This window comes from Acomys minous (assembly GCF_964271855.1).
Source record: "Acomys minous genome assembly, chromosome: 6".
NCBI lineage: Eukaryota > Metazoa > Chordata > Mammalia > Rodentia > Muridae > Acomys > Acomys minous.
Genome location: NC_140487.1, coordinates 19,021,473 through 19,093,561, shown reverse-complemented (window position 1 = coordinate 19,093,561; position 72,089 = coordinate 19,021,473). Strand labels below are relative to the sequence as shown.

Below are 72,089 nucleotides of genomic sequence, written 5' to 3'. Positions count from 1 at the left end.
GATGCTCCCTCAGCTTCTTTAGCTCCCAAATCAGGCTCACGAATAGGGCCAGGCAGGCAGCTTCTCTTAAGGGTCATGAACATCATATAAGCTGGAGGCTTGGAGACAGTACCAGGCCAGCATAGACTCACATGGCTCAGTTTCACGACTCGGATTCCCTGGCTCTTTCTATCATCCCTACTTCATATTTATCCCTACTTTCTATTTTTCTGGCTTCATGTTCCAGCACCAAATGCAAAGACAACCTTATACACTTGGTTCCCGTGACCGCAGCAAGTGATGCCCCCATGACAAATTAATCGCTATCTGCCACATTTAAAAGTTGTAGGCTTCTGATTGGCTACTGCTTGTAAACTATGTTAGAGGGATCTCAGTTTATTTGGTCCGTAGTTAATTGGAAAGGCCTACAAGATAGTCATAGCAAAGCCACATAAAGATGTGGATATCAGGTACAAGGATCAGAGTTACTGTAATACAGATGATTATGGAGGCAGAAGATGCACAAGCAAGAATATAGCACACTCTGTCTTGCTTTTGGCATAATTTCAGTAAATATTCCTGACTGAAGGCTTTATGTTAATTGTGGCGGCTCATGTTGGGTCTCTACACAGCCTTATAATAAGGCCCCCACTAGAAATTATCATCACAAATATAACCCAACAAGGGGAGGGAGGAGGGACGGAGAATTAGTGCAAACACACAGCTAGTGGTTATCCGTGTTTTCTACACAAGAACTACCAATAAAAAATGTAGCATTCCTGTGGTCAAGGAGCACTTTGTGTTTGGTAACTACACATAGACGTGCCTTGACAACTTGGCTGGGTGCTTGGAAATGATGCATCTGGAATTCTTCCAGAATCCTCCCAGTGTTCTTAACAGAAGTGTAATTCCCTGTGTTCTGAGAGTACTTTAGGGAATTATCAAGCCCGGAAGGGAAGGGATTTGCAGCCAAGTGTTGTGATTGTGTGAAGCCAGGGACATAGACAGATACATTTGTCTTTCCACAGTGTCAGAATTCAGTGAATAACAAAACTTCACAAGCTATGCTGGCTCCATTGCTCTTAATGTGTTATGTTGCCTCAATTTTTAATGTTAGCTAGTCAAGAAAAACGGGCTTCTTTATTCAAATCTTAACTACTAACTTTTAGATCACACATCGCACATCACACAGCAAATATATCTATAAACATGTATGTGGAGATTACAGAATGCTTGCAAAAAGGGATAAAGAGGCCATAGCAGCATTCGAGGAGTTCCAAAGAGGCCTAACTGGATGCAAGTAAAATGGTGTTGGAGATGCAACTGTAGGGGATGAAGTAACAAGTTGGGCTGGAGGACTGCTGTAGAGTCAAACTGAGCCAAGCTCCAGGGGCCAAGAGACCTGCAACAATGAAAGAGTGGCAGGAAGATTGTAGAGGTGAAGGACAGGCTCGATTCTAGATACATGAATGGGTAGAAGAACGGTTAACAGTTGAACCAGATGAGCAGGACAGACAACAATTGGAATAGGCTATGTCAACGATGGGGGTGGAGCTGAGTTAAGTGCCTAGGTTAGTTGGGAGTTCTTTGCATGTCACTCCCTTAAAACACACAGTGAGCTATCAAGTGTCAAGGTCAGCTGTTGCTCTCACTATCTCAGTGTTAATTTCCTCCTTTTTCCTGGGTGCAAGTGAGGCTATTGCACCCTTTTCTTAGTCTGGATATGTTTGATGAAACCCCCAAGCCTGCTATTCCTAATATGAAACTAGTACAATCATCTCCTCATAGAGTTCCAACTTTGGTAAATTTAGGGTGGTCTCCTTTCTACTTTCAGGAATAAGTTATTTATCATCCTGTGCCACATGGCTGGGGCCAGTCAGATGGTTTTGGTTATATGTCCACCTGAATGCATAGTTGTCCCCTAACTGTTAAGGTGGAGTAAAATGCTACTTGTGATGGAGTCTCCTGGCTATGGCACGGCCTAAAAATCAGCAGCACAGTATAAAGTAACTTAGAGTAGGGCACAGCCTGATCTCAACGTCGTCAGTGCAAGATGAAGTAGGTAGCCTGATGATCTCAGGACCCATTAGCTGACATCTGAAGTGAAGGCAGGATTGTGAGGGCCTTGCTTTTTAATCTGTTGTGTCTCAGGTCTGGATAGTGAGCATCAGAATCAAACTGTAGCTAAGCATCTTGGAGTGGATACAGAAGATAATGCCCATGGATGCTTGAAATCCAAAAGAATGAACAGCTTTCTTCGGGTCATCTTCTGCTAACCTGGGTGCTCCCCAGAAAGGGCTGGAGGGAAGAGGAGGCCCAGCAGCAAGGGGGATGGTCCACCACTTGGCTGGGCTCCATCCAGCCCTGTTTTAAGGCAAACTCTGAGCTTGGTGTGACCTTAGCATCTCAGATCCTTTGGGCTATGAAGAGGCACATTCAGTAGGTTGTTTATTTTGTTCTCCCAGCTACAGTTTGCTCCTAACAGGGCAGCCAGCATGCCCTGTGAACTTGGGAGGGGAAATACTGTGGAAAGGAGGCAGATGATGAAGCAGTCAGTTGGGGCATGAATTATATTGCTGGCTGAACTTCGGTCTCACAGAGTAATTTTTATGAGCAAATGTAGAACACATTTTTTTTCCCAGATAGTTAATTAAGCCGGATACACAGAGAATCACTAGTGGGTTTTCCCTGGAGTCCTCTGGGCCTCGCACTCAGCCAGGGATCTGGGGAAGTTACCCATGAATAATTCAGTGTCTTGGATTGTTACCTGAGAATGAGGACTCTGGGCTACTAATTAGCTACCCAGAGCCCAGAAGCTTTTTGTGTCATTCTTGTTATTTTCATAAAAGCATAATCATGCAAGACAACTTTTATGAGCAAAAGCCTTTAACAGTGTTTTCTGATGTTCTATATGGGCATTTGCATGCACAAAGCTGACAAACAAGAATTATTTAGGTTTGGAATTGACTACAAAGTGAACCATTTAAAGAAAGAATACGTACCACACAACCAGAATAGTTTTGTAGAGAGGAGAGAAATTAATCCATCAGGCTAAATGACTGCCACATGGGGTCACTGGGGGATCTGAAGAAAATGACTGTCTCTCCCAGCCCTCCAGCAGCTGGACCAGGTGAATCCTGTTTATCTCTCTTTCCCAGCCTTCTTTGCTTGTCATCCTGAGGCACCGGAACATCTAAATATGGAGTCTACATTGAGAATTGCAATGAAATTGAGCATCTCCACTAAGGATTGGCAGAGGCAGGTAGAGGTGGAGTCCCTGTGATTCAGTAGCTCTGGACTCATGATGAAGTCACCAGTTCAGATCATTGCTCACTCACATGCTCTGCACCTTGTTCCACCCTCCCACACTTTCACTCCACCAGCTTTGCACTGTGGGTGAGGAATATGGAAGCGGTCCGGAGGCATAGCCAGGTTGTTGTTAGCTGTGTGATGATGCAGTGCACTCACACAGTGTCTTTAGTTGATGAATTCCATTCTAGAAAGGTGGATAAAGAAAATGGCCTCCTAAACCAATTCTGAGGATTAATGAGAATGTTGTGCACAAATCCCTTGGTCCAAGTGCCAACATACACAAAATTTCAGTAAACTAATATGTAACCATCTTATCATTCACATACTTATGAATTAACCAGTAGTGAACAACTAGACTTAGGGGGCACAGTTCACCAAAATGATAGTTTACAGAGTACAGTTCAGTTGTATGGATAGACAGGGCTCCGGCTAGCTTTTCTTCTGTGTTATGTTTGAAGACAGACTTCTTCTTTTATAAGACTTGAGACAGGGACTGTGTGGATAAGGACCACTAATGGCAAGCAAGGACCACTTCGACCTACAAAGACTGTTTCTCATATCCAGTTAAAGACTAGAAAGGAAAGTTGGAAGACAATGATTTTGAAATTATCTTACCACCATCAATTGAAAGGAGGCCTCAGTGCACAGGCTGCATTTTCCTCAGGGCCCTGTAGGACTTCAGTGGCAAGGAGTTGACTCACTCAACTCCTCAAGCCACAATTTCTCTGGCAATAGGGAAAGGATGTTAAGAACACTAGTGACACATGACATCCTTCACAGAGAACACCCAGGGGACTGTCAGGACTCCTGTTTGTCCATGCTACTCTCTCTCCATCCAGTAATGCAGCTCAGCTGCCTTTCCTCGGTTCCCTTTCCCAATTACTATTCTACTCTTTTCTGTTGCCCTAATTTAAACAGAGAGAGAGAGAGAGAGAGAGAGAGAGAGAGAGAGAGAGAGAGAGAGAGAATTCAGTCAGTCCTTATCTGCAAGCCCTGTTCTCATGGCTGGACACGGCAATGTCATAGAGCTAAAAATCATAAAAGCCAGAATATTTGATTCAGCCTTGGGCAGAGTTAGAGTTGATGATAGATATGACATTGTATAAAGGACCTTGAAAGAATAAAGAGCCTTTCAGCTTGGGTGTACTGTACTTGCCAAGAGCACTTCCTTCAGAGTCAGGGTAGCAATCTGGAGTTCATTGTAAACCAGCTACCTGCTTTAAATGAAGTTGCTTCCAGCTGCTTGTTTTCCCGCCCCTCCCCCCCTTAGAGTTTTATCTTCTATGTAAATTACTATTATAAAGCATATGCTAGCTAGTTTATTTGCAAAAAAAAAAGTCAGAGAGACGCTGTTTTATTGCTATAAAGTCCTTAACCTTGAGCCTATGCAGCTTATTTGCTTTCAGGATGCAGAGAATTACAGTCTCCCTGTGTGCTTGCTACAGGAAATTGTATTAACATTTACTCACCTAACTGATATCAGTTACCCCTTTGACTATTGCTTTACTGATCCTGTTATAATTAATTTAACCAGAACAGGGGCCAATTCAGCATCTCCTGTAGTAGTGCGTGGAGGTAGGGCACAAAGGCCCGCTCTCTTCTACCCGTAAGTCTCGGCCAGATGTAAGTGGCATGCTTAGCTGGACAGTTTTAAAACTTCTTCACACTTTGGCTCCCACTGTACTGACTCAAGTCACTGTTCTCTTTGGGAGGGATCTTGAAAAATGAGACAAAAAAAAACCACCCTATTGATTTTTGTGTATCTCTTCTTTTGATGACAAAATAAACCCCTTCTAACCCTTAGGGATATTTTACATCTACAGCAAAACTTACATGGCCACTTGGCCAGTGTGGCCCTTCCTCTTCAGCTCTCTGACCTCTTCCTTAACTGTCCTCCTCTTGTTTACTCTGTCATAACCACCCCGACCACGTGCGTCTGTCTTCAGACTTAACTGTAGTACACCTGCCTCCTGCCTTGAACCTTGGTGCTCTCTGTCCCGATGCCTTCATGCTCAGTCAAAGGCCACTTTCCTCATATGACTCTCTCCAATCTCTCAATCCCTCTTCGCTGTTGTATTTTTCTTCATAGCAATTACTTACAACTAGTTTATATATTTTCTACTTGGTTTTGTGGTTTTATCTCTTTTTCTCATTACATGGACCTTGTATTTGAGTAAGAACACTTTATTATGTTCTACTCTGTGCTGTGGAATTCCTAGTACCTAAAATAATTCTCAATACAATTAGTATTTGTTTAGTGAATGAATGAAAAATACATACACACACACACATATATAATTTTTCTTTACTAGAATCTGGTAGTTATCTTGTTGATTGGTTGCTTTACACTGAATATCCTGCAGGGCCTACAATGGAGTGGTTTATCATACTATGGATGTGGTGATACTGGGACTGATCTTCATGGCTCAGTGTCCTTGGCTAGATATATGTGTGACCAAATCAAAGTTATGGGAAATTGTACATGGTTAGACAAGCATAATGATTTCCTTGGAAAATGCAGAGCAGCTCAGGGACCTCCCCAGAGAAGAAATAAAGTACACGCATCCCTGTCATCCACACGAGAGACATTCCAGCACTGCAGTGGATGTCTGGAATTACGGACAGCATTGACCCTATATGCACTATGTTTTCTTCTACACATACATATTCAATGCAAAAAATTATGTCCCAATTCAGCACAGTAAGGAGTAACAACTATAATTAAGGATAGAGTAAGTCTAACAATATAGTATTAAAAGACCTAAACTATCCTAGTCTCTGTGTTGAGAGAATCAATGAAAATGCTAATATTTTCAGAGTACGGCTGACTGCAGGTGGGCAAATTCACAGAGCACAAAAGCCCAGAAAATCGAAAACATGTTGGGTCTTGCAGATAACTGGCCTGATCACAGTCCGGTCCACCAAGGCGTCAGGCTTCCCAGTTCATACTCATCCAGGCAAAAACTGCTCACAGCTCTTCTGATCATAAATCTAGGTCAGAGCCCAGGCTTGCTGATAGGTAGGGGAGTCCCCGAGGAGGAATATTTTGAGGGAGTGTGGGGGAGATTTTGCTTTAAACATAAAACTCCCAGAGATTGACTTATATTTCTGTTTTTCAAAAATAATTTCCTCCCTAAAGCATAAATCTTTATCTCTCAATGAAAAAGCTGTTTCCAGGGGGTCTAGGATAAAGAGCACACAGTTGGAAATTAGCCTTGGACAGTACATGGGCCCATTGTAGTAATAACCTTCTCAGAGGCAGAGGGGGTGGTGTGGGAAGGCCAGGGAAGTGAAGCACAACTGCCCCACCCCCCATGCACACAGACAGGGAGTGGGGGGAAAGGCCACTCTGACAGATAGAGGATCTCTTCCAGGATGCTGGATCCTATGTTTTGTCTGAAGATGGAACATTATTTTGTAAATTGGCCAAGAAACACTATTCTTCATTTCTGAGTCAAATATGAGATTCAAAAGGATATGTGTTTTAAAGATTATTCATATTTGAGTAGACTTCTATATTTTAAAACAAACTTGACTTATATATAACTACTTTAAAAGCTACATATGCCCATATTTGAAACTTGGGGTAATGTAGGGAAATCAAAGAGGAAAATCCCCCACAATCCCATTATGTCATATTTTTAATGCTCCAGTCTTTTTCTACTAATATGTACATTAAAAATTATGTAATTGTACACGTAGCCACCTAGCTTATTATGCACTACTGTGTTTTCATCACATATGGTTTTCCAAACACTTTGGACAGTTACTTAGAACCTAACTTAATGCAGATGTCAGTATTAGCCAATCCCCGTGTACTACACATTTAGTCTTTTATTATGATAGAAAAATTTCATTTTGAACAGGAATAAAATACATTTGTATTCTTAAACAATGCAATAAAGTTCCAATTTCTTTACTCTATGACCTGAACTCAGCAAACATTGAGGTGTCCTCTAGCTGGTGTCTAAGGCAGAAACCTCTCTCAGATGTCTCGCACGCATGGGTGCAGAGTTTTCAGGGGGAGCTGCTGAGGGGACACTCCTCAGTAGGTGAAGAGGAAAGGTGATTCTCATTAGCAGTTTGTCACGGGATTGAATTGAGAACATTTTAAATTGTTTTTAAAGTTTTAATGTAGTTATTTTAAGATTTGCCTCTGTAAGTAGTTTTACCCATTTAGAGAGTTGTGTTAACATCACCACTGGCTGGTCTCAGTTTGCCTTGGCCAAGGCTAAAAAGGAATACAGGACTACTTAGTCAACTGCAACCAATGAAACCACTGGACCTTGTGGATTTATTATTACTCAATACATTCCAACATGGAGTGACACAAACGGGTCCACCTATGTTTCCGACACAGTGCATCTTGACATTTCTAATCACTTGCCCTGACTTCCAGTGGGTTTAGCACCCAATAGAGCCATCAAAAATGGAGACTGTCATAAATTAAAAATGTATTCACTCCATCCAGCCTAGCATGTCGTCACAGCTGAGCAACACAGCACCCTGCAGAGTTGTACTGGCTTGGTACGGCATCCTGAGGCAGCACTGCCTTCCCACAGACAGCCCGCCCTAAACTGACATTCCAAACTGGAAAAGATACTTTGAGTCCTGGTGAGTTTCTCACCATTGTAAAGTAGAGAAATACGTCAGCTGAACTGCTTTTGAGTCAATGGTCATTTTTATTCTACTTTCACATATGGATTCCTTCTGTCTCCTTTCCTGGTGACCCCTCACTTGGCAGTCTTCTACCCCACCCCCAAATGCTACTGAGCACCAGGTCTCAGCAGCAGGCAAGGGGTTCTGCCTTCTAAGAAGGCCATGGTGAATTTGTCACACTCCACATAACCTTTCTTGTTCTTGGATCAAGGCTCCAGAAACTTCCTCTTTTAAGCATTGGAACTCAATATTTTAGAGACTTCTTTTATTAAACATTACCCGGACTCTTGTCAGAAGCTATTTTTTGGGCATACCCAATTAGTTACAGTTAGCCGTGGGAGGCAAGACCAGTGGATAGGGCGTGTTTTGAGAAAGGCATTTTTAGGTGGTGAACATTTGTATGCATATCACAGGGCAGCAGTACACGGACTAGATAGCTAAATGTCACAGTCACTAGGTGATAGGGTCTCCTGAGACCTCTGCCCTACATGGTGCTTGTCAGTGACTAAAATACTGTTGTGTGATCGTGACTACATTTCGAATTCATGTTCCTTTCCCTTGTCTTCTCCAAGATGGCTTGTTCGTGTTCTCTAGTGGTGGAGGCTACGATTGTGTCTCAAGCACTGAACTTATTCTGCCTGACACACAGGATGACCTAGGTGCTGAGCGAGTACTCTGCTAAGCGCAAACAATAAATAAAAGCCCAGGAGATAAGATAAAATGCCTGGCCTGCATCTGTTTCCTTCCCTTTTAATTTCCTCCTGTTGAGTCCCTCCTTGCTCACTTGTTTGTTGTTTCTGTTCTCCTTATCAGTACTCAGGGGGAAGGATATTTAATTTAAAGTGTACTTACTCTGAATCTTCGCCCTATGAAAAGGAAAGGACCTGCAGGAACGAAACCCATCGAAGTGTAATATCAGGTGGGTGGATGCTGTTAAACATCAACTCCAACTAATGATGAAATAAAAGAGTACACACACCCTTTACTGAAATCTCAGCAGTTCAGCGTCTGCCCATGTTCTGTGGTTGTTGTTTCATGGCAGTGCCTGCTGCGCAGGGTGGTTTGTGTGCGGTTAGTTCTCAGGATAGGTGGAAACAATCTCCAAGTGCATGTAGATGTACTTCTTGTTAGGGAGAAGTTCACCAGGAAATTTAATTGGATTTGTTATTTTGTATTTTACTTGAAGCCCCAGTGAGGTTTTGGTTGCCTAATAAATCATAGAAACAGGGTTTTATATAAATGCCAAATGCCCTGATAAACAAACAATATGAAGCATGTCTAATTCTTATGCTTCATTCTATTTAATAAAGTGTTATGAGATTCAAAAAAGTTTTTTTTATGATACATGTATTATACATGAGGCACATAAGAGAGGAGGCATAATGGTGCCTGCACCCAGGAAGCTTATAATTTTGTGTATAAATATATGTCAAGTTTCTACCCCAAACACTTTGGTTTTGAAACAGGGTCTGTTGTATCTCAAGCGGGAATAGAACTCACTTTGTAGTAGAGGATGGCCTTGACTTTCTGACTCTCCTGCCTACTGGACCCACCTCCTGCTGCTGCTAGAGTTAAGAGCATATACCATCATGCCTAGCTTTCTGAAGGGCTGGAGTTCTGACTTGGTCTTTGTTCATGCACCACATCTGCATTACATCTCCAGCCTCCCTGCCCCCCCCCCCCCCGCCCCAGTATACATCTTAATGAACTGGGTCCCAAATGCATTTTACAAACAGAAACAACAAAGCCCTGAGAGGAAAAATGTTATGAAGTGAGTATGGCGGGAGAAGGCAGGCTGCCCCAAGTGGGGATGGCCTGCAGCTTTTGACCACTGTATCTTCTATTGACAGATACCATTTCTGTGCTGGTGTCTGTGGTGCCCTACCATGTCTCCCACAGGCAGAGAAGGGAATCTTGGAGGGACATACTATTTCCTCAAAAGAAGAGCAAAACCCTTGAGAATTCAGAAAAGGGCAGAGGATACAGACATTTGAAAGTTCTGCCTGAAATGGTAGATTCTACTGGGCGTCTAAAGAACACGTCTTGATCTCTTCCTTAGAAAACCACTGTGTTTATACAGACAATGGTGTACAGTCTCCAACACGCTCAGTCACACCAGGGCGGGGTGTGTGAATCCGTAGGCCAGGCTGAGCAGATGGAATGAAAAGTGAAGCCAGTCCTACAAAGCAAAGGCTGTCTGTCTCCACCTGGATCTAGAAAAACAGCCCCCCCCTTTTTTTTAATAAAATGGAAGGTTTTAACTATCATGACTTTTAAAAAATTGAAATGGTAGCAAAATCTCTGAGAACAATGTAATGTCAAATCCCCACTACAATAGAAGTCGGGAGGGACAATCAAAAGTGGTTTGAATGATGTATATTTTAAAAACAAAGACTCATTTGTGAGTGGAGCGGAAACTCACTGTTCCGTGATCCTTCACCCTTGCTTTATTCCTCCTTGCCTTTCTCAATCTTCCTTGCTTTTCATTCTGTATTGGAGCTCGGGTTATTGATAGAGAAAAGATGAAAGATTTATTAAGCTACCAAAAGAAATAACGTTTTCAAATGCCAAGTAAAATTGATAGGGAAAAAAAAAATCCCCTGAGCTGAAAGTAATTTGGAAATGTGATCTTTTAGAAAATATCAAAGGCCTTTAAGAAAATAGGCTGTTTTTTTCTGGGTTAAGTCTGATTTGTTGTTAAGTGTATATAGCTACAAACTAAACTCCATCTTTATATCAAATTTTCCTTTCATGCCCATGTCTTAGGCCTTCAAACCTAAGACAATCAAGGAAGCTTTAATGTAGACTCTTGTCTTGTAAGTGATGAATTTTGACCTCACACTGGTTTTTTAATTTTTTGCATCCTTAGGTTTCTAAAACCATGACCATCTCAGAGAATGATGAGTTTGAATATCTTGCACATTTTAGACATGTGTCTAGACAGTATGGAAGAAAACCACTACATACCATAGCTCAGGGCCATTCTGGGAGTGGCATTTCTTTGCCTAGCTTCCCATGAGCTCCAATCACTGTAATCCTGTTCTATCAGAAATATATAAGCACCTAGGAAACCCAGCTAGGAGCAAGCTGGGAAACTTCCACTGAGGTTTGGGCCACACTCTGCCCTCCAGTTGCCCAGTAATTACATAGCAGGTGCTGCCACAGGGAAAGAAAATAAGGCTGAGAAGGATCAGCTACCAACTCAGTTCAACAGAGGCAACATGGACATGGTGAAGACTGCTAATTTCTTGCAGGTGCCATCTTTCATCTTCCCTTTTGAAAGCAGAATCTATTGAGTTTTTGTTGGATACATAGCCACCTAGCTAGTAACTGTATTGCCTAGGTTTCATGTCTAAGCATGTTGGCCACACTCTCAGAGGAAGTGTTAAGTGGACACCAATCACGTATGTTAAATGTGTAAGTACAGGTTAAAATAGAAAGGATTTGATTTAACTAGTTTTTAGTGAGACTAAGTAGCAACTGAAACCCTTTTAAGCATAGTTACACATGTTGTCTTGCAAAAAACAACCTGATGAGGTTTGTGAGGAACATAAAGTCTTAAGGAATAACCAGGAGTAGGAATGCATTTATCATTGAATAATAAATTTGGTATTAAATTAATCACTAAAAATGTAATTTGTTTTGGGCTCCCTACACTGTTATCATTTCAAATTTCCAAACAAGCCATAAAAAATAAGATGTGACCTTCTAATGAGTCTGAATCACTGGCTAATTTACAGATGCCCACACTTTTATAGACTGTATTAATCAAGCCCCTAGGCAGAGGACAACTTCTGGAGACAAGAGATAATAACAAAATGTTCTCTGAAAAAAAAAAAACCTAATTGAAGCCGTACACAGGATCAATCTACCCATCTTTTCTTTGTTCCTGGAGAACAAGAGCAAAGGCTGCATAGGAGTGGGTTTTGTAGTTCATAGATGTCAGACTCATATCTCCCGCAGTCTTCAGTCATTTCAGGCTCGCCATCACTGCCACATTTTTTAAAAAAAATTATTAATTCTGACCTTTCCTGAAGAGACAGAACAAATGAACAGAGGAGCATATGCCTGGCAGATAAATAGGCAATGTCTTTCTCATTAACACGAGAGAAAATGTTGATCAAAATGTACCAATTTTATGCGGTTAAAGAAGGAAAGAGTTTCTTCATGCCATCCTGTCTCTTGGAAGCACAAATCAACAGGTTAGCACACTCTGAAATAGTTCCCATCCATTTTCGTTCTAGGTAGCGTCTATTTTTCCCCAGCACTTTACAGCACTTAGGTGGTTTCTGCAAGCTTTTCAGAGCACCGAAGCACTCAGCCCTCAAAGTTTGACTGTGGGAGGGAAAGGTGGTGAGAGTGTGGGACTGGCTTGTTCCCCATTTCTGCTTGGGAAAGTGCTGGCTTAGGAGTCAAAGGAAATGAATTAGAATCCTCAAGTTTTCTACTTAGTGGCTGGGATAGTTTGGTCAAATGTCTCAGCAACTTGTATGTGAGTTTCCTCATTAAAAAATGAAACAAAAAACAAAAAACAAACAAAAAACCACCCAAATCCTTTTATTTAGAATCTGATGGCTTCACACACAGTCAAGGGTTTTGTTAATTGAAAATCACCATCTAAATATAAGACACTCTATGGGTGTGGGGTAGTGAATCATGTCCAGAACAGTATTGCCTATTGTGGAAATTTTCTTTCTTTTTTGTTTTTGTTTGTTTGTTTTTTTGATTTTGAAATTTTCTTAATAAATTGCTACACTTAGATATCCCCATCACTTTTCTGAAGGGGACCTATAACAGAAGAAAAGGAACTGGAGTTACATTTAAAAAAAAAATTGCACACTGAAGCCAGAGAGGGTTCAGGATTCACAGACTAGAACTTTGTGTGTGTGTGTGTGTGTGTGTGTGTGTGTGTGTGTGTGTGTGTGTGTGTGTTGGAGGCATGAGTACACATGTACCAGGATGCTAATGAAGGCTGTAAAACCTTCAGAAGTAGGTTCTCGCCCTCCACCATTGTGTTCTGGCCACTGGACTTTGGCTGACAGACTTGGCACCAAGCACCTTTACCCACTGAACCTACAAAACATTCTGAAATATTTCCATCGCTCACTTGTGTAGGCAGAGGGCATTCTGAAGTGTGGCAACACATGTCACCAAACTTGCTAATGACTAGGCATTGCCAGACTAGACTTGAACCTTGAGCTTGGCTTGTTCTTCAGCACTATATTTGCTATCTTTACCTTTAGGCTAAAGGGCAACACTTGCTTCTTCTCTTTCACACCTTTTGTTTTGCCCCCACACCTGAACAACTGTGCCCATGCCTTCTGAACTCACAGAGCAGTTCTTTACTGTCTGTACACAGCCTGCTGCTCCATGAGCATGGAAAGCAAACAAACAGACAAACAAACAAACAAACAAACCTAGAACGAATCCCAAGACACATGTAAGAGTGACAACACATCAGCTGTCCTTTCAGAGGTCAGAGACCTGGGCACTTGCACTCATCCTTCCCTCCACTACTTGCCCCATCAGCCACCAAGTCCTGTTGACTGTATGAAGATTGTCTCAGGAGTCTTGCTTTATTCTCACAGGAAAACCTTGAATTATGCATCAACATTTCCATTTTGTGAGAGATATGTCTGAGGCTTACTGTAATTGACCTAAATTCGCACAATTAGCGGCTATCACAATGGAGATCCTTCCTACTTCAAGTTCTTTGCTTTGTCTACTGTTAATGTATCATTGTATTGTGTGTTATGTCTGATTCTTATGTACCCTTCTCTTTCTGTTGAAACTAAGCTTCATAGGACAGGGCCTACACATACTGTACACTCCAGCTTTCATTGCTCTAATGGCTAGTACATACTAGCCAATAAATGCTTGGCGAGTTTGAGAAAACTGCCATTTTATGGCAAATGCCGTAGTGGTGAGTTTTCATGCTATTCTGACATCATCTTCATAAAAAGGACCCAGCTCTATGGATTGTGCTTTTCTAAAACTAGAAAGGCTAAGACATAGTATGTGCCCAGTCAGCACCTGCTAGCAGCATTTCAAACAGTAGCACACCACTTTCACTCTCTGTGTCTTTAGAAAAGTGGGCCTGTCTACCCTAGATTTCCAAGACGGTGGGCCAGGTAGCAGTTGATTTAGGGTTTGGCCTTATAGAGTCTCTTAGAAGGAAAGCATAGTAATGATGAAAACAGCTGTTGAGGAGGTGTGATTGCTAACATCTGGGTGGCTTTGCTTAAGATGAGAGGAGAAACCTTGCAGGATTTAGAGCGAGTAGAAATAGTTTCACACTTGATACTTAAAGCAAAATCTGCCAAAAGGAAAATTGATGGGCTAGATCTCATAAAAATTCAAAGCTTTTGCTCCACAAAAGATTCTGTGAAGATGATTTAAAAAAATAAGCTACAGAATGCACACAGGGATTTACAAATGTAACAAAGCACTAAAGGGTAGAATGTGTAAAGGACTCTCCAACTCAACAGTAAAACACATGATCTCAGTGAAAAATGGGTAGGAGAAAATTTTCAGATTGTGAAGAGTTGTTCAATATCACTTCATCGTGAAGATAAATATTGACTCACTGGGTCACAAATCCAAAACTAGCAGACCTGGAAGTGAGGAAGAGGTTTGAAGGTAAGAGGAAGGAAGGGTAGAGAGGAGAAGTAAGGAGAGGAGAAATGGTGGGGGTGAGAGTGGTTTGTATGTATTGTACATACACATAAAATTGTCAAAGAACAAATTTAACTAATAAAAATTAGAGAGATCACAAAGAAATATCACATACTTACTAGAACAGGTAAAATAACAACAATCAATATTAAAAAAAATTCCAACACCAAATTCTGGTGACTATGTAGAGAAACGAGAACATTCGTTGATTTTCTTGTCAACATCAAATGGTACAGTCACTCTGGAAAAGGGGAGCCTGGTCTTCTTTAAAACTACACATGCCCTTCACACATGACTCGGCAATGCCACTTTTTGGGCTTTTGTACCAGGGAAATGAAAACTAACATTCACATAAAAGCCTGTGCATAAATGTTTATCTTAATTTTACTCATAACAACTAAACAGTGAAAACTATTTCAATATGTTCTTCAATGCATGGGCAGTTAAATAAGCTTTCATTCATGTGTGCTGTGCAACTCCACCTAGGAATACAGAAGAAATATTGATTCATGTAACAAGTTAGAGACAGCTCTCAGGAAGTATGCCAATATGGAGAGGTAGCTTCAAAAGATTAAACACTTTGAGTGCCATTGAGAGGGAGAGAGGGAGAGGGAGACAGAGACAGAGAGAACAGAGAGAGAATACTGATGAATGAAATAGAGGTAATACCTAAGATCACCCTGATTTCTTTGGTTACTCCGCTGTCATGTCTGTGGCTGTTGAGTGTGGGCTTTCAAAAGTGTTGAAGACAATGTATCATGGAGTCTCTTCCCTCTTAGATTTTTGTTAGTAATTTAGAGAGAGTGCTTAAGGAGCACCTTAGGTATATTGGGCCAGGTATCTCGCCAGGGAATTTTGAGGCTATTTAGATACAATCCATAGAGCCAGCTTTTTGTCCCTTGCCTGGGCATTCCTGCAAAGCGTGCCTTTTTTTTTTTTTTTTTTTTTTGAGTTGACCATTTGTTCCATCCAAGTTATGATTTCAGGGAAGAGTGTTGTTTACCATTGATAGAGCTAGTGTGTTGTACTTTCCTATAAATGTTTAGCACTTATCTGTTGACTGATTTATGAGCTTAACTAAATCCAAATTGACTGTTGAGTAGAAGTCAGACTGTATTATTATTTATCACATACTTTCTTTTATAAATTTTCTCTTGAGGTCTGATGCTGGCTTTCTTCCTGGAGACAAGTTGCATCATATCACTTCATTAAATACATATTTTGAGGCTTTTAAGTACAATGTCAAAGAACCTTCAGTTTTTTCACACTTTCTTTTTGACAATTGATAGAAATTGCAGGTAGCAAATGGTGAAAAATAGAAAAATGTGTTTTAATGGCATTTTCCTTGAGCATGAAACAATAGCTAATGTCTAACATAAGGCAACATTGAAAAGCTCCCGCCCCCTACGTACACATTCCCATGCCTATAACCTATATTGTGAAATGACTTAGAGAGAAAAATCTTGCTCTGGGGCAGAAAGAAGAAGACATATAATAAACATTTTGTTATGTATAGACAAGATAGAATTTTCTTTAGACAGTAAGAAATACTTGCTAAAGCAACATTAGTGATTATGCAGTTGTGTGAGACTGGCCATATCAACAGTTTTTGTTTGTTTTGTAGACAAACAACACCGAGTGGACTATTCCTGATGAAACCCCACTTGGGCAAGGTGAGTGAGGACCACCAAGAGATGGCACAGAAAGATGTCCTGACTCACACTCATGTGCAGAAGAGCTCTTAGAAATGTCAAGAAGAAGACCTGGCTTCTCTCTGTGTTTTTGTAATATTCAAGCAGTTACCAGTTGCATTTGTTTGGAAAGAAAAATTGTAGTGCTTGACAAATGATACTGAGCTACAGTAGGTAAGAAAATAGGAGGTTTTGAAACAAAATTACTTTTTTTTCTTTCTCAAATAGGATAAATCCTTTTGGGAGGTTATGAGGAACAATGGCCACCCACACGTGAGGGGAAGAGCTGAACGTTAGTACAGGTGCAAGCAGCTGGTCTTGCGCTGAACAATGCAGTGTCGCAGCCGTTAGCTTTCTATTTTTAATTGAAAATAGATTTTTTTTCATACAACATATTCTCGCTGCAGTTTTCCCTTCCCCAACTCCTCCCACATCTTTCCCAACATCCTCCCTGTCCTTCTCCCTCTCCCTATCTCCTCCTCACCCCCTCTGGACTATGTGCAGAGAGTGAGAGACCTCAGAACACTCGGTTCTAAATGAGATGCCTCTATCAAATTCGTCTGTCCAGGGCTCAGGGAATCCTATGGAAGAGGAAGCACCAAGAGTGTAAGAGCCAGAAGGCATGGAGGACATCAATATAACAAGGTTTCGTAAACAGCTGGACCAGGCACATGTAAACTCACAGAGCCCGTGGCAGCACAGGCAGGGCCTGCGCAGGTCTAAGCCAGATGGGGTGCTAGTGCTAGGAGGAGCAGTGGACACAAAGCCTCATCCCTAACTCACAAGCTACCTCCAATTGATAACTACTCACAAATGAAAAACTCGTTTTCTCCAACAGACTTTCACTGGGGATACAAACTCGTGTTAAGGGAAGACCCCATGTCCAGCAACAGATGGCCAACACAAAATGAACTCAGTGGCATTTTGGGGGGAAGTTATTTGTCTCATAATGCTTTATCAGGGCAGCTTTTAATTTGATACATCTCTTGTGTATACATTATGGTCTCCAGCTTTGCGTTTTTATGGGATTCCTGTGTGTCTTTGCCTCTGTGTGTGTTTTTTGTGCCCTTTTTTTTCTTCTTGTTTTGTACTTGGCTTTCTTAGGATCAGCGGAGGCAGCTCTGCTAGGCTGGATCTGTAGAGTCCGGATGGGATGGAGCCTAAGGCTGCTGGCACCCAAGGTGCCAGAACTCTAAGCTCTGCCTAGCGAGGATTCTAACAACTCTCTCTACAAGGGTCCTGAGGGGGCCATGAGTAAAATGACTGACTGAGGGACGTCCAGCATGGGTGTCTGGTCTCCATGAACTTGATTCTCATTGAAGAAACCTTTAGTTTGCTTCCTCTTGCCTTTCAAACAGCGCTTGTTCTTTATTTGCAAAGAACCGTGTAACACGGGGACTGAGAGATGGATTAGTAGTTAGGAGCACTGGATGCTTTCGGCGAGGATCTAGGTTCAGTTCCCAGAATCTACATGACAGCGCACAATGGTCTGTAACTCTGGCCCCAGGGGATCTGATGCCAACGTCTGTATTCTGATGGCCTGCAAAGGTATGGTACACAGATATACATTCAGGCACACCCTCATCCACATAGAGTGCAATCAAATAAAATCTCAGGAAATGCAACATTTTTTATTTGTAGGCTTTGTGTTTTGTTTTGTTTTCATTTAAAAATGCCATTTGCAGACGGGCATAGTGGTGCACTCCTGTAATCCCAGCACTGTGGGAGGCAGAGGCAGGTGAATCTCTGTGAGTTGGAGGCCAGCCTGGTCTACAAAGTGAGTCCAGGACAGCCAAGTATACGAGGAGAAATTTTGTCTCTAAAAAAGTGCCATTTGTTCCTTTGGATTACAAGATAGCATTTGTCACACTCTGTCTCAGGTTATGGAATCTGTTTGTCTGCTAATTGCATTACTAATAATGTCGTTCTTACACACCAGTAATTAAATTTTTATTCTGAATAAATTATGACACTAGAGTTTCTGGGGATGTCTCCAATAATTCTAGAATGAATTCTAGAATTCATAAACATTTAAAAATGGCCAGTATTCGGTTTTGCATCCTCAGCCTTAAGTTCTATTCCAATGCAAATAAATAGTTTAAAACTGCATTTTCCCAATCAAGCTATATAACACCATTTTAAAGTGCAGAACATAGCAAGAATCATTCCTCTCTCCATATAAATATTTGCTAAGCCTGAAATATCTGTAAAATATTCAATCTCCTTTAGTTTCAAGGGTCAGAAAGCCAACTTGAACTTGCTTAGGTATGAGAAAGAATTAACTGAGACCTCTGGCTAAGCTGAAATGATATAGATGTGAAACTGGCTTTAGAAATAATGAATAAAAGAGCCCAAGTAAGACTCGTCTGTCTCATGTGGAGTGATGGCTTCCAACAGTTTTCTTTTTTTTTTTTTAATTTTTATTTTTTTTTATTTTATTAATTTATTCTTGTTACATCTCAATGGTTATCCCCTCCCTTGTATCCTCCTGTTCTTCCCTCCCTCCCATTTTCCCCTTACTCCCCTCCCCTATGACTGTTCCTGAGGGGGATTACCTCCCCCTCTATATGATCATAGGGTATCAAGTCTCCTCTTGGTAACCTGCTGTCCTTCCTCTGAGTGCCATCAGGTCTCCCCCTCCAGGGGACATGGTCAAAGGTGAGGCACCAGAGTATGTGAGAAAGTAATATCCCACTCTCCACTCTACTGTGGAGAGTGTTCCGTCCATTGGCTAGATCTGGGCAGGGGTTTAAGGTTTACCGCCTGTATTGTCCTTGGCTGGTGCCTTAGTTTGAGCGGGACCCCTATGCCCAAATCTGCCTATCATAATGTTCTACTTGTAGGCTTCTAGGACCCTCTGGGTCCTTCTACTTTGCCTTTCTCCCATGATTCTCTCATCTAGAATCCCACTAGAATGTCTTCTCCTCTGTCTCAGTTTCCTGGTAAGTGAAGGCTTTCGTGGGACATGCCCCTTGGGCTAATATGCAGATATAAGTGAGTATATACCATTTGAGTCTTTCTGCTTCTGGGTTAACTCACTCATTATGATCATTTCTAGCTCAATCCATTTATCCACAAATTTCGGGAAGTCCTTGTTTTTAATAGCTGAATAGTATTCCATAGTGTATATGTACCACAGTTTCTTTATCCATTCTTCTATTGAGGGACACTTCGGCTGTTTCCATGTTCTGGCTATTATGAATAAGGCAGTTTTCAATCACAGCTCTTTCAACAGAGAAGTTGGCCTCTCCTTTCCCTCTCATTTCTCCTTCTGTCTTTCCCTTTGTCCTGCCCTGTCCCTTCTTCCTCCCATTCCTTTCCTCTTTTCTTTTTCTTCTTCTCCTGCCATACTCAATAACAGGCACTGCATTGAATAATTCCAGTAATCGTTAGGCTGGCTAAGTAGTCTTCTCTCAGTTTTCACAGTCTCTGGGCTTCTGATGTGGCTACTGAGAACCAAGCTGTAAACCTATCATTTCTTTGTAAATCTCCTTCTTCTTACTTTTAAAGACCTTTGGTGCTTCTAAGATTAGCTACCACATCTAAATATATGTAAGTCTGATTTTTATACATTCCAAGCCCATACTTCTTAATTCTGGTATTTTATATCTTCTGCCGTTCTAGAACTTTTAAAAAAATATTTCCACTTCTGTCTTCTACATTCTCCTATTTTCCCCTATACTCTTCACTTTAGACTTAAGTTGTTTTTTCTCCTTCTTTTACTCTCCACATCTCCTAAGCACTCTTTCATGTTCTTAAGAAATAATAAGCAGACTACCAAGATGAGACTTGATAGCCTATGACCATATAGTGGGGGAGGAGGTCCTCCTTGGTCACAGACCTAGGGGAGGGAAATAGGGTGAAAACAGGAGGGAAGGAGGAATGGGAGGATACAAGTGATGGGATAACAATTGAGTTGTAAGCTGAATAAACTAATAAACTTTTTAAAAAATTAAAAAAAACATCACTATGTAGCTCTAGGCTAGCTCTGTTCAGATGTCGCCTCCATTTCATTGTTCTCCTCAGCTTTACCTGCTATGTATAAGGGAGTGCTGCAACCACCAAACAAGATGGTAGGGTAGAAAAAATTTTACTTGGAACAAACTTCCAGGTTGTCTCACAAGAGTAGAGAGGAGTGGCTCGGTGGGAAGGCAAGCAGAGTGTATACACTAGCCAGCAGGGTCGGGTATTGAGCTGATGCAGACTCTGTGGATTAATTGGGAACTAGATGTTTCTTGCCTCTGTCAGTCTCAGGGAAGAAAAGTAGAAGCTCTCCTGACCAAGAGAAACCCAAGAGATTTCTGAGGAGTCTTGAATTTAGGTTTCTATTAAGCAAGGGAGATTCCTTCTGTTTACCTGATAACAGTCTGTCTCGCCTGGGTCAGGCCCTGCTGTCAATTAGGACATTGCCAACAGCAGAGCCATTTGGGGCATCTGCTAAGTGCCCTAACACTATGTACTTTCCTTATTCTATACAATATATTAATGCCTATTTTCATTTCTTGAAAATTTTCAGTTATGTTTCGAATATTTTATTTCTATAAGGTCATGTTATTTTTAGTGTTCTTTATTTTTATAATTTTATCACTTTAAGTTAGTCACTTAAAGTTTAATCAGTATTTATTTTATAGTTTCAATTTAACAATTATTTTGTCTTCTTCCTACCTTCAGATTTTCCCTTCAATTTTAGATTATATCTAGGTTGTTTCCAGTTTCTGACTACTACAAATAAAGCTACTATGAACATAGTTGAACAAATGTCCTTGTAGTATGGTAGAGCATCTTTTGGCTATATGCCTAGGAGTGGAATACCTAGAAACCTCCAGATTGATTTCCACAGTGACTGCACAAGTTTGCACTCCCAGCAGCAATGGAGGTGTGTACCCCTTGTTCCACATCCTCGCCAGCATGTGTTCTCACTTGAATTTTGAACTTAGCCATTCTGACAGGTGTAAGATGGAATCTCAGAGTTATTTAGATGTGCATTTCCCTGATGACTGAGGGCATTGAGCATTTTAAGGGTTTCTTAGCCATTAGAGATTCCTCTGTTGAGAATACTCAGTTTAGCTCTGTAGCCCATGTTTTAATTGGGTTATTTGGTTTGGTGCATTTTAATTTCTACTTGTTTAAGGTGAATATTTTCATCTTAGCTACTTTATGCTGTATTTCAGAGCAATCCTATGAACATTATACACTTTCATTTTTTGTCCCTCTCAATATGTCTGTTGTCAGTCTATTTTGGCAAATTTAAAGACTCACTTGTTATTCTAATACAGGTTGGGAGAATTTCCTTTTCCTCCACACTTTCAAATCAATAAAACCAAGCACGTAGAAGAAAATGCGTCTCTTCTCCTCACAGTTGCCTCTCCTAGTTGCATATGAAACCATGAAAGTAACCCGTGCCACAACTTTCCACTCTCTCTTCTTCAGCCTTCCTGCATAAAAGGTCCTCCATTACCCACTCAGGATTCAGCAAAAACAACAAAGGAAATCTCAGTCTCAGCAAAGGTTGCCTTGAAGGACTGCGGACCTCCACGCTTCCTCTTTTCTGCTCAGGGAGTGCCATCTCCCTCCTGACTCCTGAGCACCTTGAGGCCTAGTGAGGGAGCTTTGGAAGGATGATAACAACTTTAGAGTGAGTGAGGCAGGAGCAGGAGGGCATGGGTGCAATGTCTGAGAGCCAGAGAAGAGGCGGCGGCAGAGCGAGTGCTGGAGTGCTGTGTGTGGGAATAGGGCAGCCCCTAACTTAGCTGTTGATTATCTTGGTTGAGGTGTGTGTGATGCAGGCCAGGAATCTCACTTCTGGCAGAAAATGAAAAAAAAAAAAAAAAACCCAACCCTGCAGCCAGTCAGAGTGCATGGACATCAGCCTATTCCTCGCTCAACAAGGACACTGATGAAGAAATGCATACCAGCGCAGACTGGCTCGAAAGCCCATAGTCTAAAGCCCTCGGTAGGAGCTCACTTTCGCCTTTTATGGCTGTCTTCCTGAAACACCTAGTCCCCAAAATGTGTTTTTTCCAAAGTTTAAATTATTGTTTCAGAGTAATGTCCTTAATTTTGCTTTGATCTTAAACTTGCCATGTAGCCAAGACAGATCTTAAACTCTGGATCCTCTTGTTGGCTCTGCAGCTGCTGTGTGGTACCATAGTTACATTGTTGTGGTTGCTATTGTGGTGGTGGTAATGGTTGCTAGGTTTCTTTGATGTATCCTGGTTATAATCTCAGATTCCAAGAAGCATCTTAGTTCCTGTCAGCCTGCCTGCTCATCTTTCCTTCTTTTCTGTCTTAGTCAGTGCTCTATTACTGTGAAGAGACACCACAACCAAGGTAACTTTCTAAAGAAAATCACATAACTGAGGCTGGCTTACTGTTCCAGAGATTTAGTCTATTATCAGTCATGGAGGGATACAAGGTGGCATGTAGCCAAACGTGGTGCTGGAGAGAAAGATGGGAGTTCTACATACAGGTCAGCAGGGGGCAGGAAGAAGAGAGACCCTAGACCTGGCTTCAACATTAGAAACTGAAGGCCTGCCCCTGTGACATCCTTCAACAAGGCTGCATCTACTGCAACAAGGCCGTACCTCTTAATCTCTGTCCAGTAGTATCACTCTCTAATGATCATGAATTCCAATATGTGGGCCTAAGGGTGCCATTCCTATTTGAACCACCATACTTTCTTTCCTTCCCTCCCTCCCTACAACTGTCCTCTTTCCTTTCTTTCCTTCTTTCCTTCCTTTTTCCTGTCTTCATTTCTTCTCTCTCCCTTGTGTGGGGAATGATCATTCTAAGAACCCTGAGCTCATAATAAGAGCTTCTCCATCCTGGCTATAAGCTAGCTCTTCCAGTAAGACTACTAGTAAAATCAGATAAAGGCAAGCTGCCTGTGAGCGGCAGTTCCGGGAACTTTTTCTTGACTAAGCAGATCTTTTACAACTTCCCTCTCTCTGGAATTTCTCCCCCTTCTGTGGTTATAGCAGCTGTAAAAGTAGATACCTGCTGGAGCATTTCACAGTAAGGTATCCATAGCAACCTCGCTTACACAAATACCCTTGCCCCAGTAACCCCGTAAAAGCTCTGTGAGGATTTTCAATAAACCAGTCTTGATCAGAAATTTCCAGTCTTAACTTCATTTCTTGTGCCACTTCTTGTCCCCATTCCCCTCCATTTCTAGGGTCTCCCGTTGACTGTCCCGTGGGTCGGGACACCCTTGATAAAGTATGTGTGTTACATTATCAGTGTTGCCTTTTGCCTCAATCTACATCCATACACTACTCCGAGAAGAGGGTGATTTTGGTTCTCAGATCTCAAATATTATCTTCAAATACTCAACTAAAGAAAAATCAGAGTTCTTAATACTGCTCCTTCTCAGATAGACTTTCAGGTAACTAGACAGGAAAAACAGGTAAGAAAGATTCCAGCCAACTAACAACAAAAGACTTGTTTACAAAAACCCCAGTCAAAGGCATTGAAGGGTGATGCAGAACAGTGTAACTAATGATCTCCCATTTGTCTTCCCTCTAAAGGTAGGCCACAAATGACCAAGGACAGGCAGGAGCAGGAGAGGTGCCTTTTCTCAGGGAAGGGCACACCAATAGGTTGCCCAGTGCCAAATGGTAAGTAAGCTCTGAAAACATATATGTAACATTACATTGACTGAGTAGGTTACAATTAGGAATATATATATAATGTGTGTGTGTATGTGTGTGTGTGTGTGTGTGTGTACATATATTCATGCAGTAGCAACTAATGAAAAAAAGAGGACTTGAATTTGAAGGAGAGTGAGTTAGGGAGGGAGGAAAGGGAAGGGAGAAATATATCAAAATAGAATTACATGTGCATCTTTCTAGATATTTATGTACTTGAAAAGATACATGTTAGGAATGAAATATTTATGGGAAAGTCAGAAGCAAATTATAGGCTTTTTGTGTGGTATAGAACAATATAGCATCAAGATTAATTAGTACATAAAAAGTCAACACAATACTCAAAAACGGAATCTGGCCTCTTACACTAAAACTCATTGTTAAAGCAGTAACCTACAGAATCTACTCTTCATGTCACAGCAGTGAGGCGTCTGTGAATTGATGGCATCCCAGTTAGACCAGGTATAGATGTAATTAGCATAATCAGGCATGGGAGAGGTCTAGGGAGGAGGTTGACAGGAGTTTATGTGATGCATGAAAGTGTCCAATAGGAATAGAGTCTAACAAAGCTGAGACACATATCAGAGTATCGGGGTGCAGGCTCCAAAGAGTGTAAGGTCTCTGATGACTTGTTTCCTCCTCCCTGGTAAAGTTGGGGTCAAAGCTGATAGTGTTTATCTATTAGGTTTGTAGTAAGTACTTGTCTGCTTGATATATTTGGGTGTTCCAGGTAATACCTAAGGGCATTGTAGGTCTCTCTCTCTCTCTCCTCTCCTCTCTCTCTCTCCTCTCAGCACTCCTTTTTCTTCTTTCATTTTTGTTAGGAAAAGTGTAAATAGGAAGTTTAATTGATGGGAAAGGGCACTGCGATCTAGTTCAAATAAGCCTCCATTAGTGCAAGCTTGGTTGGCTTTAAATGTCCCTGTTTCAAAAGCACTAGAGCTAAGTCACTCAAACGTTATGAGATGCCTGTGCACTGCTTTCGGTGTCTACAGTTTCTGTCTTGAATGTAGTTATGAACTGGATAGAAAAAATCAACCAAAAATTAATTTAAAATAAAACAAATGTTTCAAAAAAGTTAAAGCAAAGAAAGAGGAGAGAGGGACTGACTCTGACATGAATTCTGGTGCCCCACATTTGACCACCTCTCCTTGGTGGGGAGGCCTGATAGCACTCAAAGAAAGAATAAACAAGCAACCAGGATGAGACTTGATAGCCTATAACCATATAGTGGGGGAGAAGGTCCCCGTTGGTCATAGACTAGGGGAGGGGATTAGGGTGAAAGCAGGAGGGAGGGAACATACAAGTGATGGGGTGACAACTGAGTTGTAATCTGAATAAATTAATTTTAAAATATAATTGCAAAAAATGAAAGAGTAGGCAGGGGTGACAGAAGTGCCACCATAGCTGAGAACCAGGGAAGCCTCTGAGAGGTGACATTTGTGTAGGCTTGGTCTCTAGATAAGACAGGCATTTTTAAACTCTAGAGCTAAGAGACTTTCAAATAGAGGAAAAGAAATGCGGAGGTCTAACTGGCATGTGTTTTGCACATTTGGAGCACAGTAAGGTCTTGGAGAAAGAGTGAAGGGAATGAGGTGAGAACAGAGAAGTGGCCTTAGACCCTTCCTGAGAGGAGTCAAGGCTTCACTTAAAGTAAAACAGAGCAAGCCACCAGCTTTCAGCAGGGACAGGTCTTCACTTCTCTTATATTTCCCTGTCGGCTCCATGGAAGGTGGGAAAGAGAATGTGATGGAAGTGTGGAGCACAGACTCATCTTTTCCTAGTGAGTAATATAAGACATAGGTATTTTTATTTAATTTGGTTTTGTATGTTCAAATCAGTGGTATTGGTTCCTTCTACACTGAGGTATGATCATCACAACTCCAATCTCTAGAAGGTTTTTGTCACCCAAGCAGAAAACACTCATTAAATCAAAGTTCTCTAATCCTCTCTGTGATGAAAAACTTTATTGTCAACTTGACTGGACTTAGAATAATCACAGAAACTCAGTGTGCCTGCATGGGTTTTCCAGAAGGTTTTGACTGAGCTGCCTATGGAGGAGGAGGGCCTTTTTGGTGGAAAGCAATCATCTCTGTGTCTTATCTGTGTTCAGGGTAAGTTCTTTCTTACATTTAGACAGAAAATAAACGAGAATTTTAGTACGTCCATCCTGTACCTCAAAAGGACTATCTTGTAGAACCTTGTTAGAGTTCATGATTTTTTAACTCCACAGGAAAAAACATAAATTTGTTGAATTAACTTTTAATTTTTTAGTTCCTTTTCAGGTGTTTATTTCAGGGTGCTGATGCCTTGCTTTAGGTCTGTATTGTGAGGTACAAAGTGTGTGGAATACAGCCACATTTTATTTATTAACAATTCTAATGACCCTAATGAAGACATGGAGTCTCATCAAACATGATTGAATGATTAGCTCTGACACCAATGTTGATTATTAACCATCAATCAGTCAATATATTATTTCCCCATCCCTGGTGGTATTCAAAGATAAAAAACAAGACTCTGTATTAGAGCTGGAATCACTGGTGTGCCCGCCAATGGATGGTGCATTCAGACTGAAACGCTGGTTAATGACCACTGCTGGAAGGCATTTTCTCCTGTGTGCTCAGCTGCTTCTGTTTTGGGTGAAGACTGAACTTTCCCAGACTCACTAGCACAGCTCTATTAGAACTGAGCTGTTAGGATGAGGCACTAGGAAGGAATTCTTTTTTTTTTTTTTTTTTAACATGGTCTCTGCATTCTGCACACTCCCTCTGGAGAGAGCTGCCCTCAAGGAGGAAGGAGGAAAAGTTTTCAGTCTTTGATGCTTGTGCTAGATGTAAATTCTCTTTCTTCCCTTTTTGCTAAATTATACATATTCGGTCTGAGTATTCAAGGGACTCAATTCTGAGGACAAAGGGGGCATGTTAGTACCCATGAATTATTGCTGGATTTATGTCTCCATACATAAGCAGAAGATCCTCCTGACTTAGTGCCCGGGCAATGAACAGAAGGCTTGATTTCTGCATGCAGAGGCGCCCAGCCCACACTACAGCCATCAGAATAATTGAGGGTGTTTCTGGATCCGGCTTCCCTCATTTGTTAAATCAGTGCAGTCATGATAGATTATTGGGAGAAACGACTGATGTTTGCTCTAATTGAGAAAGATTTTCTCCAAAGCACACCACGGAAGCATTTGTTTGTGTCCATGCTTTAAAAGTGACACCTTTCAAATGAGGGAGGTGGTAAATATAAGAAGAGTTTACTTAAAGCTCCCTGGAACCGTCGTGGGCACATGGTATCATTTGATCTGCATGAAAGCTATGCGACTTCCAGGCAGCAGGGCTATTGCTCGCTTTATAAGGAAACACAGCTCAGCTTACACAGGTTGATCACATCTGGTTAAGGCAGGCTAGACCCAGGGTTAGGATGACCCCGCTGCTGGTTGAATATTTCTTCACAAGGTACTTCTGTAGGCCAGGTTTCTGTTATTTCAGTTATTAAGAGCCATATTTTTGCTTATGTCAGGCACAAGAATATGACAATGCTGTGAAGTTGTAAGAATTTTGAGATTGTCTCTTGGACAAAAGGTGGTAAATCTCCCCGGTGATATGATAACTCACCATGTTATTGCATCATTGAAAGGATTTGGAGAGTTGGGGGAAGGGCGACGTGCAGTGGTAATGTAAACAGTAGAGCCAGCTAGCTGAACATCTAGAGTTCCAGAAAAGAAATGCTCATTTATGTTAACTGCAGCCCCTTGATTTGATGGTGATTTACTTCATACGGACTGCGTCATGGACAATTCACTAGACACACACAAGATTGTTTGGGGTAGCTTCTGCCCTTCTCTCATGGAATTTTAGACTGTAAAAATGAAATACAAGTTCAAGCAAACATAACGACTTAATCCCCACCAATCAGTCTTTTAGCCTGTGCTTTAAATTTTGAGCCTACGTTTGACACTATGTATGCCAAAGCCCTAATTGCCGGTGTTACCTGGTCAATCTACCATTAACCTCATTTTATGTATGGAGAAACACGCAGATGCAATTTGGTCATGCTTCATAGAACACACATGCTGATGCTGGGGTTTAAGTTGCATCAAGCTTGGCTCTTTCCTACCTATGAGTAATTCCTAGCTCCCCCTAGAATAAACATCCTGAGTATACAGGGTAGAATTGAGCTTTTATCCTTTGGGTACTGCTAGACTAATTCTTTTGCTTGACTATTCAACCATCCATTATGCAGTAAGCAATTGTTGTGTGCAAGGTTCTTTTTCAGGTTCCAGAGAGAAGATGAATTATAGATCAGGGGTCCCTTAAGAAACCTAACGGTGGCTAGAAAAAGCAGCAGAGTGCACACACAATAACACAGAGAGCCACCTGTGCTGTCGTTAAAGTATGAACAAAATCTGTGGGCTGGGAATATCTGAAGAGACTGAGACATGAAGGTAACATTTTAATTTAATTTCTAAAGTCTTCTCACATAGCTTTCTCTCATTCCTGAAGAATATCTCTGCCCATTTCTCTCTCTTAATAATGTGTGGTCTCATAGTATAGGCAGAGGCTGATAGAAACAGGCCCTTGGCCACAACCTGTGACTGTACACATGGGCAAGGGAGCAGTAGCAGGGTGACAGCACCAGCCTAGCCACCTACCCTGGGCAAGGCCTTAATACCTTCAGCCTCCTCCTAATCAAGGCTAGATTTCTGTTAGCCACACCTTTGGGGAGCAAAGCTGGTACAACCTCCAGACAAGAAAGGAAGTCTCCCTAGCATCTTCCTCTGAGCTTTCTAGCCATCCCCTTTTGGGTTTCCATGGGCCCCATGCTCCCTTGAAGGAATTTCTTTGCTTTTGTAGCATTCCCTGGTAGTAGTGGGCTTTACATCTGGATCTTCTTCAGGTGTACAATTATTTTAAAGAAACCTTATCTGATAAATTGGTAGGAGTTCTAGCCTTCCCCACATAGTTCATTCTCACACACTGAAGCATATGTAAAATAAACAAATGCAAGCTTCATCTCCCAGATGTATAACGCTGGTTTGGCCTTTGATGGGATGGGATTTTAATGTGTTTGCTCCAGAAAAAATGAGTGGAAAAATGATGTTGAATATCACAGTACAATGAATAATGTTTCATCTCCGTGGATATACTCAGTAAATTGGCTAAATATTTTAAAAGTCTGATAAGATTGATAAATGATGGCTCAGTTTGTTTTATGAATAAGTTCACAGCCTACATTATATTTTAGGAAAAGAATAAAGTCACCTCTCTTGTATAATACTGTGCTATGAACACTTTGTTTTGCAGAGACTAGATAATGTTTTATAGTTATATTTTCCTCATTATCATTTTTTATATTTTTATATTCAGGGCAATTATATTCTGAAGAAAGGTTACCAGTTATTATTCATCCACCAGCCCAAGAAATGTACCTGCAATAAGACTGGTAAGAGCAAGTGCAAATATCATTAAAAGTAATAAACTTGACAGTGTACTAGGCTATCCTGCCATTGGCTTCAGTTTGCTCTTATAAAGAGAATGTGATTTTGCATATGCCAAGAGAGCCTGCAGCAGCAAGTACTTAAAATCCAACAATGACAAATTAACTCAGATATCTCTGGGCTTTGTGGCTTCCCCATGCAGAGTACAACACCTGATTAAAATGCCAACATAGTGTGCAGTGAACATTCAGAGACAACTGGCAATCTCCTTGAGGCATATATAATTAAACATGGCTATGATGGAAAACATTAGTTATTTCCCTAAGACCAAATATCTGGAACAAAACTGTAATCCCCATTTGGCAGAAGCTGGATGTATTAGTTAGGGTTCTCTAGAGGAACAGAAGTTCTGTAATGAATCTCTCTATATGTAGAATGGGGGTTTATTAGAATGGCTTACAGGCTACAGGCTGCTGTCTAACTGGTCCAACATTGGCTGTCTACCAATGGAAAGACAAAGAATCCAGTAGTTGTTCAAATAAATGAAACTGGTTGTCTCAACCAGTCTTCAGCATATACCAGAATCCTGAAGAAATAGGCTCTAATGCCAGAGAAAGAACAGACTTGCTAACAAGAGCCAGAACAAGTGGGCAAAGAGAGAGCCAGCTTCCGTCTTCCATGTTCTTCTCAGAGGTTGCCTGCAGAAGATGTGGCCTGGATTAAAGGTGGATATTTTCACTTCAAGAGATGTGGATTAAAGGTGAATCTTCCTATCTCAAGGAGCCAGATTTGAAGTGGATCTTTCCAGTTCAGCTGATTTAATAAAAAGAAAAGAAAAGAAAAGAAAAAATAAAATAAAATAAAAGAAAAGAAAAGAAAGCCTTCACAGGTACGCCTAGCCACTTAGGTTTTAATTAATTCCAGATGTCATCAATTTGACAAGCCAGAATAGCCATAACAAGTCGATGCCTTGTCAGTTTGACGCAGAATCATGTCTCTTTATGTCATGCTTAATTTCCAAGTGAAAGTAATAACTAGCTCATAAGTATGCCTAACATGATATAATTATCCCATGTAAATCTCAAATACATTATAAATTTAGAATAGGTGGCAATATTCCTTGAGGGACATTCTTTTGTTATCTCAAACTAAACTATGATAGCCATTGATATTCCCCTAATTGATGTTACATTACATAATAAAGAAATCATGGAAGCACTCATGGAAGCAGATGCAGGTGGATTGCTATGGTTTTGTGATCAGCCTGATCTACAAAGAGAGTGCAGGACAGCTAAGCCTATACAGAGAAACCCTGTCTCAGAAAAGAAAGAGAGAAAGAAAGAAAGAAAGAGAGAGAGAAAGAAAGAAAGAAAGAAGAAAAAAGAAAGAAAGGGAGAGAAAAACACAAATATCTGCAAATATCTGTAAAAACCTATTTTTAACAAAACATGACAGAGACACATCAATTTTAATTCTTCTTTCAACACCTGGTCCCATACCTTCCTTTACTATGCACTCTGTATTTCCTCCATCCTCAGTAAGCACCTCAGCAGGTCTTGGCTCTTTTCCTGGAGGAGTGATCCATTCATTCCTGATGGTATGGATACCATACCTCCATGCCACCCTGCCTGGATTAGGTTGCTGTAGTGTCTCATTGATTTTTAATCACAGGACATAGTAGGACCAATCGAAATTCTAATGGATCTACTGTACCCCAGACATCATCTCCCTTGTGGAGAAACAATCCAATTCCCCATTGGTAATATGGCTCCATCACCCCTCCTAACACTGTTGTTCTTAGCCTGTTGGTTTAAGGTCACCAGGAGCCAAAAGTGGCCATGGAAAAGTCTGAGCTTCCAGTTCAACGGAGTACTTGTGTGGATGGAAGGAGTGCTCCACCTTCTGGAACAAAACTTCTAGGCCAGCAGAACTTAAGGTCACAGGAACCAGAAGCAAAAATTTCTCTAGTGGGTCACCGCACGTGATAATGAGTGGAACTATTCTTATTCCCACCACTTGATTCCTGGACCTGTGGATCCTAGCTATGGAGGAAACCACACCATATACTGGATGCTGATTCAAAGAATATTCTGCCTCTCAAGACCTGCCCTATCCTTCAACTTTGCTGTCATCTAATTTATGCTATAACTGTATCTTCAAAAGCCATTCCATCTTTCTATCAGGTCAACTGCTTTAGGATGGTGGGGAATATGGTATGACCAACCAATTCCTTAGTCATGGGCTCACTGTCACACTTCTCTGGCTGCGAAGTGAGTTTCTTGGTCAGAAGCAATATTGCCTGGAATATCATGATGGCGGATTAAGCATTCTGTAAATTCATGGGTGGCGGTTTTGGCAGAAGCACTACATGAAGGAAAGGCAAATCCATAGCCAGAATAAGTATCTACTCCAGTAAGGACAAAGCATTGTCCTCTCCATGGAGGAAGTGATCCAGTGTAGTCAACCTGCCACTAGGTCATTCGCTGGTCACTGCAGGGAATGGTACCATATCTAGGGCTCAATGTTGGTCTCTAATGTTGAGAAATCTGGCAGTCAGCAACAGCAGTAGCCAGGTCAGCCTTGGCAACATGGAAGTAAGTCCATGTTGTTGAGCCCATGTATAAGCCCCACCTCTGCTACCGTAGCCACTTTGTTCATGGGCCCATTGGGCAGTGACATATGGCTGGAGGAAAAGGCTGACTTTTCACAGAATGGGTCATCCTATCTGCTTGATTATTAAACTCCTCCTCAGCTGACTTCACCTTTTAATGAGCATTTACATTGAACACAAACATTTTCACATCTTTCACCCATTTGGAGAGATCTATCCGCCGTCTTCCCCAGATGTCCTTCATATCAGTTTTCTAATCATCATCTTTCCAAGTCCCTAACCATTCAGCAAATCCACTGGCTAAAGCTCATGAATCAGTGAACAATTATATACATGGCCATTTCTCCTTCAAAACAAAATGTATGGCCATGGATAGTGTCAAAGTTCTGCCTACTGTGAAGATTTTCCTCCACTGGTGTCTTTCAGGCTTGTCCCCGAAAGAGGTTGTAATGCTGCAGCTGTCCGCTTCTGGGTGGTGGCTGCATAACATGCAGAATTATCCCCTAGTCTTCTACTTCTTAGTGAACTGATGGCAGTAGACAGCATTGTAACATGAGTAGAAAACCTAGGCATTTGGGAAACTTCTTCGTGTAACTTGCTTGTCTTTCAGGACTTGCTCTTATATATATGAGATCATATACATATATACATATGTCCATCATATATACATATGATTCCATTTGGTGGTGGATTGCTGCTGTGCATTTCTTTATGCTCATAATGACCTGCTCGTGTTGGACTGTAGAAGTGATTAGTACCATTTAATATTGACTCATGATTATTAATACATATGCAAGTTGGATTTATATTAATTAATGTTAATTGTTACTTCAGTGGCATTTGTTCCTTAACCTACTATTATATGTACAAAACCTGTTAGATTGTTCATAGGCGTTATTGCACTGGACTCTGCAGATACCAACTAAGCTACTTTGTTATCCTCCCAACCACACATCCCATGCTGCTTGTTTTCATCATTCCTATCTGGGCTCCTTCTGTAAGAGTCTGGTAAGTATATGAGACAGGTACACACACAGACACACACAGACACACACAGACACACACACACACACAGACACAGATACACACACACACACACACACACACACACACACACACACACACACACACACACACACCACTCCTGCAGAGCAGCCTAGATAGACCTGTTGAGGAGCCTTCTCTTATTCCGGGCCCCACTTGAAGCAGCCTTTAGAGTTACCTGGTGAATGGGCCAGGGTGACACACCCAAATGTCTCCGGAATCCAAATGGGCCTACTAAACACTGTAACTCTGCCTTGGTGGCCGAAAGGGCCAGATGCAATAACTTATCTTTCACTTTAAAAGTAGTATCTCTGCATGTTCCACACCACTGGACTCTTAAGAACTTTACTGAGACAGAAGGCCTTTGAATTTTGGTTGGGTTTATTTCCCATACTTGGGCAGACATATTTGTTACTAACAAGTCCACAATGGTAGGCTACCTCATGCTCATTTGGTCTAGTCAGCATAAAGTTATTAATACACTGAACCAATGTGATATTTTGTGGAAAAGACAGAAGAGATCCCTTCAAACTAAGTTATGACACAGGGCTAGGAAGCTACTATATCCCTAAAGTAAAACTGTAAAGGTATACTGATGGCTTCGACAAATAAAGGCACATATCTTCTTGTGGTCCTTTTGGATAGGTATCAAGAAAAATGTGCCTGGTGGCACTCAGAGGAAGGATAGCAGGCTACCAAGAAGAACCTTGATACCCCATGAACATATACAGGGGGAGGAGGACCCCCTCAGTCACAGTCATAGGGGAGGGGAGTAAGGGGAAAATGGGAGGGAGGGAGGAATGGGAGGATACAAGGGAAGGGATAACCATTGAGATGTAATATGAATAAATTAATAAACTATATTTAAATAAATAAGAAAGAAAATGTGTTTGCTAAATCCAATGCTGCATAGCATGTACCATAAATTGTGTTAATCTGCTCAAGTGAGGATGCCACATCTAGTATAGCAAATGCAACAGGAATCATTATTTGATTGAATTTTTGATAGTCAACTGTCATTCTCCATGATACATCTGTTGCACAGGCTGGAAAGAAGAATTAAAGGGAGATGTGGTGGGAACCACTATCCTGCATCTTTCAGCATAGTGTCTTTTTGGTGACACTACTTTCTTTAGTTTCTCCGAAGACGCAATACTGTTTTCGATTCACTATTTTCCCTGCCAGAGGCAAATCTAAAAGCTTCCATTTCGCTTTTCCAACCCTAATGGCCCTCACTCCACAGGTTATAGGTTCAAGTTGAGAATCCTGCCAACTTCTAAGTGTACCTATCCTAACTATATATTCTGGGGCTGGGGAAAAGACCACGGGATGGGTTCAGGGATCCACTGGACATACTGAGAGTCAGCCTTCAGCCAAAACTCTACAATCATCTGACCTTCACAAGACCCTACTTTAAGCGGAGGACCACAGTGTTTTTTGGTGTCTCCTGGAATCAGTGTCAATCAGTATCAGACTCAGTATCCAATAGGCCCCAGAAAGTCTGATTGTTTCTTTTCCCCCAGTGTACTGTCACCCTTATAAAGGGCTGTAGGTTCCTCTGGAGAATGAGAAGAGGAAGGTAAACACTAAAACCCCTAGGTATTTCATCAGGGCCCTTCCTCTAGGGAACTTGGGCATCTCCTCATTCGAGGAGTTCTGGGGTTTGCAAACAAGATTGGAAGGAAGTTGGTTCATAGTCAGAGATTTTCTTTTGCCAAGAGCCAATAGAGCCTTTCTTTCATTTGTTTGAGAATTTTTCTGCTTATACAGATCAAACAATAATGTAGGAGGCTCTTATCTAGTTAATGCCTGGAAACACTGGGATTAATTAGCCAGCACCAGAGGTCCACACAAGTCATGCTACCATAAAATTCACATTGCCTGTGCCGATCACTTGGGTCAGGCCATTATGGGCATCACTTTGTCTAAGGTGCTTATTACAACAACTGTGCTCACATTGCCTTTGGCAATTCAGTGCTTATCTCCAGTCTCATCTTCATGATGCCCAGGCCTTCATTTCCTATTGGATTAGGAACAATTTGGCCATCTTCATTTCCTGAATGTAAAAATTTTAATTTATACCACAGTAACACTTTTATGGAAAGGGACAGGCCACATATAAGCATATCCTGGGCTATTTTTCTATGTAGCTTAAAATTCTAACTATAAGGTAGGTTTGGTTCTCTCTCTCTCTATCTCTTTTTCTCTCTCTCTGTGTTTTTTATTTTGTTTTGTTTTTTGTTTTTGAGACAGGTTTTCTCAGTGTAGCCTTGGCTGTCCTGGACTTGCTTTGTAGACCAGGCTGGCCTCGAACTCACAGAGATCTACCTGCTTCTGCCTTTCCAAGTTAAAAGCGTGCGCCACTACCCCTGTCTTTGGTACTGTCATTTTATAATGATGGGAGACATGAAAGGAAAGAGGGAGAAATGTAGGTGAAAGACAGGAGAAGCAGAGATGCTTTCGTATGTGTGTGTGTGTGTGTGTGTGTGTGTGTGTGTGTGTGTGTGTGTGCACGCTTGTCTCACATGCTTATTAGATTCTTACAAACTGCTGCCTTTCCATGCCTGGATTCTGATTTTGGTAAAGGACCCCATTTGTATATACTGACAAAGATAAAAGAGATACATGGAGAGAAATGTCTGAGCTTATTACCCTAAACTTTACAGGGGTTGTTTCCTTGGAGAAAAGCAATCTTCCTGATGCTTTTACCTGGATTCAACTTTCCTGATGTGAGGTAGAATGAGGCTTCTCTGTTTCCAAGCAAAAATGTGCAAGCTGCCTGAGGTTGCACTATCTTTTAGCTGTATATACAACATAATTATTGGAACTTGAAATATTTTGAGTACTTTTTTTGAGATCTCGGAAACCATGCTGTAGTAGGATGAGTACTGTAATTTATGTCCAGGGTGAAGTGGACCCTGGTAGGCCAGGATAACAGGATGTGTGAGGTGGACCCTGGTAGGCCAGGATAACAGGATGTGTGAGGTGGACCCTGGTAGGCCAGGATGACACATGTAAGCAGCTGGAGGCGGGGGCATTGGGAGGAGGTCATTCAAGGCTTGTTAAAATTTTTTTTCTGACATATCTGTCATGAGAACTGGGAGACAACAAAGACAAAAGCTGAGGACACTTAGATATTATTCTCAACTATAATCATATTTGGAATAGATTTACCTACAGGAATCCTGTTTTGGCCAAATCTGGGCATTTCACCTGAACTATATGTTTCATGTTTTTTTAAGTTACATCCTTATAACTTTCATTTTTAAAAAGAAAGATGAATGGATTTTAATTTTATCCCAAAAACCAGAATTTTTTTTTAACTTGGAATGTTTACAAATTGAGTAGTACTACAACCCAGTAGCTTACAAATTCTTTTCTACTTAGATGACCCTATGTACCAGATAATACACAGTTGAAGGCTTCCGCCATAACCTCTTGTGCCCATGCCCATCTGTAAGAAAAACATCAGTCAACACGAAGTGAAGTAAAGGCTGCCAGAACTCTACATTTTGCCTTAATGGATCCTTCTGGGAATGATAAGTCAAGTTTTCTTTTGAGATAATGTTTTATTTAGTGGCAGAACTAATGTAAACTGAATCCATTACGTATTCATGAAACTTGACTGATGCTGAAAGTCTTAATGGGGAAATCTTGGAGCTCAGAATTAAAATCATAACTGGGAGATAATATTCTGTCACAATTGTTTAGCTCATAGATTCTGCTCTGACCTGAGCATGTTGTTTCTCCTCTCTTGCTCAAGCTTCTTTAGTCTGTGAAAGTCTCTTAATTTGCTGAAAACTATGCTAAATCAGATCGATGTTCAGAACCTACTGATATGGACAAAGGGTTATTGAGAAATCTTTGTTGTGGGATCCCCTGGACACTAAAGACTAAAATTTCTTTGGGAAATGGATTTTTTTTTCTTAGCTAACAAGTCTAAAATACAGTAGAAAATGTAAACATGAAAAATTTCCATTTCATTGAACTGAAGTTGACACTTCTAGACTGGCAAGAAAGAGTGAGCTATAAAGTAGAACCTAAGAGAAATAGGAAATTTATAAAGAGGCATAAAATGAAGATGAAACCAACAATATGATCAAGGGTCAAGGAAGTAGGTGGCACAGTCCCTGTGGGGTCAGAGTGGCTTGAGGCCAACCAGATCTACTGCTCCCTGATGCCCCAGGCTATAGGAACAGTGAAAACCTACTAAGTTAGCAAGCTATTTCTTTACCAGAAGCAATCTGGAAAAGAGAGGGTAGGAGAGAGACAGTCCCAGTGGATATTGGGTATTAGGGAGCTATTTCAGTCTTTTTGCTTCTCAGATCCAGCCTCCATGTGGAGAGATGGCAAAATTTATTACAAAAAGACACCATCAAAGTTCAGTTTTATGATGAACTTCACTGGTATATGCTGGCTTTGTTAAACAGCATATGATCCCAAAAACACAAGAAAAAAGGCGCGTGGCCAAAAGCTCAGAGCCTCAGAAACCTTACCTCATCAAGAGAGCAATAACCTCTCCCTTGTGAATCCATCTTAGCATTTTTTTGTGTATAAATCCATCTGAGGACAAAGAATGAATGTGATTCTTCTTAGTGAGTCAAGCCAACATCCTGCCAGCCCTTTTATGCGCTCCTCAGTTAGGCTTCCCATGCCTTACAGGAATATGGAATGTCTAGAGGGATGATGTAATAAACCCATTCCAAGGTGTTTGTAAACCTCAGTAGGTAAATGGTGGCCTTTCTTTTGGGCATCATCAGGATGAAGCATGTGCTCCCTTCAGTTTATCTGCTGCAAGGCCATGCTGAGATAGTGGTCCTTTCGGAATTAGGATTCCTCAGCTTCACTAAGCCACACAGGAGTCCCAGCAGGCCAGGTACCCTATGTATTGCTATAACCTGGGGATGCGTAACTTAAGAGGTTTTGTTTGGCTCATGAATCTGATGGAAGGGGTTTCAAGCAGTATGCTAGTGGCATCCTGGTGAGGGTGCCTTGGCTTGTCACAGTGTAATTGAAAAGTGGGAAGGGAATTGTCCAGATGTTAACACATACACAGGCACATGTGTGAGCAGGGGAGCAAGAGACTGGGGAGGGAGCATCCTCACCCTATACAACTAACTCTCCTGGGAATGAGTCCTCTTCTACCAGACCTATGAGACTCCACTAATCACAGGAGAGGAGACCCCAGAACCTAGCTACCTCCTCCCAGTCCCTACTTTTCCAATTTTGAGACTTGTTTTGCTCCTGGCACTCTTGTTATCATTCCTTTCAACCTTCCCTATTCTCTCGACACCTGGGCTCAGGCACCCCCAGGAACACCGAACCCAGTTAGTCCTTGCTGACATGAGTCTCCTACTCCCAGCTGCCACCTGGGCTGGAGAGTTAACTCAGAACAAGCAAGCGATTAACAGTGTGCATGGGTTAAGCTATCAATCATATGCATTTGAAGATTCTTTTCTACAATCAGAATACAAAATGCCTCATAATGTAGGATATTTTGTATCCTGTCATCATGAAATCTAGATGAAAGGAATAGTCAACATTTAAAGAATTCTTCAGTGCTTCTCAAACAAATGAAAGATCTATTATCTATCAATTATCTATCTATCTATCTATCTATCTATCTATCTATCCATCCATCCAAGACGGATTTTTCTAAAGAACAAAGATCTTATAAACAGAGAGAAATGTTTTGCTGTCTGGTCTATTACTAAGTTTTGCAATCCAGCAAGCAGCAGTAATGGGCCTTGAATGTGCATCTTTGGAGGCCTTCAACTCACTTACTTTCCAATTGCTGGATTCTGCTACCCAGGAAAATTCCTTGGGTATATACTTTTCATCTCCTGGTGAGATATTCTCAGCCTACATGAAATGCTGTCCTGACTGTGTACTCAGTCTAAACCACAACTTTTAATCTTTATCCCTCAAATTTTAAAATCTTGAACATGTCATTCATTCAACAAATATTTATTGAGCAATTTGTAAATACAAGACATTGTTCAAGGGTAAGAAAACCAAAGCAAGAAAGCAACCAATCAGCCAGCCAACCAACCAACCAACCAACCAGCCAGCCAGTCAGCCAGCCAGCCAACCAACCAACCAACCAGCCAACCAACCAACCAACTAACCAGCCAGCCAGCCAGCCAGCCAACAAACCAACCAACCAACTAACCAGCCAGCCAACCAACCAACCAACCAACCAACCAGCCAGCCAGCCAGCCAGCCAGCCAGCCAGCTAACCAATCAGCCAGCCAGCCAAACAAACAAACAAACAACCAGCCAGCCAAACAACCAAAGAACACCTGTAAATGTTCATTCAGAAGGTTAAGAAACACCAATCTCGATACATCGAGAGCCAGCACGCTTTCTGGCTGCTCATGCACCGAATTAGTTATTAAACAGGTTTAATCAATCCTATCTTGGGAATATCACTTTTTCTACAGTTTTGTGCTTCTTCTTGAAGTGATCTCCTGAACTCTCCCTGTATCCCAGCCTGAGCAATCCCTTACTTGATGGAGAAGTGGCAGATGCCTTGGCAGTGAACTCTTGCCTCCTTCAGATGAGTGAGATGTGCCTTTATGACTTTTGTTTCTTCTGGGGAAAATGTTTTTCTTCTCCTCACACTGCAAGGAACCCTGATTATTCTGCAAGATCATGATGTTCTACTTTCACTGCTACTTAAAAAAAAAACTTTATACTGTCAAAACAAAAACAAAAAAAGAAATAGGCATACCTGCGATTTCAAATGACAACCACTTAATTTCATTGTGAGCCACACATCCTACATAATCAAAAACAGTAATTTTACCTTTGTTATGGAATGTGCACTGTGCGTACATAAACAGACACTTACAAGCATTTTGAGATACTGCATGTTAAAATTCACACACACACACACACACACACACACACACATATATATGAACATGTTTCTCAAAATAAAAAATGAAGTGATTCCATTAAGGATGTTAAATTCATAGCTTTTGAGGTGAAGAGCTTAAGTATACATCTAATTTTGCAAACCAAGAAATCAGGGTGAATTATTACAGTATGAAATGGCAAATACTAAATTAATCTATTACTTCCTTATAAAAGCCAAGCAAAGTATGCAATACAAATGTAATTTGTTGCTTTAAATAACATTTTATAACAATTGGGGCTATATCACAGGTACCAAAGGTGAAGGACAGTATACAGTGCAATCCCAAAGTATGCTATTTTAGCATTAGGGACATTTTGAGAAAAAGACACTGAAAAACAGCAGGGTAAAACAGAGGTGTTCTGATCTCTCTTTCCCAAGGCAGGTTATAAAACTTTTCTCAGACTGGGGGAAACTTCCTTTTTAAACATCCTTTTTAAAAAATATTTTTAATTAAAACACAATTGCTTTACTTTCCCCTTCCTATCCTACCTTCAGATCCTCACATGTGCCCCCTCAACTCTCAAAATTATAGCCTCTTTTTCTTTTAACATTTTTATCACTAGAGATGCCAAATGCAGACCAAGAGGACTCTGCATAAACAGGTCTAGTTAAAATAACTTTTAACTTTGCTTCGGTCTCTATGTATTTTAAAGATGTCTCCATTTCTCCTTTAAACCCAGAGCATATTCACTTAGATTTTGCCATATTTGGGGTTTTTTTTCCCCTTTCCTGTAGGGATACCATGTAAAGATCTGTGTGCTTTTTTCCTTGCCACCTATCTTTGTTATTTTAACTTACAGGTCTATCTAGTGGCCCAAAGAAGGCAAACTACAAACCAAGATACAAAAGGACAAAAGGAAAAGGAGCATCATGGTACTTCCAGTCAGCTTAAGGAAGGGAAAATGAGCAATGCAAACTCCGTTCTGCCTCAGTGAGAACACACTCATTTCTTCTTCCACAAGCAGCCTCTACCCTGAAGGTTGTGATATTTCCATTGCCTCATTTTATATTTTTCACGATATTCAAGTGTCCTAAACAGTATACTGTTCAATTTGTCTTAAATTAATTAAGATTTATTTATTTATGTATATGAGTGCTCTATTTGCATGTATGCTTGCATGAGAGAAGAAGTCATCAGATTCCATAGTAGATGGTCACAAACCACTAAGTGATTGCTGGGAATTTAACTCGGGACTTCTGGAAAAGCAGCCAGTGATCCTAACTGCTGAGTCATCTCTCCAGCCCCTAAAATTAAATTTTTCATTAGGCTAACAAAATAGTAGGTGTCATTTTGGAAATTTCATTCATATATGTAATTTTACTTTGTTCTTCTTTTTCCCCATTCCTCTAATCTGCATGTATGTTGGTATGTGGGTGTGTATGCAAAAAGAGTGCACATATAAGTGTACATATGTAGGGTATAGATCATTGCCTAGTGTCCTCTATTATTCTTTGCCTTATGCTTTGAGACAGATGTGTCACTGAATCTGGAACTCATCACTTTGACTAGGCTGGCTTGTCATCTCTACTTCCCTAATGTAAGGCTAGAGGCTCATGGCACAGACCTGTTTTTTTTGTTTGTTTGTTTGTTTGTTTGTTTTTTGTTTTTTTCCTGTTGGTGCCTGGGATTTGAACTCTCATCCCCATGATTGCATAGCAGGCATTTTAACACCTGAGTCACCTCCCCAACCTCAGGCCAGATCTCACCTCTTGCTGGTCCTCTTCCTTCTCTCAAATAGCTCCCATTTCTGCTTTTATATCTCTCATTACACTCTCTTTCCCCCTTCCTTATCTCTTAGGATCCTTTATGCCACATTCACAGCTCCCTTTCTACTTTCAACACACACACACACACATACACACACACACACACACACACACACACACTTCAGAAGTTAATACCCTACCCAATACACATTAGCTCTCGATGTTAGTGCATATGGTAGTCATTAATTTTTTAGTTTGATTTTGTACAATATTGAATTATATAATTATACTACAGTTTATTCTTCTAATTGATGAAAGGGCTGTTGTTCCTGTTTGTTGCTGTTATAAAGAGGGCTGCAGTGAACATTCTCATACAGAGTGATTGCTATACGTAGACAATGCTCTGGGGTCTAGTCTTTGACTAGAGTGGACTAAACCTGTTTACTGCTCCCCAAGACAGTTGCATGAGCTCATATCACCTGCTTGTTTGGGACATTCCATCTGTCTGTGCTGCTCATCACTTAGTTTCCTCAGACTTGAGTTTTTTCCCATTATATAGTTATAATATGGTACATCTTTACACATACTTATAAGATGAAGAATCATTAGACATATATGGCTATGTATATAATCCAAGAGATAACACAAAGCCTTATTATGTGTATTTTCCTATTGACACATGTGATTTTTATATATCACAAAAACTGGACCTTTGTGTGCTTTATGTTATGTGAACCATGATTTCATTTTCTCAGTTTAATATCTATGGGATTTTAGAAAAGGATGATTAGTTATAAAGTGCATGTCTTATATTTCCATTATATTTTGCATTATCTTTGCTGGCTTGTGGAACCCCTAGGAGATAGTGACCATTTGCTTAAAATTTCTAAAATTTGTTATATTTGCCTTCAAATTTAACGATACATTAGAAACTTGACTTTTGTGTGAGGTATGGACTAAGGATCAGTTTTCAGCTTTTCCCTCATGAGTAAGCAATTCTACCAGAGCCACTGTGAAAGGACCTTTCCGTTCACACCAAATTTGAGCTTAGTTTTATCTTATGTCAAGTTCTAGTGTGTGCAAATTATCTCTTTTTATTTCACTTCCTGTCTTCTTGCTCTGTTAATTGATATTTGCTCATATTGCACAGTTTCAGTCATTACATATTTTTCTATTAAGCCTCTCTTCTTTTGTCATCATTTTCAATACTGAATTTACTCTTTACTTCTTAATCTAAGTTATCTTTTTTCTTAATTTAATTTTTGAGGTTATAATATAATTAAATTTCCTCCTTTCCTTTCCTCCCTCCAAACCTTCTCATATACCCCCTCCTGTCTCTCCTTCAAATTTATGGCTTCTTTTTTCACTAACCCTTATTGTATGCATATGTAAGTTTCCAAATCTAGGCTTGTATTTAAGAATAGTCTGTTTTAGTCTTTAATTGCAATATATATGAACATTTGAGGACACACATCTTACTAATATTACCTCTTATGACGCCTGGGCTGGTGTATGCATCCATTTAGTCAGATATAATTTAATGTCTTTGGATAAATTTTTTTACTCTCTCCATAGAAGATTTATGTCTTCTGATGTAAGCATCTTTAGTTACTACCTTTTTTTCCTTTGTTTTTGTAAATAGTACAATTTAAGAAATAACACTGTTGGTTATGCAGTAATGGAACTGCTCTTTTGCAGGATATCTTTATGGCCTGTCCTCATGGCTTACAGTCACTTCTGATATTTGTGTGTCTCTGTGTTGTGATCTACACAGATGTTCATTTCATTTACACACAACAGTGCTTTCTTTCCCTTTCCTAGTCTGCCATTTTCTCTCTGTCTTGTTATTCTAGGAGCTACAGGACAGCGCATATTAATGTGACAGCAGTGAGTGCTTGCAGTGTTCCTATGTTAAAGAGACGGCAGCATTTTGCTTTGGAATACGCATTGTCTTTTTATGTATAACAATGAATTTATTTTAATTAGCCTATACTCCCCATCTTCTCCTGATGTTGTTTTTGTTTGTTTGTTTGTTTGTTTGTCTTTTGGTATTATGTTGTACTTGTAGAATCAGGTGGGTACTGTTTTCTTTCTAAATACCCCATTAAGAAGTTTCTATAAAACTGGGACATCGTTTTCTAGAATTGGTGGAATTGTCCTACAAATTCATCCAAGCCTTATGTTTGATTTGTGAGAGAAAAAAAAATTGACAACCTCTTTAGTTTCCTCCGTGGCTGTAGGTAATTTAGATTTTGTATTTCTTTCTGAGTCTGCTGCCTTATTGATTTGATCTTTTCATATGTCAACTTAGTGACACTTTTTTAAAATAATACTCTTTGCTCACTGAGAGACAGAGCTCAGGATAAGGGTCTAAACAATGCTCAGGATTTGGTGGGTATTCAGAACGGCTGGCTTATAAAATAATGCCCACTCAAGCCTTCTGGGTGAACAGGCATTATCTCCTTCCCTTGAAGAAACCCAACCCTTGTGTTCAATGATTCTGGCTCCTCAGTTGTTTTCTCTAAGCTGTTCCCACAAACAGAAGGGTTTGTAAAACAGGTAATCTCTCTAGAAAGGGAGTAAATTGAAAATTGTATATAAGGATGGTGTGCTTTCTAAAGATTCTGTTGCCAGTAACAAGCAAACAAACAAACAAGAACTTTGCATCATAGCAATACATAAAACTCTTTGACCACATCTTAGAAATTAGTCAGGCTCCACCCACTATAGACTTCAGAGTATTAAATTAGAAATTCATTCGATGGTGCACACCTTTAACCCCAGCACTCGGGAGACATAGGCAGTTGAATCTCTGTGAGTTTGAGGCCATCTTGGTCTACAGACTGATAACAGGACAGCCAGGACAACACACAGAGAAACCTTGTCTCAAAAATCTAAAAAAAAAAAAAAAAAGATTTTTACTTTTAAGATTGCATATTGTATCTAAAGCCCTATATATAAAAAGAAGTCACTAAAACATCCAAGCATATCACCAGCATACTGGAAGGCTTTCTCTTGAAGTGGATTGTTCTTGAAAAGACCTGTTTACATGGGGCTTTCTAGGAAATGTTTCATGAACTTTAAATTTTTTAAAAATATTTTTACTTTACACACACACACACACACACACACACACACACACACACACACACACACACCCCAAACCACATACAGCAAGAACCACGAAACAATCAGGAATTATATAAATGTTATATTCATAGTGGTTTTGGCTATTTGTATTTGACAGCCTTGAAGAAAACAACTTTCCTATCTTGGTGCATCTAAAATTCTGAATCCTATCTATCATATCTCATCGTTATCATCTTAAAACATCTATCTAGACTTTAAAACATCTTAACTTCTAAATAACTAAGCTTCATTGTAAAACTAAACTATCTGGTCTTCAACCTCATCAGAGTCTTGGAAAGGAATACAATTAATTACCTGAGTAAACAGAAACCTCAGGTCAGCAGCTTCCAAAGTGGAAACACATACAAGAGACAGTTTTCTGCCTCAACAGTCACCCAAAACTCTCTCTAACATTGGAGTGTGATCTCCAGTCTTCTGGCCCAGTATATCTGACAGGAATATTTGTGAGGCAGGAACTATTGAGGACTTGCTTACTCTGTCTTGGCAGAGTTTGGCCATTGACTCTGCCTGCATCTAAGCTTGCCCATTTTTAGGCAGAATTCTCTCTGTGGTGAAAATGAGAACATTTTGCCCAGTGGCTTGTTTGCCACATTTGAAGCCATCTCCATAAGGAGGTTCTTTGATGCTTATCATCTTCTTTGAGGTAGACTGGGTGTTGCCAAGGTTAATTTGTCTTACTGTTAATGAATCTTTAAAATAATGAAAACATCTTGAAATGTCATATTCTGTAGGTCTCTGAGGTTGTTGAAGACCTTATCTAACTTTATTTTATCAATAGAATCATCTCTATCTGTTAAACCTAGGATGTATATTCTTATAAAATAAATAGACTAGTAATTAACATAACCATGGTTTCATCAACTAAAAATTAACTTGTATAACTTACTTATCCTAAGCAGCTTGCAAGAATGCAATAACACTTTCAAAGTATTAGAAGCAAACTTTGTATTATAATTGAATAATTGAGTTGTATGGGTACAATACCTCACATTATATATATATATATATAGTGTAATGAATAATCTTAAATTTAAATTCTATACAAATGTATCAAAATTAAACTTATTTTGCATAAATATATACAATTCTATAGCAATGACTTAAAAATAAGCTTGTGAGTAACAATTAAGGCCTTAAGTTGAGGAGTAGATTCAATAATCTACTTTTTGTCCTATCATCCCTATACATTTCTATATTCTCCTTCTTTCTTTTAATTCCCTATCACCAAACCTAAGAAGAAAGATAAAGGAAAAGTGGGCATCCCTGAGTCCAACCTTGTTTTCTCTCTGGATGAGACCAATAGTAACTTATTACCAACACCCAATGAAAATAAACATCTATAGCCCAAGAAAGCAACCAAAAATCTTCCCAACCCCCATTAAGGGAAATGGGGCTTCATTCTCTTAAGGTTTCTTCTGGCTTATTTGAGACGAATAATACCTTTGTAGGGGCCCAAACAAAATTAGGAAAAATGGTTATGTAGGTTATGTACATCTCATACATTTATAATTTTAGGACTGTATAATGCTTGTGGGAAATTATATGTTTTCAGAACAAAAGAACTGGACACTGATGCTGAATCAGACCTGACAGGACGCATTCTTTTCAGCATGCTGGCTGCTGACATCCTGCATCCTTCATGTTCCACCCCTGGGTGCTTCCGTTGCTGTTCCTCATCAGAACAGGACAGATCCCAAGACAGCTTTGAAGAAAACTTCCAAGCCCAATTGGTCCAGCATTTCAGACTGTCCCACACAGAGCTTCTATTAGGCCTGGAATTTTTCATCATTGAGAAACTGGACCACAAATGCTATTCCTGGCATGTTTTATGAACTTTAACCAGCAGACATTGAGAGGTGCCTACATGAGAGAGCTGGTCAAAGATGGTAGAAACACTCACATGTTGGTTTTCCAAGGAGATTCCAAGAGTTAAGACATCATGGAGGCTTCCACTTACGTCTTTAAGGAGGGCCTGGGAGACCAGGTGATATGCAGTGGGCTCACATACATTTGTGTATGTATATGTCTTTTCTGGTTTATCTTCTGATAAAGTATTTTAGAAAATCAACATTTAAAGATATTGAAATTTCTGTTAGTAGCACAAGTTGTTGCCACAATATCACTAGTTAAAGAGACTAGAAATTTGTGAGTTTAAAAAAAGCTTTGTTTGTTTTAGGGAACAGAGCATTTAGTATATTAAGATGTTTGCTACTTTGTTGTAATATGATCATGCCAGCAGGTTTTTCTTTCTGCTAGAGATAGTACAATGATATAAAATAGTATAACGACATAAAAACCTGTTGTACTTTTTTAGAAAACCGTATTCTGTCTTCTCTGTTTTCTCTACAGGTGTCTTTGAAGCACTATTTTCTTGTGTGTATAAAGAAAGATTGCCTTGCGTACCCTCATTTATACTGTTTATAAAATATAAAATGGCTGGGCATGGTGGTGCACACTTTTAATGCCAGCACTGGGGACGCAGAGGCAGGCAGATCTTTGTGAGTTCAAAGCCAGCCTGGTCTACAAAAGCAAGTCCAGGATAGCCAGGGCTGCACAGAGAAACCCTGTCTTGAAAAACCAAAACTAAGTAAGTAATTAAGTAAGTAAGTAAGTAAGTAAGTAAGTAAATAAATAAATAAATAAATAAATAAATAAAATGAACTCATAGGCAGCATGGTCCAAGTAAGACCTATCTGTCCTAGAGACTTGCAGGTTTCTTCTCCTACTTCCTGCTATCCAGGGAAAACATACTTGTGGATTTTGATATTTGTAATAAAAAGCCCAAGCTATGTTTCTTAATTAGAGTTTCTATTGCTGTGATAAAATAGTACAACCAGAAGCAATTCAGGAGGAAAGTCTACTTTTACGACTGTCACTGAGGGACATTGGGGTGGGAACTCGTGCAGGGTAGAAATCTGGAGGCAGGAAGTAAGGTAGAAGCTATTAGGGGTGCTTCTTACTGGCTTGCTCCTCCTTTCATATACACCCCAGGACCACCCACCCAGGGGTGGCACCACCCACAACAAACTGGACCTTCCCAGGTCAATCAATAACTAAGAAAATATTCAGAGGCTTGCCTACGGAAGGAAAAATAGGGAGGAATTTCTCAATTAAGGTTCTCTCTTCTTAGATATGTCCAGGCTTGTGACACTTTGACAAAAGCCAATCAGTACCCTTTGCTACATTCCCCTCTGTGTGCATGTTTATATGAGTCTGTGCTCAGAAATATATCTTCCTGACTTTAAAAAAAAAAGTACCTTTCCTGGAATAATGCCTTCCCAGATACTGCTGTCTTGAGTTGTTTTTTATTGGATCTTACCAGGTCATTATGTAGGTCTAGAATTTTAGGAAGCTCAGGAATCTCCCCCCCCCCCATCATCTATCTATCTGTCTGTCTGTCTGTCTGTCTATCTATCTATCTATCTCTACCATTTGTCTTCCCAAGAAGAATCTTCTTTCAACTAGGAATAATGGCATTTTATCCCTGAGAATAAGGGAGTTGCCATGGTTACGTCACTAAAAGGTTGTGCAGAAAGGTTATTAGATCACGTGCTTCAATGTGTGCATGTTGGAGACAATGGGCAGACGCTTTGCTTGTCACTTTTCCCCCTTAGGCAGTCTTAGTCACAGCTCTCTCCACCAATGTACCAGTCCTGTGGATTTTGTTTAGAAAAACTACAGGTGTGTATAAACTCACTTATATTTTAAAAATTGGGATAATATAAGTAACTTTTCCTGACAAGTTGAACTGGAAGGCATGTGACATGATGGAGTTTTCTTTAATTGTATGGTTTTAGTTTCCATACAGTTGCAACTGAGCAGCTTTCTCTCTGTCACTTCATACAGCGTTTCTGTTGACACTGGCCACTGATTCCTTTCCCTGAAGTGGTAGGAGTTTGAATTCGGGGGTGGGAGTTCCTCACTACTCTTCAGCTGTAGCTCATACTACATTAGGCAGGAATGCAAGGGGAGTGGAGGGGCAGCTCAACTGGGTAGTGCCTGGCAGGTCCAATGCTCTAAGACTGATCACCAAGCACGCAGAAGCCAAGCAGTTGGAACATGTAGCAATCTCAGTGGTTGGGAGGTGGAGAGAGGAGGGTCAGAAGTGCAAGGACATCCTTATCTACCCAGTGAGTCTGAGGTCAAGTTTGGCTCTATGAGTCCCTGTCTCAAAAGAACACAGTTCCGTAATGGGTGCAACACTGTCCTCAATTCGCTTATCTTCACTATGAGATCTCTGGGTGTAACATCATCCTGAATTCAAAATCAAAAAGGGAAGATATGTCTGCTTCAAATGGTCCAGTTCGCCCTGAGACTCACGGAGAAGCAGAGGAACAGATTGATCAGCTTAATTCTTTCACTGCTTTAAAAAATAAACCAAATTCCTCCGAGATTCTTCAACACAAGTGAGTGCAAGACCTCTGCCACTTGGTTTTAAATAATGCAAATTTATTTAACATTTTAGTCTCAGAGAAAACAAGAACAAATATTAAAGAGGGCCTTTTTCTGCAAATTCTATGGCAAGGCAATACTTGACAGGGAAGAAAAGTTTATGTTTAACTGGCCTCACCTTCCAGGAAGAACAAAAGAACTTGTGTGACCATGTTAGAGTGTGAATGAATGCCACACTACATCATAAAGAAGGAAAACAGCCAGGATACTGAGCACTCTGTTCCTCTGTGGAAACAAATGGAAAAAAACCCCATGACAATCACACTTTACTTAATGGTATATTTCTATTTCTTCCAGAGGAAATCTGAGGCTACTGGGTAGCACAGTATCAATATAGAATCTAAAAAAAAAAAAAAAAAAAAAAAGATAAAAACCTGGAAAAGAATCAGTAGAGATAAAGATTCATGGAGAAATATTGGTCTTTGATGATACTCACTGTCAGTGAAATATATGCATCAGAGCTGTAAGTAACATACATGGCAGAGAGATTATGCATTCAGTGGATGATGAGAGAGAGCTACCGTGCTTTACATAACCCGTCCTGAAAATTTGGCCCAGACAGTGAGTTATTGGTTTATTTTTAAAGTGTAGTGTTTGGCCTTCCCTATAGCAGGATGGTCCGTCACTGACTCTTGCCTGAACCTCACAATGAAATCCATAACCGAGTGTCAGAATATCTTCTCTGATCTAAGACGGTTGCACACTGCCTTCCCCGTGTCTCTTCTTTTACAGAAGAGGTTGGCGTGCATGAGTGCATGCATGCGTGTGTGCTTCCGTGTGTGTGTGTGTGTGTGTGTGTGTGTGTGTGTGTGTGTGTGTGTGTGTGTCGGGGGCGGGGCGCATAGCCAAAGGCCATGATACCAGATCATGTTTTCCCTCAACGGAATAACGTATCTGTTACTTTTCTTTTTGATGTGGTAAAATGCCTGACAGAAGCAACTTAAAATAATGGGGACTTACTTTGGCTCAAGGTTTAAGAACCCATCATGGCAGGACGGCACTGAGATGGGTGTGTGAGGTAGCTGGTCATCTTGTGCCTAATATCAGTCTGGTCTCAGTGGGAGAGAATGTACCTAGTCCTACAGCCATTTAATATGTCAGGGTGTGTTGGAACTGATGGGGGACCTCCCCCTTCTCTGAGGATAAAAAAAGAGGGGAGGATGGGGGGAGGATGTGTGAGGGGGGATACTGAGAGGAGAAGAGGCGGGGCCTGTGATCAGGATGTAAAATGAATAAACAATGATTAATGAGGAAAACAAGTTAAAAAAAAAAACGAAACAAGAAAACAGAGAGAGGTGGAAGCTAGTGTTTTGTTTGTTTTTCCCTTGGAAACTCAGTCCACAGAATGGTGTCAAACGTATTCGAGGCAGGTCTTCCTACATCCACTAAATCTTTCTGGAGACCCCTGTCACATATATGCACAGATGTGTGTCTCCTAGGTGACTCCAAATCCAGTCAAAGTGACAGTGAAGATTAATTATCAGTGATGCTCATTTAGTCATAGCCCAGAAATTTTGTAATTCCTGAATTTTTCGCAGGCTGATCCAGACCAGTCCTGACTTTGTCTTTCCTGCTGACCAGCCCCTTCTTCACAATGACCTCAAAAGTACCCCCATTTCCAGAACGTACCTTCCTTGCAGCACTCCTCTATTTCTTCCACCACAGAGACCTACACATTTCCCTTCTACTTAAGCTCACTTGGGACAGCGTTTAGCTTCCTGAGGCTCCCTGGATTCTTACCATCTGGTAAGTCTCTTAACTGCCAAACCACCCAATGAATACTGGATAAATACTCAAGGGATTTCACTTCGCAAAACACACATTTAAAATAAAGTAATGTAGATCTTACTGAAAACACAATAGAAACATGTACTTTTCCACAAATGTCTATGTTAACCACTTTTACTGCAGGAATAATTATCCTCTAATGGTTCATGCTACTGTACAGTTTTTCAAGGCAAACTCACGAAGGATTTGAAATACTTGAGAGACCTTGAACTGTGATAGAAGCAATCTATGCTGCACTGAAGACTCAGTCAAAGAACAAAGTTTTGTGCATGTATAAAATATGGTCTTCTTCTCTGTTTAGAAGAAAAATCAGTGTCTATAGCTATATTATATTTTGGGTATAAAGTGGGATTCCATGTATCAGTTTTACAATTATAGTAATTTAAGGGTTCTGAGTTTTGGTGCAAATCTTTACCAAGTTTCCTGGTTTAGAACAATGTAAGCATCCCTCAGAGGTTATGTTTAAGTACAATGAAGCTCAGTGTCCACAGAGGTCACATAAAGTAAAGGACTTCTTTTTAATTTCAGAAGTCTGGGTCACATCTTAAATTTAGTTATAATCACTAAAGTAGGGTATAGGCACAGGATGCAGCCCTAGGGCTTAAGTACGAGTTCAATTTTAGAATCGCCTAGGAGACCTTTGGAAGCCATTGTGATGAGCCCTACATTCCTTGAATTAAATCAAGACTTTCAAGGTGGAATCAGAGCATCCAATTCTTTTCTCTCCTAAGCACCACATCCCGGGTGACTCTAATGTGTGCCCATGTCACTGAAACTACTCTCAGATTATGGTTACATAAGACAAAAGGCAGAATAATATAGCAACGAGGTAAGTTGAGCTCTGCAGGCAAATGGAGCTAGTCTTCAAATCCTGGAAGCTATTTTAGCAAGCCAGTCCCTCAAGTGTCTATGAGCAGAAGGCATGGGAGGAAAACCTCTCACAGTGGTGTTTGTCACGTTCTAGCCAAACTGTGTGACTCCAAATAGCAGGTGGTTCTAAAGTGTGCCCAAGAGTGTGATGTGAGTTTCCTTTCCGTCCAGGTTCATAACCTACTTTTCCCTGTGACCTGAGGAGCCCTCCTAAGGCACGACCATGCCCCCCAAGTCTCCTTCCATCTTATCCCAGATCTTCATGGGTCCTCCATTCCTGGAGTATCCTTTTGTGAGCTTCCCTATTCTAATGGCTGATATTTTGGCACTGGCTCACAGCACCTCTATAGTTCAGTTGGGAAATGAGCCAGCCTCCTTGACACAAAGTCATTTCTGCAGATCTTTTGACTCTGTTGCATTTGCAGGATGTTTTATGTGTCCATATAATTAGCCGAGAAACCAATGTACTTATGAAATAGTGGTAAAATGTAACAATTGCAAAGCAAAACTTTATGAGATCAAATAAGGACATCTCTATATGTATGTGAGTCCTAAATTTGCTGAGATAATTCAAATATAATAAATACAAGTTATTAAAAGAAGTCAAGAAGAACCCAGATGATGATGATGATAATGATGATGATAATAGTGTTATTGTTATTATTTTTATATCTAAACAGAGTTTCTGACTGTTGGAGAATATGGAGTCTGCCAGCCAAGCATGGGAGAGCAGGAATGTGAACTCTGATCTCAAAGTAACTGGGACATGTTCTTGGGAGCCCAAGCATCCTCATCATGTCCTGGCGGAGTTGTTCTGGATGTAAGATGTGACACACAGTAGGAACCTCAGATGCCACTTCCTGTCACCCTCCAGCTTCTGCCGTCGCTGAACATCCTTAGTCTGACAGGGAAACATCACTCTTCAATTTTTTTCCTGCTGATTTCAGTATTTAATTCAAGCAGGAATGAGGAGAAAGAGTGAGAGAAAGAGAACTCAGCAACCTAAAAGAGTCATCAAAAGAAGTAATAATGATGACTCATATTAGAACTTTTTTTCTGGACATGTTTTATTATTTTGTTCCTTTGTATCTATAGGGAAATGAACTAAAGGCTAATTTGAACTGTGATGCTCTAGAGCAAAAGAAGATTCTGGAGTGCCCTGAAGGGTTACCTATGGATAACTCATCCCAGAGATCTCTGAGTCGCACGGGTCACTGGAATCACCTTCCAACATTACTGAGCTTTGGCCAATCTATTTTCTTGTGAACAAAATGTTTATGTTAGAAAGCGCCATCTTTTTATGGTTTTCTTCAGGAGTGAAAATGTAATTTTTAAAAAGCATTTCAAAATTAGATCCCAGACTATGGATATATGATCCCCCTAGAGACAAAAGGAGTCTTTTTTATGTGGACTAAAGCTGGATTTCTGACCAGAATGTGGTCTTCAAACAACAGAGTCAGCAGCGCTTGGGAATTGTTGAGGAATGTGTAGTCTCATGACTCACTGTCACAGGCCCACAGAACAGAGCATCTAGGGCCCACCAAGACCCTGTGTGTGTGTGTGTGTGTGTGTGTGTGTGTGTGTGTGTGTGTGTGTGTAGAAGCCAGATGTTGATGACAAGTGTCTATAGTAATAGTCCTCTTTGTTTCCTGGGGCAGGATCTCTCCTTGAAACTGCAGCTCACTATTCAGCTAGTCTGGCTAGCTAGCTTGTGCTGGGGGATCTATCTCTACGTTCTAAGTGCTGGAATTACAGGTGGCCACCATGCCTGTCCGGTTTTTACATGAGTTTTGGGCATTGGAACTCTCGTCCTCCTGCTTGCACAGTAAGTACCTTATTTACTGAGCCATCCCCCTTGTCCCCTATATGTGATTTAGAAAGCTGTATAGATCCTCTGACATCACTCAAGTTGTGTCATTGCTCACATGTAATGGCACTGAAATACACATGTTCTTGAGACCTACCTCAGGATCATGTAAAAACAAAACCAAGAATTAGACCAATGGACACTGCCATACCATCTTTCTAGAGTTTGGTGTAGTGAGTTTGAGACAAAGGAACTCATCTTTAAAAAGATGCTTGCAGGGTGCTGGAGAGATGGCTCAGCAGTTAAGGGCATGAGCTGCTCCTGCAGAGGACTCCCAGGGCTCACATGGTAGCTCGCAACCATCTGTAACCTCAATTCCAGATCTAATGCCCATTTTATGAATCCCAGGGCAGTAGGCACCCATGTGGTGCATCCACACACCTACAGGTAAACACACATAACTACAAAATAAAAATAAGTAAATCTGAAGAAATGTTTTCAGGACATATATTGATTGTCTGGATTGGAAATCATTTTTATCTATGATCAGATTTCAGAGGCTAACACTGGGAATGGGAAGGTGAGGAAAAAGAGGGAAAACAAGCAAATAAACCAAACCAAATAGGATCTACCAAATACGTAAGAAACCATTCTCTTACATACTTTACCTTGTTTAATTATTAACCCAGTGCTTCTGCTATTCAAGTAGTAAACACTTTTGATTCAATGCGATAGACAGGAAGACTTGTAAATAAGAAAAAGTGGAGAGACAAGATAAAGGCGCACCTCGGCGTGTACTTCATCTGCACACAGCCAGTCATCTGGGGCCAGAACCGTTCTCAGAATAGATGGCCAGCCATAGCTTTATCATCCTGGTCCTCTCGGCAACGTTAGCAGCATGGCAGGAAGGCTCTGCAGCATGATGTGCTCGGCGTAACATGGTTAAATTACAGAGGTCAACACCTGGGTTCTCAAGGGAGACTGAGTAGCTAGGGGCTGTGCAGTACAGTTTCCCATGCTCGGCTGTGAATAGGACTTCCTGCCTCACCTCTTATATACACACATGCAGCCTCCAACTTGAAAACAAGCTTTTTTGAAAGTCAGTATGAAATCAAGACTTTGGAAATCAATAAAGTGGAAAGAGAATACTGGTTTCAGAACTAAGGAAAGCTGGAATGACCTCACATTTGTTTTGCTGCTTTGAGGTCGAGCTCCTGAGAGAGACCAGAATAGTCACTTCTTAAGAAATACTCTGTTACTGAAGAACACTAAACTCATGGTCATGGGTATAAAGCAGAATCATTAGTAAATTTTAGATGCATGTATTTTTGAGGGGCACTGGATAATTCTGATGCAACTCTGCACTTATTTTGATCATGTTTTCCCAAGTTACCGGTGATTTATCAGGAAAAGTGAGGCAGTACAGAGATTCCGCGCTATCTTCAGATGCAAGGGGCGGTCACAGAAGGGCATAGCCACTAGGAAACATCTTGGGGTTTGTCTGTTATAGATAGCATGGGAACAAGTGGTTCTGACACCTCAGAAATCTCATGTTCAGACAGGAAGAAGGAGGAAGGGGCCTTATAGAGTCAAAGGACTTTCCTTACATGTCATTGGTCAGGACTGCCCCACAGCCAGGGCATCTCAAAAGTCAGACAGGAACTATGCATTATCTGTGGCACAGGCAGCCAAGGGCTGGAGTTGGAGGGAGAAGTTATGTTCTGTCAGCTAGCTCAGGGGCCCTAGCACCCAAAGACACCAGAAATATCATGTACTGAAATGGTTTTCAGAAGAAATCATGATCTTTGAGTATAAAGGAAGGGAAGGTTTTAGTAGTTTCATAGTTGTGGGCTGTAAAATGTGAGGTGGTCATAATTTGCTTTTCCCAAACTCCCAGAGAAAATGACCCATGCTTTCATGGAGTGGTTTAGAAATCAGTGTAGTGGACTCCCAACACATATAAAAATTGTCTTTTAGTTTTCTACTGAAGCTGCACAAATGGCCGCAGGTGAATGGACACCCCCCACATGCACACACACACACACACACACACACACACACACACACGCACACACACACACAATGTTCATGTCCCCACCACTCCAACACACAATGTTTGTGTCTCTACACACACAATGTTCATGTCCCCCTGCCACACACAATGTTCATGTCCCCCCATACACACACAATGTTCATGTCCCCCCATAAACACACACACCATGCTCATTTCCCACACACACACAATGTTCATGTCCCCCTCCCATACACACACACACACACACACACACACACACACACACAAAATGTTCGTGCCCCCCCACACACAATGTTCATGCTACTTTTTCCAAATGTAGCAGAGGGCACTCTTGTCTTTCTCTGACACTCTAAGATATTAAGTATTTTTTAAAAAGAAGACATGACAACAAAATGGAAAAGCCATTTTCTTTTCAAAATAGCTTTAATGACGACCAGTGAGATGATTCAGCGAGTAAAGGTGCTTGTCACCAGTGCTGACAACCTGAGTTCCACCCTGGGTTCTCCCTGGAGGAAAGTGAGAACTGACTCCTAAAACGTGTTCTCCAACCATCGCCTGAGTGCCAGTGCACACACATGCATATGCACACACATGCACATACTCACAATATAAAAATACAAATAATTTTAATATTTATTTTTTTTTACAAAATGTAAACTTTGTGCACATTACATGCTCTCAGGCCTTCGTTGTAAAATTATTTAGCTGAAGCTTTGGAGAGAATAGCTCTCAATTCAAATAGATCACAATAAAAATTCAATTCTCTCTACTTTCTGCCAGGAAGAGATCAGCTAGGCTGGTACTTTCCGCCTTTGTGGTAGCATTGCCTCAAGACTAAGCTTTCTGGGAACTAAGCACTTTATAATCATGATCAGAAATTAAATTATCTTCTAGTTGTGTGAGCCTCAGATGTAAAAATGGTTATACAAAACTTAGGCTTAGCCTTACCTTTAAGAATATGTTCCTCTCTTTACTGAACAGCTCATTATTTCCTCTTGAAATCAAATCAAACTACAGCCGTCTCAGGCACTCCGTGCAAACGCTATGCTTGGGAGATGAAGGGCCAGCACAGCGACTCCTGTAATTCAGTTCCCTGGCTTCATTTATTGATTTTCCAAAAGGAGCAAAGATTCCTGGCTTTTCATTCTTCTGCAGCAGGTCTAGTTTGTTGACGGTTGAGCTAATAAACGTTTAGGTAAGCTGCATTGTCCCAAAATGAAGAAACCTCATCTTTCTGATGTCATCGAACCATTTCTGGGGAAAGGTTTACTTATGGTAGAAGTTTCTCTCTCTGAAAGAGAAAGAGAGCAGCGCGCACCCTCTTACACAGAAACTACTAGTTTCACCGTTTAGGAGTTTCCTTTCTGGACTCCCAGGCCCACCTCTGCTCATCCTCAATGTCTGTCTGCCTCTTCACGGAAATCTTCAAAGGGAAAACAGAACAGCTTAGCTGTCGCTATAGGCAACAGCAAGTGCATCGCTGTTGAGTTTGATGGTTGGGTTGATGGGATTGTGACCCACATAGGGCATGAGTGAAGCCTGCTGTTGGCTGTGCTGAGAGGCGTCCCAGAGGCGATTGAGAAGAGCTTCACTCCGAACGTGCTGAGTGGGGTTAGCACCCCACGGCTCAGAACGAGTAACAGGGACAAGAGGAGGAAGAAGTTGAGCACCATCATTCCCACCTCTCTACTTCCTCGGCCGTGGAAACGTGAGCTAGAAACATCAGGCTTCGGTCTCTTCCTCACGGCGGTGGACTTGTACCCTCTCAAGCCTTGAGCCACAGTGAATCTTGCCTTAAGTTTGTGTCTGTTAGTTATCGGGCTGTAGGAACAAGAAAAGCTGCTAATACAAAGTCTGATCCCTACCCAGAAACTTACAAACAAGACATTTGTACTTATCCCTGTTGCTTTTTCAGTGTCTTTGTTTTCTCTTCTATAGAGCAATGTGCCCTGCGGAGGGCTCCGGGGTCTTAGGGAAGGCATGGACTGCTGGAAAGAAGGTACCCGTGCTTCCAAAGGTCTGTGGGGAGAATAACCATGCTGGGCTATATTGGACTGTGATGTGAGCAAGAAATTTTCCTTTAATGTTCTACAGAACTGGGGCATTGGTAAATTGTAACAGCTGACCTAATGTCCTTTAATACAGCCCAGATGTCAGTGCTCATAATAATTTGACATCAAAAGCAGCGTTTGAGCTAATAGACTGCTAGATTCATGTCAGCCCTACAGTCAAGGAATACAGTACTACCCATAGGAATATCTCCAGATAGTATGCTAAAAATGAAAAAGATCTTTAAGAATATTATTCAAAATACTTAGCATAATGTCTATAAACAGTATAAGCCATGTTATATAATAATAATGATAATAATATACTTATCACTTTGGACATTGATATCATAGGCTTGCCCAAACTTCACTTACATCTAAATATTCAAATGTGCCCTCTGAAGAAATTTAGTGTATTGTAGTGTAATCACATTCAGCCTCCCCTTAAAATGGAGCTAATTTAGATCATCTCAGAGAAAATGACAAAGAGCATAAATTAGATGGTTTATAATTTTCACTGACTAAACTTAATCGCTGCTGTTAATAATACTTCATGCTTACATAACGTTCACTTTAGTATACTGAATGACTATTATTGCAAATGATCAAAATATTTCTATGAGCTGGGAATGAGATAGCATGTAGTGGACATGCACGTGCGCATGTGCTCCCTTTGCTGTTCAACTACTGTAAACGGAGAGGCAAAGTCTTTTCATGGCATCATTTATTAAGGATTGAAAAAAAAATCTAGACAAGAAAAGTGAATTTTTCTTCTTATACTTGGTCACATCAGCTAGTTAGAGACCATGTCTGCAGCTGTAAATTGAGACTCTTCACTTTTATGTCCAGCACTCACTCCTTTCCTGTCCTTGCACTACTGTGTTCTTTTCTTTCTTAAAATTTACTCATTTATATATTCATTTTACACCCCAATCGTAGCTCCCTACCTCCTCACCCTTCCTCTGTCCCTCTTCCCTCATCCCCCGCTCCCTACCAGCCCACCACTTATATGGGTTGTTTCAGATAGAAAACTACCTGGCAGGGATGGTGAGGATAATTCACTGCTGCTCTGTGACTGCAGTGCTAGCACTGGTCCTGATACTCAGTGTGCCTTGTGTTGTTGAATATTTCAATGGCACGAGTCACAATTGTTGTGTGTATTTCACAAAGAAGACTCTGTAAAGGAAGTCACTCAGTGATGGAACCTGAGACCCAAATCTGTGTAGCTTGGGAGCTTTGGGGCAATTAGGTTAGAATACACTGAATGCTTCTAGACTAGGGTAAGCACCTGGCTTGTGGACAGCTCCATGCAGATGTTTCTGTCCTCCTTAATCACTTCTTTATTTTCCCAGTCCAGTTCAGCAACATATTCTCGGCCTTTCCAAGGTCTTTCTACTTTGAATTGGCTCATCCCTCACCTTCTATCGGAACTCTTCCCATCCTCCCACGCAGCCTTTACCTCCTTCTTCTGCATCCTATAGGTGAAAGGATTAAGATGGAACAGCACCGTCCTCCAAACTTTTGTCTTGTCATAGTGGTACCTGCCATGGCTCATAGGTGTTGGAGCTGGGTAGGGCTGTTTAGTTGCTCTCTCCTTTGGCAGATTGCACAGTATTTTCAGAAATGATGGAAGTTAGACGTTAGGGGAGGGGCTTTCAGGTCACATTCAGTGCAAATCGCCAGAGTTCTGTGTCCCAAGTATACAATGTCTTCAGGAATAGGGGCTGCCTTCAACCCCTAAGAAGCAATAGTCTATATTGTTTTGGGAGTCATTTGGCTTTACTCAAGCAACCTTTCAAAAAGAGGTTTCTCCTGCCTCGTCCTGGAGTATTTTGAGTACTTTGATAAGTTCTTTTAGAGTGCATTGTCAACCCAAATGGTTTATCTTCCTTTAGTGCGTGTGTGCATGTGTGTGTGTGTGTGTGTGTGTGTGTGTGTGTGTGTGTGAATGCACATATACTTATGTGTCTTGTGTAAAATTTTAGATTAATAAAAAATAAATGTCTGTAACAGTTTGAACAAATAATTTGTGATCAGACATAGTGACAAATGATGAATGACATAAGATCTCTTCAGGGGCAGTTGAGTAGCATCAAGGAGCAGGACAAGCATGTTTGAAGCTGATAACACCTATATTAAGGAGAAATAAAGATGACTGTCCGAGTCTAGACAACTAGGTTTTTTGAGTGGAGAGATTTCTTCATTAATTCCCAACTTGCATAGCTAAAGTTAAATTAGAAACTAAAATCTTTTAAAGTTAGTTTATATAAAATCGTGACCAAAAGTACATAGAAAATAAAATAAAAATAATTTATTAAATCAAGCCCAGATTATAAAAACATTTTACTTAGTTCTCCTGAACTTTCATCTAAGACTTAAAATTCTTTGTAAGTCTTCTCATTTAGTATATTTCTAAGTCATCCAGCCACAGGCTCATGTATTATTCAGTCCAAGCTTGCTTTGAGCCTGAGCACATTCATTGTGAGGAATACCAATGGCAGTAACATTTCTGAGAAAAGAAAACAAGGAAAATTTGTCAGCCTTTAAAGTTTTTATTTACCACTCTTTGGTTCAATTGACAAATTACACACATCTAAAAATTTAGCCGTTTCCTTTAGATTTCCCAATTTGGTGAAATATATCTTTTTAAGGTATGGCCTTTTGATTTTTCTGGATTTTATTGGCATTAATCAACAAGTCTCTCTTTTTATCTCTAATTTTATCTTTTTTTAAAAAGTAGAATTGCTTCTTTAAATTTGTCATTGGGTTGTCAGTGATTATTGAATTTCATACGGGGCAACTTTATTTCGGTGTAAATACACAAGGATTTAGCACTGATAGAAGAAAGTACTTGTATTCAAATAGTGTGTGTGTGTGTGTGTGTGTGTGTGTGTGTGTGTGTGTGTGTGTGTTTAACTTTGTAAAGAACCTAGACAAATAAGATAGGCAAGTTTGTTTCAAGAAAATATAGTCCAGGGCTGGAGAGATGACTCAGTGGTTAAGAGAATTCATTGCTTTTCCAGAGGATCTGGGTTCGGTATCCATCACCCATAGGGTAGCTCACAACTGTTCCATCTGTACCCAGTTCCAGGGGGCCCAGTACTCTCATCTGAGCTTCATGCTCACCAGGAACTACACACAGTGTGCTCACATACATGCAGACATGACACTAGTCTCACACACAATATTTTAAAAAGAAAGAAGCTAGATAGGCCTTGAATTGGGAAATAGAATGTTACAAGTTGGTCCCTCCGCCAAGACATGAGGAATCTGCTAAGCCGGACCTCAAGGCTGTTATCCCTTCTATTCTGATAAGCCACAGAGGAATCTGGTCACGCAAAGGCAGGTAGGAGAAACGGCTTCTTAGTGGTGACACACCAATAGTGTAGAAGATGAGGCAATTTAGGCTTTATAAAGGTCCCGTGAGCCCTTTTTTATATCAATTGCAGCAATCAGCAAGCAATTTTCTCACATGTCACTTTCTATTTCCTTGAAGATTTAATATGGAAGTTTCCTCTCTAAAGAAGAGCCAGTGACATGCTCAGGGCAGTAAGATAAGCATGCAGGAGGTTCTAGATATACGGCATGTCATCAGGCGGTCTCAACAGTAGGAGTCGGTATGACGTCTCTGTGCGTTCTCGTTTCCTACTACAAGAATCCAAACAGGACATAGGGAAGCAGAATGAGTGAAATAGCTCTTGCCTCCGAGTGGTCTGTTCAGGGGGAATAGCCAGGATGCATCTACAACTCCTCTCTATGTAAAATTACCAATGGCACCACTTGGACTCTATAAACAAATGTGGGAGAGAAAAGGAACATTCTTGATTTTTTTTTAAAGTTGGGAAATCGAAATCTTCCTCATTTAAGTAGAGATGTACAGGCTGTATCCAGTAAAATAAATGTGCAATTGGTGAAGTGGAATAACAAGAAAAGTTTCCTAAGGTCATTCAATAATAGCATAGAATATTTACAGTGATGAGGGTGGGACTACTTTGACTTGGTCCTGGTGGCTGTTTGCTGTGTCTGTTTGCCATAGACTACCGAAGGCATCAGAGATAGTAAGGCATCTAAGTGATCAAGAGAAGGGAAGTACTCTGCTCCTGATATTTGCTTTCTTAGTCTTAAGAACCGAATGGGCTTTGAATTCCATAGTCCTGCTTAATTTCCTGTGTTTCTGTTTTCCCTCCTCGAAACCCCTTTGTCCTGATATTCTTGCTATTACATTATTGTGCAGATCCTGACTTCTGCACCTCTGTTCAGGGATACAGTCTAAATCAAAAAAGGTATACATACTTTAGTCTGTATTTTGGTTTATCTGAAGTTTGAAGTGAATGCCATCACAATGAAGGTTGTCTTGCTATTTGATTATGTTTTTGCAATGAATGTGCATAGATCACACAGGAAACAGGGATTTAAAGTTATCTGGGTTACTTTACTGCTCCTGAGGAAGTAAGGTTAGAATTTTATTGTCATAATTAGATATATGATTTACTATATAAACATATAATACTTAGGATGAATTCCTAATACTGTTCCTTTATATTATAAAATATATAATATTTAGGATAGATTTCTAACATTGGAAATAGGAGCACCTTATATCCTCTTGGGTCACTGTCAAGCAAAATGGAGAATCCAGATAACAAAACCCTGGGAAACAAATATGAGATGGGTATAAGGAGTTATTCTAGTTTATGCAGGGTCACAAACCTACAGCCACCTCGCTGTTTCTGGAGTTGTACTCAGCAGTCGGACACTGTATTTCCTACATGCCATTGCTGTGTGACCATCGAACCACAGCAGTGCCAAGCAAAAAAAGTGGGCTAGGGCTTGTCAAGGAAGAATGAGCCTCACAGCAAAGCAAAAAAGGGGAAGGTTGGGTAGCCCCTGGCTTCTCACATACATTCTTAGAGTCAGAACTCACGTATTCTGTGACCCCTAAAGTACTAATGTGCGCCTGCATTGGCTTCAGTAGTGAGTAGCTTTAACCATACAGTCTCAGTTATTTTTTCTGATAACAAATGAAACAACTAATAGTATTTCAATTCTTATTCATCAAAACTAAAGTGCTATGGACACATAAGCTTTCATTTCAGAAAAATGTTTCCCATCAGATTTTGAAAATTACTTATTGATTTTTCAAATTGGCAGTTGATCACGCTATAGGACCAAAGAATGCCAATCGTGAGTAAGGAACCAGCTAGAGCTCCAAAGAATGTTCAGGCTTCAGACATTGTTTATTGAATGCTGCCAGTCTTAGTTTTACCTTCTTCATACAGCTGGCACCTACAGATTCCACATCTGTATTCCTATGTGCCTATTGGAAATGCTGCTGTTGCCCCCTGGTGAGATTTCAATGACCGTCACAGGAACAGATCGCACACCTAATGAAAACGTGCTCCTTTTAGGTATGCTGACAACATAACTTTTAATGATAATAATTAAAAAAGAGGAGCAGATAACCTGGAGATGATGATTGTCACCCAGCCCATTTTGCTCATCAAAGTGACAAAAAGAGGCCACCTGCTCCAGAAGATACTTTGAAAAGAAGTTGCTAATTGCCACCCACAATTTACCAAAAACATTGACTAACAGACTCAGATGAAAATCAATAATAACACTGCTAAGGAGGAAGATCCCATCAAGTCAACCCGATAAGAGAAAAAAGATGCTGTGCAAACTCAAAGCAAGTTTGTTCAGAGGACTTGAAAGGATGCTTTAAATGTAAAGACTTGGGGTTAGAGATACTTTACACTTTATTACTTTATTAGCCTTTTCACAAAACCAAGTTCATCATATTGGGGTTCTATAAGCCAAATGCACACAGAAAACGAAATGTCAAGTAGTTCGGAATTTTCTAAAATATTAAGGTATTTCTCTTGATCTGACTACCCTCCCACTGTCTCCCACTACATTTGTATACATGTCTAAGTTTGCTGTGCTGCTTCCTGGGTTTCTGGAAATTTATAAAATAACATCTTGCTGAAAATCATTAACATACTTAACCAAGGTCGCTTTGCTTTTTGTTCTCTCTCTGATAATAATTAATGGGATGAGAATGTCATCAACACAGTAGGTACAGCAATCATTCAATCCTTAGTGAAAAAGGCTTCCACTTGCTGGTTCCTTTCCCTCTTCGTAGTGACATTAATGTCATGGACGAAGAAGGAAGCACTAACAAACATGAACTGTGTTGAAAAGTAAAGATGGATGGACACTGAACATCTTTCACCAGTCTCTGCATTCTCATCATGAGCAAACTGCGAGCATCTCATCATGAGGGTGGTACCTTGCTCACCATTACTATCACAGCTTCTTTCCCACTTGATTGTGTTCACATTACATTTCCATAAAGACACTTAAGATGTAGTGTCAGAATGACAAAACAAAACAAAACAAAAAACAAAGAACAAAACAAACAAACAAAACAAAAAGGAGTAGGAGAGATTCAGAAATGTTTCATTAGAATAGATTAAGAATAGAGTCTTAACATGATAAAGATAATGAAAAGATCCTTTTATTTGGCACAACTTTATCTTTCAATGTGGGATCCAGGATCAGATAGCAAGCAAGCCCTACTCTAATTTGACTTAAAATAATGTGTTCATTATTTAAATCTCTGAGAAATATATGTTCACTATGTATAAAAAGAAGAGGGTGCTTAAGAATAATACTTAACAAAGATTTTTTTTTTGCTCTAGATTATAAAAAAGACCTAAGTGAAAAAAAAAAGCAGCTCTGGAGCTGTGTGGTCTTAGCAAAGTTAGATATATCAGATAATATCACTAAATGTCATTTTTCTTACAAAGAGAAAGTAATATTTGTATTATATAAGCTTGAGAAAGATGAAAAATTTTAACACAGGTAAGTACATGATATAATTCCTAGAAAATAGAAATGCTCTGTGGAACGTAATTGGTTCACTGTATTTTTATTACTTAATCACTATAATCCCATTGCTAACTTTGGCTCAACCTTCTTTGCCAGCTCATTGTGAGATTATTTGGAAGTTTTCCAAGTTCTGAAATGTGCAGTACTTTTGTGCCTATGAGTTGTTTTGAATCATTCTGCTCATTCCAATCACAACCAAGATTTGGTCCTTGGTAGGCAGGAGGAGCCACCTGTTTGCCAGGAGTAGGCATTTCTCAGTGAACACCAGACTCAGGTTGCCAAGTGATGTGGTGATATGATGTTTGGAGTCCCAGTTCTAGAAGGAAATACAACTTTCTGGATGCTTACTATGCTACAGCCTTGGTTGCTTTAAAATTATTTGCCTCAACAGTATTGCATTTGATCTATTAATACTCTTTCTGAACTTTTTCAGAACCTACATTGTATTCTTGAAAATTTTTACATGTGCATTCAGTCAAGACCCTTGAAGACTTACAGTTCACAATCCTTAAGTTTAAAATGTTTTTTTTGTACAGTCTCTAGTACTTACAGACCCCCCCCCTTCTCTTTGCTAATATTCAATCTTTTCCTTAGAATGTTTTCCCAATCCCAGTGTTTGATAAAGCCTCCCCAAGGCTTACTTGGAGCATGACTCCTTTGTGATGCTTTGTTTTTCAGCTGTGTCTGAATTCAATAACTGGTTTGAACTCTCTTGTGAAATTTATCATTTCTCATTTCATTTATACTTGTCTTCTGTAGCCATCTCACTTCTTTTATAGACTGTAAGGGCCTTGAGGTCCTTATTTGGAAACATCTGCATCTCTCAGACACTATCACTAATAGAAGAAAAACACTTCAATGGCACCATCTGAGTTCAGCGGAATGCTAACTTGGAAGCGGTAACTAATTTTGTTAGATAGAAAACTAAAGGTTAAAGAGGGTGAGAAGCACAGATCTAGAGCTCTATTAGCTGCTAATAGAACTAATTATGATCTATAGCTCTTTCTTTTCCTAATGTCACACTTTAGCAGCTCTGTAATATTACAGGCCAAGTCAGGACACCACATAAGTGCAAGGACTAACCCCTAAGCTGTTTATGACCATCCTGAAAACAGAACACTAACACATAAAATTATAGTCTTGAAAAGGGCAGAACCCACTGTGTCCCAGCAAAGCACAACTGAGGATTCAAACCTGACCAACTTGTCCTTCTCAGTATTTACAAATAATTGTCACCTTGTTGCCTTGCATGGGAAACCAATGACTGTAAGGATGCCCTGCACCACAAAAAACAAACAAGAAAATCTCTGAATTTGTAATAGATAAAATTGCATGTATTCCCTTGGTGTAATTACATGCATTTATAGAAATGACAATAGTATTTTGTAAGAAAAAAAGTTGAGTGAAACTAGGTTCAGGTCACTATACTGAAGTAGGAAGAAAATTTCTACCTGACTATATGATAAGGCAGGAAAGGAAACACACTACTACTCCCAGACACATTACTTTGAGGTTACAGAGAGATCACTCACTGAAGCTGAAGCTCACAGTGTAGGCTAGGCTGGCTGGTCAGCTAGCTCCTGGCATCTGCTTCTCTCTGCATCAGAATTACAGGCCCATGTGGCTTTATCTACCTTTATCTGGATGCTGGATTTGAACTCAGATTCTCATGCTTGCACATCAGGTGTTCCTACCCACTGAGATGTCTACCAACCATGAGGGAATGCTTTTTAATATTTTAGTAAATGGGAAGTTTTTCTCATTTATCTATCAGCTATCACTTATCAATCAATTGTGTCTACCCAACCAGGAAACCTCTCTCTGGCCAGTCTCCTGCCACCTTGTCACTCCATGAGCACATGATTCTGGATTCACACGGGGACCTGTGCTTACAGGACTGCATGCTTTACTGTAATTGCCTTATAATTTTTAGTAAGTTTTATATAAGGAGCCTACATATTTATTTTATACTAAGCCCTGAAAATTATATATCTGCTTGATTCCCTTTCAACTCAGTGGATGTCTTATAACTTGTTTCCCTCCAAATCAGATGAGCCTTGCAATCTCTTCAGGTTCAAACATGTAAAAGACTTTTCTTAAAGGATTTTGTGGGAGGGGGGGGAAGTGTGTGTGTGTGTGTGTGTGTGTGTGTGTGTGTGTGTGTGTTTCTGTGCGCTTATAGTAAAGTCAATAATCTCCTTGGAAATTAGTGTCTCAGGAGTATAGCAAGAAGCATATGAGGGGGAGTGCTGGAAACCTTAGCCCAAGCTTCCTGTAACAGATTTAAATGCATTCACACACACACACACAAATACAGTAAAAGATTAGTGCTGAGATGTGTGGGAACCTTCTCACTGTATCCTCACTGACCAGAATCTAATTAGAGTGATGTGTCTGGCTTTATTCTTTATATTGAAAAGAAGAGAAGTCTGAAAGGAAAAACACAGAGATAATGAAAAGAGTAGGAAATGGACTCCATTAAAAGTGTTACAAGGCTATGGATCAAATTGTCAAGAAAAAAAATTGAGATTTGTAACTTCCTCAAGTGCATGAAGAACTATCATTTGGACAATTGATGTTATACTCTTACCAAACAGATTCTTCTAGAATGAGATGATGGGTCTGCAATGGTGGGAAGTTCTGATGCAAGGTGCATGCTTGTCTTTAGTCAAGGAGAGGCCAACCCACCAAAGAGAAAGCACAAGAAAAGTTTGTTGACTTCAAAAGTGATGGCAAATGGTGTGTCATTACTTGAAACAGGTCAAGATGACAACTTTGAACAGACATTTAAGCATTATCATTTTTATAATTAGGGGTTGAGAAGAAAACTGTAGGGTCACTAAGGTTAAATAGGGAAGAAAAATTGATTAATATGAAAAGGGAGATGGAAGGAGGAACAACAGGGATTAGCTACTCTCATTTGATTGCTTCTACTTGCAAATATAGAGAAATCTGAGATAGGCACAAAGTCAGCATAACTAAAAAATCTAAAAGCTGTTCTTTCCCTCTGATGGCTGCCTCTCTACTTTACAACAGCTTCTCTATTCTCTGTACCTTTCCCCAAAACTTACTGTGTGTTCTTTCTGGAAAGTTGGTAATGGAGTCTAGTTGTAGGAAATGTGATTGCAGAGTCAAGTCCACCACAAAAGAAGCACTTTTAACCCACAGACTGCCCCTCAGGGGAGACTAGAGTGAGTATTTCCTTTGCCATCTACTTGTGTAAACTGAAAAAACTTAGGGAAACATCTTAGGAAGACAAATTTCCTTATACTAAAAAATGTTAGTATTTGTATTTAGGCAATTCAATTTTTAAAATTAATTATTCACTTTACATCCTGGTCATAGCCCCCTCTCTCCTTTCCTCCTGGTCCTACCCTCCCTCTCTGTTTCTCTTATTCCCCCTCCCTTACTCTTCAAAGCAGGGGTCCCCCCTCCTACCCACCCACCCTAGTATATCAAGTTGCCTCAGGACCAAGAGACTTCCCCTGTGGCCTGGCGAGGTAGCCCCACCTGGGAAACTTGATGAAAAGTAGGCAATAGAGTCCATATCAGAGTAACCACCCCATTTCCTTTACTAGAGGACCCACATGAAGACTGAGCTGCCCATAGGCTACATCTGTGTAGGGGAGGTAGGTCTACCATAGCTTCCTCTGAGTGGCTCCATCTAGCAGCTGAGGGAAACAGATGGAGAGACCCACAGGCCAACAATGGGTAGAATACAGGGAGTCTTGTGGAAGAGTTGAGGGAAGGAGAGAAGGACTCAAAGGGGACAGGAACTCCACAGGAAGACCAACACAGCCAACTAACCAAGGCCCAAGGGAACCTATGGAGACTGAAGCTCCAACCAGTACCATTCTAGGCAATGCACTTTAGGGAAAGTAGGGAGAAAATGAAATGAAATGAAAAGGAGGGGGGAAGAGAGAAAAGGAAACAGAGAGTAAAAAGAATGGAAGACCATGGGACTGGGGAGAGAAGGGCAGTGTGCTGGTTTGAGTGAGGATGGCCCCCATAGACTCATCTTTGCAGGCTTAGTCTCCAGTTGATGAGCTATTTGGGAAGGACTGGGAGGTGTGGCCTTGTTGGAGGAGGTGTGTTGGAGGAGGGCTTTGAAGTTCAAGAGCCCACACTAACACAGTGTCTTTCTCTCTGCCTGCTGCCTGTGGATCGGGATGTAATGCTCTCAGCTACTTCTCCAGCACCATGTCTACCAACCTGCCACTGCGGTAATGATGGGGCAACCCCGTGAAACTGTAAGCAAGCCCCTAACTAAATGCTTTCTTTACTAAGAGTTGCCTTGGTCATGGTGTCTCTTCACAGCAATAGAACCATCACTAAGTCAGGCAGTGAGACAGAAGCAAAGGGGCGAGAGGGTAAAAGGAGAGGATATAATACATAAACAGCTCATTTAATTCATGCCAATGTAGCTCAGAGTTGTTTGTAGGAAGAAACGAAGAGCCATTATTAACCGGGTTCTTGCTTCTCCTTCTCTAAGTTATGTTAGCCTCTGCTCCTCTCCTCCATGAAAACACAACAGTCTCCATGCTGATATTTGTGTGGTGAGATATTCTTTTGAATGCAATGCTTCTTTGTTGTGTGCATGGCCAATGAGAAGAAGAGACGTGAAATGGATGGTGATTGCCTCTAAGCCTGTAGCAGAAATAATGTATGAAGTGAAAATGGGATGGTGCAGAGTGAATAAAAAGATGAAGTGTGAAACTTCATAATATATCATGCAAAGAAAGAAAGAGTAATGGAGTAAGTTACTAGGATGCAAATAGAGAGGTATAGTTTTAGACTTGCAGTATGTACTTCTAAAAGATAGCTCATGCTAAAGGCTATATAAATATAAAGTAGATGTTTTAAAGCATAGGGAATCTTCTAATTCTGGAATCAAATGAATACCTCATTAAATTTGAATTGATGAACAACTAGATATAAGTCACGCCAATTCTTGACTTTGTGTTTCAACCCCAGTAGGAATAAGAAGTTCTTAGTAATGCAATTCTTGATGAATATTTATAGGTAGGTTCTGTGCATTTGACATAATTTGGATTCAAGGTACATCTAAGAGTAGGCATAAAAGAAGTAAATGAAAGTCAAGACAACCTTATTTCCAGCTGCTGCAACATTGGTTGGAGGTAGATCACAGGACCAAAGCTGAAAATTAAGCTCACATGGCAAGCATCTCCTTCCCAACTTCATGTCCCTCACCCTTTAAATAAACAACTGTATTACTTTTCTATTGCTGATATAAAGTACCATGGCCAAGGTGATTTATTTTTATTTGGGCTTATAGTTGTAGAAGATTAGCGTTTATGATGGCAGGAAAGCTTGGCAGTAAGCAAGCGTGGTGATTGGAGCTGAAAGCTGAGAGCTCATATCTTGAGCCACAAACATGAACAGTGAGCATATATGCACTGTCTTTTTTTAAAAAGTTTTTTCATTTTTCATTTATTCACTTTACATCTAGATTGTAGCCCCTCCCTTGTCTCCTCGAAGTCCCACCCTCCCTCCTGCATACCTACCCTTTCTCCCTCCCCTAGTCCTCAGAAAGAGGGATCCCTCCTCCCTACCATTTGACCCCGGTCTGTCAAGTCTCATCAGAACGTCCTCTGTGTGCTGGCATGGCCGCCCTGCCAGGGGGAATTGATCAATGAGTGGGAAACAAGGTCCAAGTCAGAGGCAGCTCCTACTCCCCACATTACGGGGCTCACATGGAGACTGTGCTGCCTATCTACTGCATCTGAGCAGGGGATCTAGGTCCTATTCATGCATGGTCCTTGGTTGGTGCATCAGACTCTGAAGGTCTCCCTGGGCCCAGACTTGTTGGCACTGTTGTTCTCCTTGTGGAGCTCCTGTCCTCTTCAGGTCCTTCTATCCCCCATCTCTTACATAAGTCACCCTGCACTCTGTTCAAGTTTGGCTGTGAGTGACAGCATCTGCTTCCATCCCCTGCTGGGTGGAGTCTTCCTGAGGACCTCTAAGGGAGGCTCCTGCCCTCTTCCGTCTCTTCAAGCACTTCCAGTGCCTATTATGGTTACCCTTCTGAATGAACACTAAGCAGCTTCCTAGTTACTTAGCTTCTTTAGGTCTGTGGATTGTAGTGAAAATGCAAATAGATCCATATTTATCACTCTATGGAAAACTCAAGTCCAAGTGAATTAAAGATCCCAACATAAAACCAAACATAGTGAATATGTTAGAAGAAAACGTGGGAAAGAGCCTCAAACTCATTGGCATAGGAGACAACTTCCTGAACAGAACACCAACAGCACAGGCTCTAAGATCAACAACTAATAAATGTGACCTCATGAAACTGAAAAGCTTCTGTAAGGCAAAGGATACTGTCAACAGAACAAAATGACAGCCTACAGTCATCTCCATCTGACTGGGGGTTAATATCCAAAATATAGAAAGAATTCAAGAAATTAAAAACTACCAAACCAAAGAATCCAATTAAAAAAACAAAGCGCAGAGCTAAACAGATAATTCTCATTGGAGGAATATCGAATGGACAAGAAACACCTAAAGAAATGCTTAACATCCTTAGCCATCAGGGAAATGTAAATCTATACAACTGTGAAATTCCATCTTGCACCCATCAGAATGGCTAAGATAAAAAACTCAAGTGATAGCACATACTGCGAGGATGTGGAGAAAGGGGAACACTCTTCCATTGCTGGTAGGAGTGCAAACTTGTACAAACATTTTGGAACTTTCTCAGAAAATTGAGAATAGTGCTACCTCAAAACCTAGCTACACCACTCCTAGGCATATACCAGAAACATGTTCCACAATACAAGGACATTTGCTCAACAATGTTTATAGCTGTCTTATTCGTAATAGCCAGAATCTGAAAACAACCTAAATGTCCCTCAGTCAAAGAATGGATAAAGAAATTGTGGTACATTTACACAATGGAATACTACTCAGCTCTTTAAAACAAGGAAATCTTGAAAATTTTAGGCGAATGGATGGCTAGAAATGATCATCGTGAGTGAGGTAACCCAGACCCAGAGAGACACTCATCTTCATAGGGGATCAGGACAGATGCTGGGACTCACTGCTGGGTTCCAGGTGAGAGTGGTATGGGGAAATCGGAGGATGGAAGAACCCAGATGGTTCAGGAGCCCCACAAGGAGACCATCATTCCTGCAGAGCTGGATCCAGGGGGGCTGCACAAACAGTTGTACCAACCAAGGACAATGCATGCAGTAAACCTACATACCCAATTCTGATTTAGCCAATGGATAGCTCATTCTGCACAGTTGTGGGGGGAGTGAAGACTGCCTCTGACATGATCTCTGGTGCCCTGGATTTGATCATTTCCCCTTGGTGAGGTGGCCTGGTAGTACAGAA

The 72,089-nt window shown here is 40.6% G+C and overlaps 3 long non-coding RNA genes across 3 annotated transcripts; all 3 read left to right on the top strand.

Moving 5' to 3' along the window:
* The first annotated feature begins 25,681 nt into the window (after positions 1 to 25,681).
* LOC311599108 lies at positions 25,682 to 29,557 on the top strand. The gene is made up of 3 exons (XR_014779762.1): positions 25,682 to 25,745; positions 28,232 to 28,412; positions 29,335 to 29,557. It is a non-coding gene; the product is annotated as an uncharacterized lncRNA (long non-coding RNA).
* Positions 29,558 to 37,803: 8,246 nt separating this feature from the next.
* Positions 37,804 to 47,034, top strand: LOC311599109. Its single transcript, XR_014779763.1, has 3 exons — positions 37,804 to 37,936; positions 40,783 to 40,961; positions 46,392 to 47,034. It is a non-coding gene; the product is annotated as an uncharacterized lncRNA (long non-coding RNA).
* Positions 47,035 to 52,667: 5,633 nt separating this feature from the next.
* LOC311599110 lies at positions 52,668 to 57,841 on the top strand. Its single transcript, XR_014779764.1, has 3 exons — positions 52,668 to 52,769; positions 53,608 to 53,774; positions 57,730 to 57,841. It is a non-coding gene; the product is annotated as an uncharacterized lncRNA (long non-coding RNA).
* Positions 57,842 to 72,089: the final 14,248 nt, after the last annotated feature.